Source organism: Anarrhichthys ocellatus, unplaced genomic scaffold (assembly GCF_004355925.1).
Source record: "Anarrhichthys ocellatus isolate YVR2014 unplaced genomic scaffold, GSC_Weel_1.0 scaffold21, whole genome shotgun sequence".
Lineage (NCBI taxonomy): Eukaryota > Metazoa > Chordata > Actinopteri > Perciformes > Anarhichadidae > Anarrhichthys > Anarrhichthys ocellatus.
Window position 1 is genome coordinate 3069669 of NW_022280051.1, and position 69538 is coordinate 3139206.

General features: G+C 41.1%; 6 protein-coding genes across 11 annotated transcripts in view; 2 read left to right on the forward strand and 4 right to left on the reverse strand.

Moving 5' to 3' along the window:
• Window positions 1-1880: 1880 nt before the first annotated feature.
• rad51ap1 (RAD51 associated protein 1) lies at window positions 1881-4959 on the reverse strand. 2 transcript variants are annotated; one of them, XM_031859230.1, is made up of 9 exons: window positions 4661-4959; window positions 4521-4567; window positions 3940-4075; window positions 3442-3533; window positions 3280-3366; window positions 3016-3150; window positions 2742-2924; window positions 2444-2581; window positions 1881-2360 (listed from the first exon to the last, which is right to left on the reverse strand). In XM_031859230.1, exons 1-9 carry the CDS (start codon window positions 4675-4677, stop codon window positions 2236-2238), a joined length of 960 nt encoding a protein of 319 aa, XP_031715090.1. In that variant the 5' UTR covers window positions 4678-4959; the 3' UTR covers window positions 1881-2235. The 2 variants fall into 2 exon arrangements, with proteins under 2 accessions (XP_031715090.1, XP_031715089.1); XM_031859229.1 differs by having other exon boundaries at window positions 2444-2584.
• Window positions 4960-16981: 12022 nt separating this feature from the next.
• On the forward strand, window positions 16982-24070 carry LOC116389809 (fibroblast growth factor 4B-like). 3 transcript variants are annotated; one of them, XM_031858765.1, is made up of 4 exons: window positions 16982-17701; window positions 18215-18318; window positions 20485-20710; window positions 22213-24069. In XM_031858765.1, exons 1-3 carry the CDS (start codon window positions 17359-17361, stop codon window positions 20659-20661), a joined length of 624 nt encoding a protein of 207 aa, XP_031714625.1. In that variant the 5' UTR covers window positions 16982-17358; the 3' UTR covers window positions 20662-20710; window positions 22213-24069. The 3 variants fall into 3 exon arrangements, with proteins under 3 accessions (XP_031714625.1, XP_031714627.1, XP_031714624.1); XM_031858767.1 differs by having other exon boundaries at window positions 22257-24069; XM_031858764.1 differs by having other exon boundaries at window positions 20485-24070.
• Window positions 24071-25404: 1334 nt separating this feature from the next.
• On the forward strand, window positions 25405-27044 carry fgf23 (fibroblast growth factor 23). Its single transcript, XM_031858824.1, has 3 exons — window positions 25405-25639; window positions 25731-25834; window positions 26580-27044. Exons 1-3 carry the CDS (start codon window positions 25405-25407, stop codon window positions 27042-27044), a joined length of 804 nt encoding a protein of 267 aa, XP_031714684.1.
• Window positions 27045-28465: 1421 nt separating this feature from the next.
• Window positions 28466-32475, reverse strand: tigarb (TP53 induced glycolysis regulatory phosphatase b). Its single transcript, XM_031859104.1, has 6 exons — window positions 32409-32475; window positions 32064-32101; window positions 31798-31919; window positions 31318-31395; window positions 31101-31211; window positions 28466-30496 (listed from the first exon to the last, which is right to left on the reverse strand). Exons 1-6 carry the CDS (start codon window positions 32462-32464, stop codon window positions 30062-30064), a joined length of 840 nt encoding a protein of 279 aa, XP_031714964.1. The 5' UTR covers window positions 32465-32475; the 3' UTR covers window positions 28466-30061.
• Window positions 32476-33117: 642 nt separating this feature from the next.
• LOC116389952 (G1/S-specific cyclin-D2-like) lies at window positions 33118-46008 on the reverse strand. Of its 2 annotated transcripts, XM_031859103.1 has the most exons (5): window positions 45122-45606; window positions 44026-44241; window positions 41041-41200; window positions 38396-38544; window positions 33118-36346 (listed from the first exon to the last, which is right to left on the reverse strand). In XM_031859103.1, the coding sequence occupies exons 1-5, from the start codon at window positions 45314-45316 to the stop codon at window positions 36182-36184; spliced, it is 885 nt and encodes a 294-aa protein (XP_031714963.1). In that variant the 5' UTR covers window positions 45317-45606; the 3' UTR covers window positions 33118-36181. The 2 variants fall into 2 exon arrangements, with proteins under 2 accessions (XP_031714963.1, XP_031714962.1); XM_031859102.1 differs by lacking the exons at window positions 33118-36346; window positions 38396-38544 and having other exon boundaries at window positions 38551-41200; window positions 45122-46008.
• Window positions 46009-61204: 15196 nt separating this feature from the next.
• usp18 (ubiquitin specific peptidase 18) overlaps window positions 61205-69538 on the reverse strand; it is a 9092-nt gene continuing 758 nt past the window's right edge. The window contains exons 2-10 of one of the 2 annotated variants that reach the window (XM_031859026.1): window positions 68842-68938; window positions 68101-68243; window positions 67946-68025; window positions 67726-67860; window positions 66916-67011; window positions 66682-66843; window positions 66472-66603; window positions 65764-65807; window positions 61205-65155 (exon numbers count right to left, since the gene is read on the reverse strand). In XM_031859026.1, coding sequence (XP_031714886.1) covers window positions 65083-65155; window positions 65764-65807; window positions 66472-66603; window positions 66682-66843; window positions 66916-67011; window positions 67726-67860; window positions 67946-68025; window positions 68101-68243; window positions 68842-68938 — 962 coding nt within the window. In that variant the 3' untranslated portion in view covers window positions 61205-65082. Of the gene's footprint in view, window positions 65156-65763; window positions 65808-66471; window positions 66604-66681; window positions 66844-66915; window positions 67012-67725; window positions 67861-67945; window positions 68026-68100; window positions 68291-68841; window positions 68939-69538 lie in introns of those variants that run through there. The other variant, XM_031859027.1, reaches the window with a different exon arrangement.

The window sequence follows — 69538 nt, forward strand, 5'->3', positions numbered from 1 at the left end:
ATTGAGAAAAAGCTGAATATTTAGTAAGTAAGTTAATTAATTTTATTTCTGTTTTATCTCCCGGCTTGTTGGTTGGTAGCGTCCACTCTCTTTTAAAAGGTTATATTATATTAAAAATATTACATATAATATTCGTATAAATCATATACAGCATAATTGTCTGTTTTTACCATCCTAAATGAACGCAGGTGTGGTATGGTCTTATTTTCATATCACCACTCAGCAATCACAGTCAACAAACAGCCGAATGTCAATCTTTCATTTTGACAAAGTTACTCACGAAACACAAGACTGAAAAACAAAATGCACCCGCCCTCGACCAAGGTCTATATTATTATAATCTATAGATAATATATGTTATTATCTTTCTTGTCAGCCTGCTTTCTCCTACTGAACCTTGACCTACTCAACCTTGGTGCACCTAAAGAAATGTAATAGCTCTGTTTTGTAGTCATTCACACATATAATTAAACTCAGCCATCATAATCAAAAAAACAATTTATGTTTTGATGGTGTCATATAAGAAGTCATAGTATAGGATGTCATAAAAAAGGTCATAAAAAAACATTGTGTGGTATGCCATAGAAAATTGAATGTACTGTAAATATAAATAGTATAGTATGTCAAAAAAGTGGATGAATAAAGTTATACAGATGTTTTTATGAAGAACTTCATAGTATAGCATGTCATATAAAATGTAATGTAAAAATTCACTAAAGTATGTCATGCAAAAAGTTAATTGTATAGTATGTCATTACATAACTCTATTTTACACTCAGTCACACGTAATATTGTGTTCATTACTTGTGGAATTTACATCTTTTTCATTTCTCATAAAAGGACATGACATGAATTTCATTTCATATGTATAGTCTTTGCATGTCCAGATTCCATGTTGGATTGAATCAGTTTTTGTTTATGTTTCCTATTTCTTCGGTGTTATAATTTAAAATTACTTTCATAATAAGTATTTTGTTTTTTTTGTGTTGTCTGTAACAGAATAAAATCACAAGCATTAAAGCTATTCATTAAAGCGTGTCGTTGTCTTATTTCGTCATGTTGGGTTGTTCCTCTTATTAACTCCCACCCATATTAATGTCGTCCATTTACCAGCTGTTGTACCACAAACAGGACAATGCATCCTCTACTGACACACCACCAACCATCTGTCTGCCTATTTCAGGGGAGACGAGTGTTTGCATTAGGTGGTTGAGTTTGTCCCACTGTTGAGAAACATGTACGCCATATCTCTTTATTCTTACTTTGACATTCTTATTTCATCTGCAGATTGATGATGTAAGATTAAAAGGTTCCGACCTCTTCATTTGCTTACAGGAAGCACTTCAGTGTCCAGAATATCAATCAAACTTTGATCTTGGGCTCAGCACTGAAATGACCCCATCAAACGCCAACAATAGAGGATCTTGGCTGAATTTTTGTAATTTAAGAACATAATCTTTTCTTATATTTATCAAAATAGTTAGAGTAGATTGAAGTAGACCTTAAAGTCCTTTAAATGTACTTCTGCTGCTCTTAAACTAAATAAAATCTGCATACCAGCTACTCTAAACAACTTTATCTCTTTTGTTTGGTCCGTACAAAAACAAAGGCAGATGTTGTTACATTATATTATGGCCTTTTCCTGAACCTATCAATCATCTATGAATAATAATGTGTGAAATAGATCTTAGCTGACAAATAAGTCAAGCAAGCCAAACACTTTATTAAATACAGCATAGCTGACAATACTGTCTGATCCGCAGATCATGGTAATGGAGACACAGCATACAAAATTAAACTTGTTTTAAATTTTATTTCATATATATATATATATATGTATATGTGTACACAATATACAGTGTTTGCACAGAATAGGAAAAAGGGAGATTATGAGACTTTAAAAAAAAGGGATGATTTTTCCACATTCAAGTAATACCAACAACAGTTTAATGAACTCCCATTGGAATCATCAAAGAAATCTACAGACACAACTGCTGTACTGTTATTACAATTAACATTAATAAGTAATTATAGCCACCAGCTCTTCGGCCTGTTAACAATGTATGGTGCGAGGTGCAAGTGGCCTCATGGAAAAATACATCCTTGGAGTCACTTTATATGTATAGCTGTGAAAACAGAATTGAATATTTACAAATATCTTTTTTATTTATTTTTTCTTAAATAAAGCTAAAAGGACAACACAAACTGACACATGCAGGGGCATCAACAGACAGGTCAGTGACTCGAAACACCGGGGTGAAGAGGTTTGACTCGAACGAGACGGGACAGCCCGAGGCGCAGACCCTGACCTGGAGACTTCACAGCTGGACTGGATGAACTGGGACTCCTACCAACTTGAGCTGAGGAGGAAAAAAAAAAAAAAAAAAAGAGTAAATTTAGCATTCAACTTACTGAAATATACCGTTAACGTCTCTTGTTCAACCTGGTGGGTTCCACTTGGGTATTCTGCCCCCTGCTGGGCTCAGGGGTAATACAGGTGTCTGCGAAGAAACTGTGGATGATGAAGCAGGTTTTTTGGGTGCAAGTTTGGCCGCTGGAGGACTTCTCACCGGTGTGGAAGCTGCTGTGAGACAAATGACGAAATTAAATTACAGTTAGGCCAAAAACTTAAAATAGATTTCTATTGTCACATTTATTTATACACAAATACACATTTCACACTCCTGAGCCACAGCCTCCAAAAAACAAAAAACCTTCTTTGAGGAACTCGAAGAAGCTACCTGCTGCCTGTGATTTAGACTTTGATGGTTTTGATGCTTGCTTTTCTTTAGAGGAAGGAGGCGGTTTGTTCTTCTCGTTCTTGGTAACTTTTTCCTTCTTTTTTGTTTTGCCGACTTTCTTCACTGTGAATTCCTCATCTTCACTCTCGGCTGGTTCACTGAAATCTTCATCACTTTCTGAATCTGGAAAGATGTCATTGTTATCTCACTGATGCAGAAAATAGGTAATTAAACAGAAAGCAGATATTTAGGGAGTGATGACAGAATGGGCAACCTGGTGTCAGTTTGGGCTCATAGTCTTCATCTTCATCCGTAGGCTTGTTCTTCTGCTCCTCAGCGGCTCTGCTGGCAGCTTTTCTTTGTCTGGAACGGGAAGGCGACTCTTTTTCTGATGTGATTTCATCCAGGCCTAATGAAAACAAAGAAATTAACAGCTGCAGAAAATGTTGATACCATTTCTATCCTTATCAAACAAGATGGAAGACAAATTAAATGTGCAATAATAGATGTACAGTGAGCAAAAATAAGAGGGATTTACCCAAAACTGTCAAATCCACACTGCAGTTGGACAGGTGCGCAGAAGTTGGATCTGTGTTTTCATCTACCGGAACTTGAATCGTGACATCTAGAGAAATGTCACATTGAGTTGACAACTCTTTAAAATAGAAAAAAAAAAGATATTTTCAAAGATATATCGTACCGTTACGGGTTGAAGACTGGTCCTTTATCCCATCTCCATTATTGAGCAAGGATAGCGTAATGGCTGCTTCTAGTTCTCTTTCTAATGGTCTTCTGTGAAATACAAGTTTCAAGCCATGATTAATGTCTGGCCATTTAAAGATTTAGAAACGTTACTTTACTCCTAAAATACTTTAAAAAACAACTGACAACTGGAAATAAAATAAGATCTTATAACTAAGCACTACTGTCTATTTACTAGAGAGAGATGAGAGGCCAAACTGAGACTTTAATCCAAACAAACACCCATTCAAGTGACCTATTGCCTTGTTGAACATAAAATAATTTACGTATCGTGTATTTTGTCCTTTATTGGCAACAAAGTTTTCTGTTGCATGACCAATCTTGATTGAAACTTAATTGTGTTGTAGCTGGCTGACAATCAACCAACTCTGATTACTTATTTTCTGTACTTTTACTTGGTCCATACTATGTTGTATTATCTCGTCTACTGATGTACCTGCTCTTCTGGCTCGTTGCGGATTGTGAGTTGGACTCCTGATTGGAGGACATGCTCGATGATTTACTGTGCTCCTGTTTCACATCTTCCCTGGCCCTTTTGCTGGGCGGAGCCTTCACGCAGACAAAATCGTCATCTGTCACGACATAAAGACAGAACATGGAGATATGTTGGTGCCGTTAGAAGACTGAGTCTGTTAGTGTATGTCAGTGTATACCGTTTGTGTACACTCTCATGGAAATCTCAAGAATCGTGCAAATGTGTTGTAACTAATGGTGCCAGCATAATACTTTGATATAAAGTAAGCAATGAAGTATTTGCGTAGGCAACATGAAAGAGTATATTGTCATAAAAAAAGTCATAGTGAGAGATGCCATAAAAATGTGGAAAAAATGTCTCATATTATTTCATGATATATATATCTATACACACACACACACACATTACACACTGCTTATATATATATATATATATATATATATATATATATATATATATAAATATTTACACACCGATAATACATATATAATGTATATAATACTGCTGTATAAGTAACATTGATAGAGGCAATAGTTTCTCACCATCGTCAAAGTCTTTTGCTTCAGAGTAATTCACGACCTTAGTCTTCCTGCGTGTCAACATAAACAACGTGTTAGCATTCCACACTGACAATATCAGGCAAAAAGAACACGAATAGAGGTTTAAAAAGTAGTTTACAAACCTCGGTGGTCGGTCCATTACTTGTAGGATCTAGAACTTTTAATCAGCTAACATTAACCACAGCAACGTCAGGTTAGCTGTTATGTAAATAAGCTAAACACTACAAAGATCACAAGCTAATGTTTGTTACCTGGAGAAGCTAGCCTAGCTGTAATAGTTTCAAAAGCTATCTTGCGTCCGATCAGCCACCGAGGGATGTGCCTACTACATGTTTAACTGTGATATCTATATTAATTAATGTTAGTTTCGTTATATTGTTTTTTGCAACAGTCAGCTGGAGCGCTTTTTCTACGCGTTCAACCAGCCCGCCTGAACCGAACGGAAACGAGCGGAAGTGACGTTTGCGGACGAGTTTCACGTGTAACCTATGCGTACACCGGCAGCAGATTCGTTTAATAATAACAAACAAATAACTCTTTATGGCTCTTCAAAAATAATATAAGACTGAAGCATAAAATGGTTACTGGTAGATGTCTTTGTTGACAAAAATATAATCACCATAAAAATAACTTAAATGCCACTTGTTTTATATTTTTCTGCTAAATAAATTGTGACGAATCCGCTTCTGTTAAATACCTTGGAGTTCTCGCTAGCTAGGTGAATGGACTGGACTAAACCTAAAGAGCTGTGCTCTATCTGGTCAGTAATATGTGTTTTGGGCCACTAGATACGTTTTCAAGGAAGTATAAATATATGTAAACATTCGGTATATGTAAACAGCAAAGCGCTAGCTTAAAATAAAATATAAAATATAGAGGAACTTTTATTATCTTCTCAAAACATCAAAATACTATTATGAGAATATTGAAAAATGCCTATCATACATATATTGTTGTATTTGAGTGGAACCGACTTTTATTTGATTATCAAAGATCAATCTGTATTGTATATATATGTTGGCTGATAAGTAACAATACATTTCAGTGATTAAAGGGCGGATATACTGCATGTTTGAGGTAATTTACTAGCAGTGTCTTCATTACCCAGTCTATCCAGCAGAGAGCACAGTTTATTTTCTATCAGCTGACTTATCATTATTAAACCTAATCAAATATCAGTATCTGCCATATGCTACCTGTCTCTGTGCTTCCGGTTCTTCTGAGTAACTATTTTTACCAGTAAAAAAAGGGACATTTTGAGACAGTGCATGCCAAAAGGAGTCTAAAGTAGTAACTCATCCCACACCCGCAGTACCAGGCTGCCAAACCTAAGTTCACATGAGTGAACATGTAGGTGTGTGGGGGCACAGACTGAAAAAACAAACATCTCTTACTTAAAAATATGTTTGGAGATAGAAAAATAAAAAAAAGGAAAGAACTCATATTTATTATTCAAACTACAGTATAAACTATATGTTATGGATGTACTTGCAGATACTGTCTATCAAATATTTAAAATATATTTAAATATATAAACACAACGGCTTTAAACCAGCTTTGTTCATTGGATTGCATGTCACATTTTACCCATCATCTTATCATGCATATTTTAAATGTACCAAACCTGTAAAATAATGAAAGTGTTGACTTTGAGAGGACATGTCTGTCTCTCCATCTGCAGGCCATGGCTGTGTTATTTACGCCCATGAGTGAGTTCAGCCAGCAATCCAGCAGATGGCAGTAGGAGGCTGATGCTCCAGGGTCTCAGATCACAGAGGGACAGACTCTGACCTGCTGATTGACATGAACATGACATGTCTACAGCCACCCAGCCGCCCACTCTCAGGGCGGAAGCAATCCCGGCTCCCTCTGAAGTGCAGGAAAAGAGTAATCGCTCCGCTTTTACTGCCCGTCTAAGAGAGCAGCAGCCGTCCCTAAGGGTTGCCATTTTCCAGTTTGAGAGTGGGTGGCTGTCGGCTGTGGTTTGTCACGCAGTGGACCTGGACTGAGACGTTCAGTGATGGTCCGTGTCAAGGGAGGAAGACATGCAGCCGTGGGGCCAAAGGGCCCTGTGGTCACACATTCCTAAACTCCTCCAGCGCTGCCCACAGCCATGACCAAAATATCAGATCCAGTTGTTGCTGTCGTAACCACCTGAGCAATCATAAACTAACGGTACACACGAGATGTCATTTATCTGGCACTACTCCGTGTATACATCTCTTTTTAACTTGGTACAGGAAATTATTTAGATTTATGTTGCTGGAGTTAAAATGGCACCGCCTCCTCTCTTATAGTATAGGTTCCCAAACAAAGGCACATGGAGAACAGAATGTATAACAATATATGTTTCAGTTAACTAAAAGTAGAAACACCCTCCTAGTTTATGACTCTGGTAAAAGATAGGTACTGAAAATTGTCCTGAGTTCAAAATATTTAGGTATGTGATGTTAAATGTTCAAAATAAGTGAAGTGGGTATTGTACATTTAGTTCTTATACATTTGTACTCAGTGGTGCACAGATTATTCCCTTTGGATGCCTAAAATGACCATATTAGGAAAACAATGAGGTACTTTTATTTCTGTTGCGACTGACATTTTTGCAACATCCTCTTTTAAATATTTTCTTATTAAACATTTACTGGGGAGATTTTTAAACTTTTTATTTTTCATTTTTATTGAATGAGCTCTTTATTTATTTTATATTATATTACAGGAGTTGGTTTTACCAATTGTATTCTTATCTGGGTTGCAAATAAGAAATAAAAGACATTTTTCAAGAGTGAGTATCCTGTAAATAATCATATAATGAGCAATAAAACACACACATCCTAAACCTCACCTTGTTTCTACAGCCAATGTTGATTTACCTGAACATAACTCTGCACATAAGAGATCTCACATGTGGTGAAATGCTTCAGTTAATGTTTTCTGCCACCTCAGTTGATTTTAGATTTCTTAGTTTAATTGGCTGTATTGTGGGAAGAACTTTGTAATCACTGGGTTTTGAAAGGTGTGCTTTAAACAACGGTTATTAGTGTTATAATGTATGGGACATGTACAACATCAACTGCAATGAAAAGATTATATATCATAAATACAATAACCCACAACATATCCAGTAGACAATCAAATGTTGAGTTGACAATTGGTGTGATTTACAGTACATATATGATTTATACATATTTGGTTTATGTCATACAGTACATCAATTATATATATTTGCACACAAAAATTACGTCATACAAGCCAGTCTTTTTATAACTCACTGGCCTGCCACATATTTAATTTGTATTGTCAGATAAAAATATTACATTATATGCACCTGTTGTGTTTCCAGATATTTAACAAACCCATAACTGTGATTTGTATCCATGGCACCAGCAGGCAGTATTACCAGACTATTTTGGAATCGGACATCCAGCTGGATTTGCTGGCCTATTTGGCAGTCGTGAGGTCATCAGTGGTCTTAATTTGAGCTTGTTAGTTGGAAGTGGTCAGGAGGCAGTTTTCCCCCTCAACCACTGATGTGAATGCCATCATTATGTGCTGTATAGCATCTCAGAGTGGTAGTTTGTGTGGGTTTCTCAGTTCAGCGCCGCTGTCCTTGTATGGTTGTTCCGCAGGTGGAGACTGCAGTGTTGTTATATACATTCCATGCAGAGCAAAGAAAAAAATAACTCTTTAGTAGTGAGAACTTTTAGTTAAGATGCAAAGGATTGCCATGTTTTGCATGAATAAAATGCAAAGGTAATTAATAAAAAAAAATATTCAAAAAGAGGTGGTTTGTTCCATTCTTCTACTCATAAACTGTTATTATGCTGCAGTATTTTTAGCTCTTCAGGAAGACAGAATGCTCTGTCAATAAGGAAATACATTTGTGTTCTGTACCAGTTATTTATAAGCCTCAATCTAAATCTGACTTGATGGGTTCCTGAGTTTTCTCGGATATCCGGCGACGTTGCAGTGTCAGTGTGGTGTTCTTATTGTAACCTAGAAATGGCCTTGCATCTGATGTCTTCAGACATGGACCAGTGGCCACCACAGCACAGCCACAGCAGCCACGGCTTTAGCCAGCGAACCAGAGTGGGCAGACAGATCTGTCTATCAGTGGCTTCTGGAGTTTGTTTTTCAAGACCATGTCTTCTTAAGTGCATGCTTTCACTGAATTTCTTTTTTTTTTTTTTTTTTTTTGGGAGTACACATGCGGCAGCCACGAAGCTAATTGCAAGGGAGATGAGAGACCGGAGAGTGTGGGCTTGTGACTGCACAAACTTAGGTTGACAAGTGCATTTATGGAAGACACAGCAAAACCCACAGTAATACGAAATGTGATTCAAGTTATGAATCTGACTTTAGCTCAAGTGATTGACAGGCCTATTTAGAGTATGCAAGAGCAGTGGTTCACAACCTTTTTGGCTTGTGACCTCTTAAAACTAAGCAGTCCACTTGTGATCCCTCATCACATGTTAGTGCCTTGTGCTGCTGTGTTCATGTCATAAGGGATGGATGGTAGAGATGGGATTTCCATGTGAACGACATGCAAGCATGATGTGAGACGTCATAATTGTTTGGTTTTCGGGCATTTTCATATTATTAATTGCCTATCCTTCCTGAATTTGTTTCATTTGAATGGTTTTTAGATGTCTGCAGGAGGGAATTTTGTCTGCATTTCACAGGAAAAGAGGGAAAACAAGAGAATAACAAGTAATTTTTTGACAAGAAGAATGCATGGAATAAAAAAGACGCTATCTCCTCTTTTGCAACATAAACACAAAAACGTTCCATCGTGAGTCGGTTGTGACGTCTTTGATTTATCTTGGGACCCCTGTGGCAGACTGCTGGGCTCGAGTAAAACAAAATTACTTTTACTGCAAAAGAGTAACAGCATTGTGACATTTATGAATGCCTATGTGCTGAATCATCATGATAAAACAAAAAAATAATACAAAATCAGGCCCGAAATCGGGAATCTGTAGTATGATTATATGTGTTGACAGGATGGCAGGGATATAAACAGCATCAAAGGGCCGGCAGTAATTCAACACTGTCAGTTTTACACTGTGACACTATTTAAAATAGCATCTGTAACGCAGCATTGTTTCCTGCGCTCCAGCGTGGCACTTGAAGGGCACACGAGGAGCAGTCTCATTAGGACGACCTTTTAACGGGGAGATCACTGGCAAAAGGACACAAGTGCATGAGACCTCAGCGACTTCTGTCTCGTCATGCCTGGGATGCACTGGCTGCCACATTTGCTCATGGCTCAGCTGTATCAGATACTCTGTTGTGCATTTTCCACAAAGTACTCTGCACATAAAACACGGCCATCTTTGATAACCAACAAGCAGCATGCTCTCAGTGCACTTTCTTTTGGCAACTCATAGTTTTCCCACATGGGCTCATACTGACCAATGAACATGTAATCTTTGTCACAACTTTTCACTGTAAAATCAGGAAAGTGCTCAGTCAATGAGACAAATCATAACTGAAGAAACCCAAGATAGTCTACAGGTCTGGCTCAGTCCATTAGCAATCAAAAGGGCCCTGAGGTTATTTTATTTTGATATTCCACCGAGACAAACTATCTGCAATGCAGGGGACGACACAGTTTTCTTTACTATGTTTTAGCTGACCATCTGTCCAGCACATTGTGCATCAGATGAAGCTTATGTGGTTTTGTAAACACACTACAAAAATCTGTACTTCTCATAAGTTTTATTCAGAGCAAAGGACCATTGATCCCAGTCAAACCACATGCCAGTGCTGCAATGCAGTGAGTTATCGTCAGTCAGACAGGCACTGGATGTCATGACATCTGTTTGACACCAGAGGGCGACGTCCACGTGTGAGAGCGATGGGTTCAGGTGCAGCAGGAGCATTGTCGTACAACCTGGACTTTTCTTTTTGGTTCATTCAAAATGTAAACATGTTGCACAACCCTTCTCCAACACACCGTGCTTTAGCAAAGAAATGCTGTCTTGCTATCATTATATGATGTCTGGTGTTGTTTCCTGATACACAGTTCATTGATCAGTCTTATTTACAAGCTAGACAAATTAGACTTATTTACAAATCAACATGACCATTACAAATAAATAGGACCCTGAAACTGAAGCAGCTTAATGGAATTCAGCCGTTATTACTTGTACTATTTCCACCTGTTCTTTTCCTACAAGGACAGGTCAAATGTGTGACATACAAATGGCCTGTACCTGCTCGTATTCTGAGTACTGCCTACTTGCCTTTTGACCTAGTAATAGAGAGTTATTACCACCCCTGTTTGGCCTCCAGTGACCTACTTCTGTGGCTTGTGAGCGATGCAAAAACAGTTATAGTAGATGGCAATTTTGGACTGTTGGTACAAAGACATATCCCTGGGCTCCTGGAAAGGACTTATGTGCATTTTTAAGTATTATCTCACATTTTGTAGAATAAATCATTAATCTGTTAAATTCATTATTAATATGAACCTCAATCTAGTAAGGCAGAAGAAAACTGTTCTGGGTAAACCACATCTTGTCACTGATTCTTCTGGATCATTCTTGAACACGATTGCGTATTAGCTGCTCTCCAGGAGAGGCAGAACCTTTGATCAACTCCTTGTGGGTTTAGATTTCATCCAGCAGGGGCCGTGACAAAAATAAATGATCTGATCTTTGTTGTGCTGGCCGAATGACAGCAGCTCAGTCCAGGATGACTCACTCTCTCAGCAGTGTGCCATTCCTGACGCTCTCCAAACCCATCCAGCCAAATTGCCTTGATCCTCCGCTCATTGCTGCCTCTCGCCCGGCGTCATTGTGGAGCAAGGTGGTCGCATCCTCGGGGGCCGGCGGCACCCTTTACATCCCGTAGGGGTGAGAACGTGCAAAGCAGTGAGCAAATGTGTTGAGAGAATTCCTCACATTCTCCTGCTCGGTCCTGGTGGCCTGGCTCGGTGTTGGGTTCCTGGGAGAGAGGGAAGAGGAGCCAGGGGGGGGACTCGGCTGCCGACTCAGCAGCTGACACCTCCTCTGATCTCTATCTCTTCCTACAGCCATAAACCAAACTGTCCAACTTTTCGGCATGGCGGCCACGTAAACAGAGCTTTCCCCGTGGCCTCAAGTAGGGCTGCCAGACTTTGCCTTGAAGGAGCGGTTGGTTATGGCGAGGATGAGACACTGGCCAAACCTCAGCCTCAATGTTCCTGAATCTCACATTTGGTTCAGTGGAGAGGAAAAGGAACAAGCATCTAGATGGGAAATTGCTTCATTGCTTTCAGGATGACTTTTCCCTTAAATCTATGAGTCTTATACTTCAGTTTTTGTTGTACATGTCAACAGAAATGTATGTGAAATAATTGGTTTGTTGGCAGGTGTTGTTACACTAATGGTCTTCATGGAGCCTGAATCAACGGGCCTAAAATCTGCTTTGTAAAACGTACTGCGATTCGTTTTTAGGACTCAGGGTTTTGTGAATCGACAACCCTGCTGAGCTCGCACACTTCGGGGCAACACAGCTCACAAAACCGTTTGATCATATCTTGCTAAACAGACGTTTTCACATCTTTCAGCTCTCTTGGGATGCAATGTGATTACTGAGGTTTAATGGGGATCGATGGCCATGATGTGAGGCATTGACCATCATACAGACCTGCATGGCTCCCTATCGCTTTCACGCTGTTAGCTCCAAGGTCGAGCATTTTTTTTTTTACGTATCCGTCATTCTTCATTTGCTGACGAAAGAGTTTTAAATAGAAACAAAATTTTGATTTGCGAGCCCTTCACAAAGAGTTCGGAAATTATTTATACACTTTATAACTTCCCTACGTTTTTGTTCCAGCAAAGTAGGGCTGCAACTAAAGATTGGTTTCATCATCAAGATATTATTGATTTCCTCAATTAATCAATCAATAACTTGGTCTATAAAGTAGTGGAAATGGCCAACAGTTTAAGAAGATATAATAGGATGTCCAAAACAGTCCAGAACCCCAACAGATATTTAATTTACTAACATATATGATGAAGAAGTTTAGCAAATCCTAACATACAATTTTAGCATTTTTGCTCAACTGATAAATTGATGATTAAAAAGTAGATGCAGATTAATTTTCTGTCATTTGACTAAAGATTAATTCACTAATCGTTGTTCAAAGTCTTGGTGTTACATGGCTTCTGTGAGCTAAATGTTGGGATTTTGTCATTTAGAAGTAGTATGCTTCTATATGTCCTCACTCTAACTACCTTGGATGTTTTGCTGAATGCTTTGCCAATAGTCATCCAACCAATAGAAGGGTCTTTTTGTTTTAGAACATACAGCACATCTTACCGACATGATCATAGAAACTGCTGTGTCATTGGTTGGGATTTGTAACCTGCGTAAAAGTCACCTCTGCCTTGCTTCTTTTCCCCTTAGTCACTCTACGCCCAATTTAGCAGCAGGCACATCTTTCTCTGCACAAGCTGTACCCTTGAAAAGATATTTTTACTGGGAACTTCTGACAGGCTGCTCTCTTTGTCTCCTCTATGCAGCTCAAAGCTTGACACAATAATAAGAAAAGAAAGCAGAATAGATGTCCTAATATATTTCAGCCTCTGCATACGTTCTGGTATCAAGGCATGTCAGTTAGTATCGGGTTCCCAGTGGATTTGCTGCTTCTTCCACTGTGTCCCGAATTTACAAAGCAGCATAGGAGAAGAGCGGTGCAGTTTTTGGCTGCTGAATTATACATCAGCTTGTTCAGCAAAAATCTGAGCTCCTTTCAGGGTGGTACCCTTACTAATTTTACAATCCCCCGCTCCATCGGATCCGATGAAATCCAATTGTTTATGATCGATTCCGACATTGCTGCGAGCTGCTCGATTATGTAAAGTTTTGTCCCAGCTTTTAATAAATATGGTTTATGAATAATGTAAATGTTCTCCAGTAATCCTAATGTGAAGGCATGTGCAGCCTTGGGTATGTCGTACATACATACACACACAGTAGACTGAGTATTATTGCCCGTCTATGCCGTCTATGCCGTCTATGCCATTCCAGGGAAATCCCCCCACCACCCCCCACCCTCCATCTTCGGGTCTCCCCAGCTGTTGTTTCAATCTCGTCTTTTAAACCCCACGTTAATAAAACAGTAATTGGACGAGCTTTGCATCCTCCTGTATCCAGTTACTTACACTTCAGTAATATGCACAAAAGCTGTTTGTATGGCTATTCCCTCTGGTCCACGTTCAGATTGATGTGTGTGTGCACTAAATAGATCCTATAATTGCAACAAAGACAGCTGACCTGACGATAGTTAACTGCAGAGACTTTTCTCTGGCTTTAGGCTCTAGTTTCTGGTCTTCTACGTTAGCTCTAATATATTCAGTCGAGGCGAGTCTATAGGCAAAATCAATTTGCTGTGTTATGCGGGCAAGTTTCCATCTGACTCCCTCTGTCCTCTTGCTTCCCCACTGTGACTCAGTTGTTGGGGTTGTACAGTCTTCATAGCTTGACTCTCTTTGGCTCCGGTCTAAAGCTGAAACCATTAGTTGATTAATCGATAATATGATCAACAGAAGAAAAAACACAAATCTGCAACTATTTGGATTGTCGGTTAAATAGAAACTTGTATTGTTGTATAATAACTGTGGTATACAAACTGCAGGTGTGGAGTTTAAAAGGAGCGAGCATTTAGGAGGCAGGGGGGCGTGAAGAAGACACTATTGCATTATGGGGAATGTAAGATCCAGTGTTTTTGACCTCTACTGCTTAAATTTTAGCATTGTTTTGTTCCGTCTCTTGGGAGACTAAATTGCTTTCTTCCCCCTTAAAGTTATTTATGTCATGCATGTGATGGTTTCAGCTTCTAAAATGTGAAAACGTGTTGCTTTCTTTTATCTTCAAATATAGAAAATTGAATATATTTGGGGTTTGAACTGCTGGTCAAACTTTTTTTCATGACTTTCTGACATTTTATAGACCAAACAATCAATCAAGAAAATAATAATAATAAAAATAAATCACTAATTAAAATAATAGTTGGTTGCAGCCGTACGCTAGTCTTTGTGGAAAAGCAAGAGCTTTATTGAGTTTCAGGTGGACAGTGGTTGATTACGTCTTATGTCACCATATCACATTAGCATTTATTGATTTAATATGTTTACTAATATTTATGGATAAGCGATATATTGTTGTGCATTCTGCTTCAGGTTTTACAAAAGAAAAAGCAGCCTCAGCCAGTATAACAGTATTAGCTGAATTAATCTCAAGAGCTCAGCACCGTCTCATTAGCGGTGCCCACTCTCCATTGATTGAAGTTACACTCTTGTCAATAACCCGGTAGTTTTGTCTATTCAGGTTGCCTTGGACTGCAAAGTCATGTACTGACACAGCAAATCATTAATTTGCTGGTGCAGTCCGTCCGCTCCAGTGGGAGTAAGAAGTCCTGTTAGTCTCTTTAACTTCACACATACATTCTTTATATATTAACTACTTTCACACGCAGTAATGTTGACAACATACAGCGAATCTTAAAGTACATCAAAACATGTACCCGCGGCTTCAAATGTAGTTTAATGACCGTCAACATGCATGTATAAATTTAGCATTTTTCCATTCACGTATCTCCACATTGTAGGACATATTAATGCTTTGTTTGTTTGTTGTTTTTCCATTATCGGTTGTCTTGCCCCTGCTGTTTATCAGCAACATGGGCTCTCTGGTTGCTACGGTGGGCTTTAGGCTCCCTGGCAGCCGAGAGCACCGTGGGGCCCCAGAGCCTGGTGCTCTGTGACGCGGTGGGAATTCCCCTGAGACTTCATCTGCTACCAGCACCCTGCAGGACGGGATGTAAGCGGAAATGTAAAGGAGGGTGAACCCAGTGCACTCAGCTTCGACTTATTTTTTATTTATCCACATTTTAGACTGACAAAAAATTTTCTTATGTAAAATGGTGATTTTTGCCTTTTTTTTTTTTATCATGGACTTCAGGTCTTTTACACATTTTCTTGACCACTTTATGACCACTGAACTCAAAACAACGCCATGCATTTGATTTACGCAGGTTATATTATTTTGTTTGTTACGGTGTGTTACTTACAATATTAACGCACAATCTGACCAGGCAAAAATATCTGGTAGTGTAAACTTCCTGAACAAACAGCTAAGGAAGTGTCAGACAGGATTGACATTTGCTTGCTCTCCTGTGACTGGCTGTAACTGTTTTTACACCTTCCTTCTAAATAAGGCAGCAGGCTGCCAGGACATATGACCGCCGTCCCGATTTGGTCTCTGGACACAGTATCCATCCATCCATCCCATGATTGCTCAACCAATGAACGTCACACACACACACACACACCCTCCCCTCCTGCAGGTCTCCCATGTGAGGAAGAGCAGCGTCAGGTCAGTCACAATTAGCCACAGGAAAACTGAGAGTAGGTTAAATTACCTCCAAAATAAAAGCCCTCTGGGAAAATATTAGAGACCATGAATTCCATTGAGATGAGATTTGATGCTAATTCTACTAACTAGCAATTATTTTTCATTAACAATCTGTAATTTTTTGAATAATTGTCCACAAAGAGTCAAAAAAATTAAATAAAATGTCCACATTCCTTAAGTCTTCAAATGTCTTGTTTTTTGCTCCCAAAAGTCCAATCCTCGAAGAGATTCATTTTCCAATTTTATAAAACAGCGAAAAAGCAGCAAATCCTCACATGTGAGAAGCTAAAACCTGTAACGGTTTGTCATTTTTGCTTTTTCTTTCAATTGACTTTTCAGCTTTACTTTGGATCGCTCGTTGTAGGCTACAAAACAAGCTTAAGACGCCACATCGGCCTCTGTTCTTTTTTTACTATTTTATGACATTATAAAAAATAAACAATTACTCATTTAACGGACTAAGAATCAATAGATAAACCTAAATTAGTCACAGCCATTGCGTTTTCATTTGCTTTTTTTCAGCTCATTTGATACAATTTTGTTCTACCCCCGAGTATTTAGTATTTAGCTTGAACTTTGCTTAAATGCTATTTAAGGTAATTTATTTATGACTATTGTTTTTAGCTTATTGTATTTGTATTACTCCATTTTTCTTTTAAATGTCCTGTTCGATGACAAATTAAACATGATTTAATAAGATGTAACTTAAACTTTGAATTGTTTAGCTTATAATTCACATAATTGTCATACTCATTAAACCATTTGATGACTGATCCTGCTATGTATGTAAGCATTTATTTAGGTTTCTCCTTAAATGTGTAGTTTATTTATTTAGGGTTGATAGTTTTGGGAGACGAGGTGATGCAGGGACTCTTTGGAGCACTTGTGCAAGAGTCTTGTGCAAGATACGGGTTTTATTTTGAAAATCACCACAGGAAACGCTTCTTCTGATTCTCTCTGGCTTGTTCGACGCTGGTGTGAAGGTGCAGCACCCCCCATCATTGCTATCAGAAGTGCTGCTGCTGCTGGGGTCCTGTAACTCTCTCTCCTCCTCCTCCTCCCATCTCCTACTTTTGATGGGGGGGTGCAGCCATGAAGTCACAGTGATGTCATTCTAGGATGTTAGAGTCGTTGGCTATAGGTGAGCTGGTTTTGCGGTGAGTGGTGTCCCCTCCACGACCAGCGCGTTGCCTGTACAGAGGCGCGGAGCGGCGAAAGATGATCATCGTCAACGGCACCAATTCAAGCTCCGACGAACTCCGTCCCTCTCCTCCTGCTCAGATCTCGGGCTATGGGGCCCTGATCTGCCTTGATCCCAAAACAAGCCTTTACCACCACCATGCCAAAGGACAAAACATAAGAAGAGTTGCATTTATAGGGCAGGTAACTTTGACCACGTGCCCCAAAGGTAAACTGGATGGCCATTGCGCAAAGGTGCCTCTACAGCATGTCCAGCGGGGCCAGGACGCACTGGACGCTGCCAGCAGTTCTTGTACTGTGGACTTCTATCTGGGGGATCGTTTCATCTTATCCGATTCCGAGCAGGACTAATGCGACTTCATTGGAAAAGAAGTGGGAGACACTCTTCTCCCGCTCCTATCTGGGTATAACTGGGGGGAAATCGGAGCTGAACTGGGAGAGTGACTATTTGCAGGGCATCAAAAGAGTGCGGCGACTGTACTGCAACGTGGGCATTGGGTTTCACCTGCAGGTGCTCCCGGATGGCAGGATAAGCGGTGCACACAATGAGAACCAATACAGTGAGTTGCATCCGGCAAAGCACTGGAGCGTAACCCTATGCGCAAAAAAAAAAAAAAAAAAAAAAAAAAAAAAAAAAAGTTAAAGCGGGTCACTTGTCTTGATTGCATGATATTTAATAAGAGGTGTCGGCATGGTTGAAAGTTTCCGAAGGCAAAAACAGTGCGCCGAGCCCTACATCCGTGCAGTGCGAAATATCCTCCCAAGCCAAAAACATGACATGAATGCTTGGACCCAGTTTAGACGCCAACTTATTTTTACCCCGCGTCCCGCTGCAGCAGGACACGCACACGGAGCCCACTCAGCACACTGAAAACTACACACTCTTCATAATGTTTAAACTGCAAGTGGGTAACTGCTCCAAAGGGCTAATTGAGCAGAGAGAGCATCATCCAGTCGCAATGCACCTGCAGGGTTACACCCATCGCTGCTGCATAGGCCAGTTTACTCGAGTTTGTCCCCCAGTCGCAGTGTGACACTGTCTTTGCTTTCCCCTAACGTTGTGTTTCCTTTAGGTCTAATAGAGATCTCCACCGTGGACCGAGGAGTGATCAGCATGTTCGGGGTGAGCAGTGAGCTGTTTGTCGCAATGAACAGCAGGGGAAGGTTATACGGAACGGTACGTTTGTGCGCAACTCACTCCACATACACACATCCTGCTCAGTGTAAGATGAGTTCATGTAGCTGCTGCAGCCGTGGGTTTATGGGCACTGTTGTGTTATTAATATGCTCTGATGATAGGAGGGTTTCTGTGTCGGAATCTGTGAGTGGGGGAAGAGGAACTCAGATATTTTATTTAATAATACTACAGTGTGAAAATATTCTGTTACAAGTAAAGGTCCTGCATTTTTACTTTAGTCGAAGTACAAACGTATTAGCATAAAAGGAGGAACAATTGAGTCTTATATTTACCTACAATAATACATCATAATGCATTTGTTGATTACTTTTTTAATTATTAATCTCAATATGCAACATAACTGAAATTGTAAAATGAATGTAAAGGAGTAAGACATGACAATAGTTGCCTCTGACTTCTAGTGTAGTAGATGTATACAGCACAAATAAATAACGACCTACCTAAGTACAGTACTTGAGTACATGTACTTAGTAACTTTCCATCATTGAGTAAAAGTAACAATACCACAATATAAAAGTACTCAATTACAAGTTAAGGTCCAGCACTCAATACTTCCGTAAAAGTACAGAAGTATTATCAACAAATTGTGATTTAAATATCAAAAGTACTGCAGTGGAGTGACCCCAGTGTATAGTATTAGATATTATTTGAATGTTTATGCAAAATGTAATTAATTGACACACATATGTGTAGTTTGATTTTTAATGCATCATATTTTAATATGTTTTCATGTAAAATAACAGATAAATGTAATGGAGTAAAAGGTTACAAATTTCCCTCTTGGGACGTAGTGGAACTGAAGTATAAAGTATCACAAACTGGAGATAATCAAGTAAAGTACTTTACTTGAGTACTGGAATCTGTACTTTTTAAAATATATATATATTTAGTTTATTCCTCACCGAGTTCATCAAAGCAGATAATAAACGTAACCTTCCAGTGAACATTAATCTGACAATAGTCAAACAATAAGTCAACATTTCATGATTTAAACCAATAGCAGGAAAAACGATTAACTTAGCGATGGCCTGTCTTTAAAAGTAGGCCAGTTAATGTCTTTGATTACAAAAGAGGGCAACGGTTTGTATATGATATACACAAATACACAGTACTTGTGTATTTAGGAGCAATCAACATCAAATCATGCAGTGGGTCTTTTCAAACACACGTGAAACACCTTAAACTTAATCAGTCAAACAGATCATCGAATTAGAGTCTTCTAGTTTTAGGAAACACAGTGTACGGTACTTGATATCGTATTTAGTGATTTGTAATGAGCCGGTTTTTATTAATCTTTTATTGAAGGAGAACAATGTGTTGCTCTTCGAGTGGCAAGTAAAATAAATCATGATATTCTTGTAAATATTGGATTTTAATTTCACAATGAACGATACAAGAACGTTATGTAGGTCTGGTCATCAAACCTCAATACCTGTTTGCCGTTGAGTATTGAAATCTCGCCATTTCTTCTTACTCTTTGATAAGACAGCGTCTGATTTAAATACGATTTTTGCCAGTTTTAGGCTTTTTATTTCGGTTGTTTGTGTGTGTTTAAGTTGTTGTGCTTGCTTGTGTTTAATCAATATTTAACATTTGATAAGTTGAGCTTCTTTCGTTAAATTTGAAAAAGGGATTTTGTAGAAACTCAATGTCTTACTTTGAGGTATATACATTATTGTTTTGAAGTTGGTATTGAAACTTCAATCAAACTATAGCCTCTCCTAGCCTTATGATTGTAATAAATGATATAAAACTATATTTATTTGGTCCAAATGTGGTTAGAAATATGCATTTTATGGACTACGTGTTAACTTCTATTCTATAATGTGTCCCTGTTTTGTAATGCTGTACATTGTTTAGCATTTGATCGTCGCTTATTTAGTTGCATTTGTCCTTTGAATTAGAATTTTTCAGATAGTTCTCTAGTGAGCCCACTTGGGATTATTTACTGAGATGTGAGAGTAAAAGCAGGAGGCTTGGGATCTTTTGCGACAACATGCCACCTACTCCGGTTTCCTGCGTTCTAGGCAGAATGTTTTCCAAACAAAAGGTCACGTTGAACCCGTGCATACGTTGTGATGTTCCTCCTGTGTCTGCCGTGAGACGTTTTGACCCTCTCCCTCTCTCTCTCTTTGGCATTTTTAGAGAGTCTTCGTGGATGAGTGCAAGTTCAAGGAGACTATGCTGCCCAACAACTACAACGCCTATGAGTCTTTTGTTTACAAGGGCTTCTACATCGCCCTCAGCAAGCATGGCCGCGCAAAGAGAGGCAACAGGGCCACCACCGCCATGACCGTCACACATTTCCTCCCGCGACTATGAGAGAAACTGGCAATAACTCAGTAATTTGCACATGTGGATGTTCTTCCAGGTAATATAGAAATGCATCGTCATGATAAACACACCGATGGACTGCGAAAGAAAACACAAATATTTATTCTGTTTATATATATATATATATATATACATATGTATATTTGGATAGCTATCTTTGTATATGTACTGTGCTGCTTGTTGTTTTTATGGATGGGGAGAGTTGAAGCCTTTGCCTGTCTCACTTTACCTTGGTGCTTGCTGTAACTGAACTACGTGTCACTTCCTTTTTTGAGATGGAGGATGAGCTATATCCTGTGCTTTTAAAGAGTGAAATGAATACTTTTTATTACCTCAAATAACCACTCTACTAGATTAAGGGATGCATGGACTTCTGCTCAAATATCTGCTAAGTTTATGATTTATTTCAAACCGTTTGAGCACTTGATGGCTCCCTGCTCGATTATCAATGTCCTGCAGTGGGGGAAACTTAAATGCACTACCTTTGCTGCACGAAATGAAAGGTGCCTTGGTGTTCCCACTTGTGGCCCCCTTAAACTTGCATGTAAGAGACACCTGCTGGAGTCAGAAATAGGGCTGACACTCCGGAGAGGGCCTCAGAGGGGTGGGGGGGGGGGGGTTGACTATCTCTGGTTTATTTTCTTTTCCATAATTAGATCGATTAAGTAATGTACAATCTGTGGTTGAGACCAGAGCGCGGTCAGCCATAGACGGTGGAACAAGGCCATAAGTTTGACTGTGTGGCATTGCCAGCTAATAAACAGGGTGGAATACTGATCTATCTGAGCATGGAGGACTTTTTCTTTTTGGACCCGGTTTGCAAAAGGAACGACTGAGCGCACAGTAGAAATATACACGTCGTCTTGGACAGAGCTCCTACAGCGAAGCAGGTTGCTGTTTTTGAATCGCAAAGCTTTAGCTGCTGCTGAAAATGATGTCTGGTGTCCATGAAACCAATGAAAAACAATGTAAATAGTTGCAAATGTAAAAGAAGAATTCAGGAGCTTTTTACGCTGCTTTTGTCGCAGTTGCCTGAACGAGGCAAAAAGACTTCAGGTTGCACAGTTAGCCATCGATGATGGTGCCTGAATGTTTTGGTAAGAATCGTTCCCCCGTTTGTTCCTTTTAATTGATCTTTGTGTGTTTGGTGGAGTAGGTGCGTGCCCTGGGCCCCCCCCCCCCTTGTCTGTGTGCTCTGCAGCAGCACTGCAGTGGCAGCTGGAGGCAGAGAGTTTTAAATGCAATTATGGATGAGCCAATCGTGTTCCACCCCGAAGGACTAAAAGACAGTTGATGGACTGGATGCACGCTATAGAAAATGTTGTAATTTCTGTTGATTTTTAGGATGATTTCATCAATTCAAGGGGTAAAACGTTGGCATAGAAGGCCGTATTCATTTAAGAATTGGTATGCATAGTGGCAGATTGTTTACAAAGCTGAAGATGTACCATGCTTCATACCCTAAATGCTATCACGTGCATCAGTATATAGTTAATATCTTGTTACATATTCAAAGTATGTTTTTCTTGCTTCACTCAGTTGGAGAGTCTGATAGCGTGCATCTACCCGCCTCGTTTCTGCAGCTGTTAACTAGAAGAACCTGAATCTCGCTGCCTCCATCCGGTCTTGTGTTTGGAGAGGTAACCGGACTATTTAAATCCAGGAAAGACGAATGCGAGGAAGCCGCCCTGCTGTCTTTGTTGTTCGTCAGACCCCCTGCAGGAATGTGGATCTGCCAGGATGACAGGCAGCCTTCCACATACCTGAGCGCCCCCCCCCCCCACCCCCACCCCCCATTGAGCTCTGTCACCCCATCACCACCCACCTCTGCTCGTCCCTTACCCCCCTCACCCGCTGCAGGCAGGGACCTTGGGATTCCAGCTGTAACCCAGGAGCTTCCTCCTCTCCTTTCAGCCTTTTTTAGTTCAAGGTCAGAGTCACGGACCAGCCTTGGCCCCAACCCCAGTGGCCAGGGTGGTCGGCTATATGGGTCATACTGTTGCCATGAAATAGGAATTTGAAATAGCTTTTCCCCCGCAGGAAACACTTTATTTTATGCTTAAACGGAATATAATTTGGTGAACGGATGGCTCGAGAGTAGCTCTCCACCTTAAAACCATAGATAGCTCTTATAGTTCTCTGCGTCACAATCTTCTGAATGTATAGAGCCCCGCCTCTTTTAAAATGCAGCTCCACAACATGCTGTCCCCTCTCCTTTCCAAGTACTTGTGTTGGTAAATTTCTGGGGAGGGGACATCTGCAGAGTTAATGCAGTGTGTGAGGAGCTGGCAGAAAGCACAGTCACGCAGGGCCTCACCTCTCCTGCTGCAGGACCTGCCCTCTGCTGCTGCTGCTGCTGCTGGACGCTGCCCGACCCCAAACACCTCTCATCACCAGTATCACCTGCTGCTCAACTGTCTATGAAGCACAGATCGATTCATAACAGTATTTTTCTAACAGATAAATCTCTTGCTCTCTTTTTTGTTTTGATTCAAATTTTATCGGGAGCTTCAAAAAAAACTTGTTGCTGCTGTAGATGAGACTGCATGAAACACACTGATGTACATTTATTGTCAGGAGTAAATATTCATCTTTTGTTTTTTGGCTGAAGTAGTCGACAAAAAAAAAAACAAAAAAAAAACAGTACTTGTTTCAGCATTTTCAGCTGAGGAAGCTGTGGAAGTGAACTTTGTGCATGCACAGCAATGAGCACTTCTCTTGCCAACCTCACAATCAAAAGATGTCTGACATCTGTAGCAGGCGGCACCTTACTTGATCATAAACTAGCATAAAAAAGTTCTCACACATTTGTCTGTCAAGAAATAGAGCTGGATCCCTAAAAGAGTGAAGGTCTGTGTCTGAAACAAAAAGCTCACCCTTCAGCTTTGACCAAAAAATGTTATCCAGATTTCTCGTCGTCTTTTTTTTTTTTTTTTTCTGTCCACAGCTTATCATAGATCAAATTTGAATTAATTCAAGGGGAGGAATATCTTTTTTTAAATCTTGTTTAATGTACTAGCATGCCTGAGCCCCGAAGCTTAATTAGGGGTGTGTGCTTCACGTGTTTGTTTTTTTGCTTTACTCCTCTCATCTCTGTTCTCATATACCTCACCCTCTGCCTTAGTTTTGGTTTGCTGATGACTGTAAATTACGACGAAACAAATTTCAGTCATTTGTTTCTGAAAACAGACAATGCTAAGTAAGGATATTAAAGTTTTTTCTTTTATTTTTGTACGTATGTGCTGTGCACAGCAGTCCACTGTATTCCTGAGATAACAATAAAAGTTTTTTTTTAACTGGTTGCTGGTAAAGTGTTGTTGTTCTCTCTGTCGGATCAGCTGATCTCTGACGTGAATGTGTGTTTTATCGGTAAAAGTAGCAATACCACAGTGTAGAAATACAAGTAAAAGTCCTGCATTCAAAAAGTATTAGCATCAAAATATACAAACAGTACTCATAATCCAGAATGGCCCATTTCAGAATAATGTATTATATCATTGAATTATAATTATTGATGCATTAATGTGTAAATTACTTTAATGCTTAAGGCATATTTTTTACTACATATACTGCAAGGTATCGTGTGAATTTCAAGGGATCGAAAAATTCTTATTTGTATCCATACTAACACATCATATTTCATTTATCGATTATATTTTGTATTATTAATCTGATAAGTAACCGGTTATCAAATAAATGTAATGGAGTTAAACATGCAATATTTGTCTCTGAATTGTCGTAGAATAGAAGTATAAAGTAGCGTAAAATGAAAAATAATTGTACTTACGTGTAGTACTTGAAATCATGTAAAATCACTTTGGATTATGTTTGTTTGTGTGCAAATTAAACTTGAAGATTATCATAATTGTCGACATTTGGAAGTGGGTTTAATTTCCTGGATTACAAAAATCGTTTTCTTTTTAAGAGAAGCTGTTTAAAAGTTGTTGTGTACAGCAAGGAGGATAGTTCTTTACCGAAACATAGTTTAAAGTGTTTCATGCTGAAACTCCAGCCATCCAAAAATAGTTTAGCCAGTTAAATGCGACTTCCCAGTTAAAAACTATATTAAATAAGGCAGTGGCTCCCTCTGCTGGTGAAATGGTGAAAATGTTAAATTGGGCAGGTGCGTAAAAACAGCAAACCTAAGTAACTTCAAACCATGACTTAACGTCCAGTCCATTGAACTAAAACTGTTAAACATTTTACATGACGCTCAATTAATCACTGATTAATTCCTTCATCATTAATTCTGGAGTTAGGACGGATTTAACTATTACACAACTAACTAACAGTATATTTTATTCCTGATTTAAATTACATAAATTTTAACGATTCTGCATTATGTCCTTTCTTTTTGTTGTCTTTATTCTTTTATTTTTTTCACATTGCCCATTGCACCATGTTTCCAGTCCGAACAAAAACTTTGGACCATCGGGAAATAGTCTTAGAATAATGTCCAAGGTGGATGACTCAAGACGTGTCACCAAAAATAAGAGTCCAGTCTGACCAAGAGCATCGGGATAAACAGACAGAGGTGGAAGTGGCCCTTCCGCTGCAGCAAACCCGCACATCTGCTTTGGGGGCGAGTTTCTATTTTTTTTAACGCAAAGGATGTGAGCAGGAGTGGCATTCAGGGGGCTTTAAATAGGAACTGTCTCCAAACTTTGGGACAACAGAGCATCTGAAAACTCACAGCAGCTCTCTCAGTGGAAAGCACCGGTTTACTCCAGGATGGACGTCAACAGGAGACTGAGAATGAGGGATACTGTGCTGGCGCTCTTACTCGCCGTCCTCCAGGGATTTCCTCTCGGGGAAACGGCCCCGAACCCGTCGCCGCTGGTTGGATCCAACTGGGGGAACCCGAGGAGATATGTCCACCTGCAGACATCCACAGAGCTCAACAACTTCTACTTGGAGATCAGATTAGATGGCACTGTGCGCAGAACGACAGTCAGGAGTTCATATAGTAAGACGTCTTTTAGTCGTTACATTTATTTGTTGCAATATGAAGTGGTGTCTTTAACACTCCAATGCTCATTGCCTTTTCTTCCTGACAGGTGTGATTTTACTGAAAGCTGAAACAAGGGAGCGCATCGCCATCCTCGGCGTCAAAAGTAGCCGTTACTTGTGTATGGATTTGGAGGGCAACCCATTCAGCTCGGTAAGCCAATACTTGCTTTCAGTTTTAATGTTTGTTACTATTAATTCAATAGATCCATCATACTGAACTTTTACTTTTGAGTTTATCTATCTTGGAACCCCTTGTGAGGTTTTACGCATCGGTTATAACATTTAAAGAGCCATCCTTTTACGCACAAACGTACCGCAAATATGGAATGTCTTAACGTCAATTAATTGTATTATTTTAAAACACGTTTGACTAATTTCTACTTTGAACTAAATAGATCCAATACACGTTTCATATTCGGAACCACTGTGGGGTTTTACTCATAGTTTTTAACACCGCTTTCTATCATTTTACGCACAAAGTTGACTGTTGTCTACACGTGACCATGTCCATTCATTGGATTTGGTTTAATGCATGCACTGATATTAAGGGAACAAACTGCAAATGGTGGCGAAGTTATATTTAAAGTTAATACCGAAAAAAAGATAGAATAAGGCTACACACTGATATGTTGGGAATTACAACTGAACTAGAACTAAAAGGACATTATCTCAATCCTCGTGATTTTTTCGAACATTCTTGTGTTTTTGCTAAATAATAGCATTGAATCAGATGGCTGTATTATCTAGTTACTTCGAGCATTAAGTGCATTAGCCTATTTGGAGATTATTTCAAATAAAAGCTGAGGAAATGACAACGTATTATCTTGCCTCCTGTAAAGAAAATAGGATATTCCTTCACTGTAGTTTAATTGCCTCCCTCTCTCCTTGTCTTTCAGCCCATCTGCCTCAGAGACGACTGTCTGTTCAACCACAGACTTCTGGAGAACAACCGGGACGTGTACTTCTCCAGCCGGAACGGCATCCTGTTCAACCTGGAGGGCTCCCGGCAGGTGTTCTCAGCGGGCCAGAACCTCCCGCAGACCTCCCTCTTCCTGCCCAAGAAGAACACGGTGCCGCTGGAGCGCCTCCTGCTGCACAGGGAGAAGAGGAACCAGGTGGTGGATCCCTCCGACCCGCACAACGTCTACTTTGGTCAGACCGAGGAGGGCTCGGACTCTCAGGCCGTTCCAGAGGACGACGCTGATCTAGAGGTGGAGGTAGAGGTGGAGGTGGAGGTAGAGACCGGGGATGACGTGCGCAACGTGTCCCGGGAGACGCCGCTGGCTCCGTCCACCCACGACCCGTGGAACGTGCACTCGTCCAACCCGGCCAGCCCCCGGAGCACCGGAACCATGGGCTGATTTTCACTTGTTAGGATATATTTACTTTTCTTAAAGTGAGTTTAGCATTGTAGTTTGTCATGATATCAGAAAAAAAAACTGATATGAGAATTTTCAAGTGGCTGAGTTAAATGTATTTTTAGTCATCACTCATTCACAAAAAAATGAGACTTGACCTGCAGCCCCTTTTTGCACAATTAGTGTTAAAACGCAATTCTTTTAGATCACTGCAGATATAAGATAAATCAACAAGGGATGCGAGTTTTACCTGAATTCATCTCATCAATAACGACTATTTGGAACGTTCCTAAGCAGGTTTGGTGACAAATAGAGCGTATAGGAATTTAAAAATGTAGTTTCATGTCCCACCTGACTATTTTCTCCGCAGAAACAGATAACAGAAAAAGAAAATCTTGGTTTTGTGCCAAGCGGAGTGATCCAAATCCATTTCCCATCCCTATCCATTACAGTTAGTTGGCACATGCTCACACTGAGCTATTGCTTAGATGAGAAATGGCAGTGAAAGATTATTGAATTATTCATAAACACGCTTTAGTTTCCCCGAAGAACTACGTGATTCATGTCAGTGAGGATTCAATCGCTTAGCAAATGCAAACAAAGCTTTAGAAAGTAATAATCCCAACACTCGGGAGAAGTCAGCACGTTTCCATTTTGTTTTTTTCTCATCTCATTGAGGTTTTGACAGCTGGTCTGAGAAACCCACATTTCAAAGTGACATTGATGTTATCTCAAGACAGAAGCCTACCTTTGGAGGGCTGAAGGCCCTGTCTACTGATGTGAAACTAGGCAGGCATGACTTTACACACAAATATATACATGAATATACTTAAGAGTTGCATTTAGTAGAGTTAAGGTTAGTCTATATTTTAAAGCCCTAAGTTTTCAGAGTTGGATATAGAAGATTTTACATTTGTTTAATTGTTCTGAACCTATAACAGCAATTCCAAAAACCTTCCAAAACTACAGATCACTAAAAGCACAGCATTGTCTGTGGTAATGCATCTGTATTTGTACAATCTAGCTTAATTCATGACTTGAATGAATATAACTACAGGGTAAACAAACCCTTTACAGCAATCTTGATATCAAATCGGAACTCTCGCTATGTGATATTTACAGGTGCTGGGCACCACCAGCAAACACTAAAACCAGTCCCAAAGAGTATTTATTTATTTAATTCCATTCCTTTATTGTTATTTATGGTATTTATAAGGACGCTTTACAGCTAAAATGTATATATTAAAAAAAAACATGGTTTGTCTTTGAATGTATGAGTTGGAGTTGTGGAGTGTTTGGGACCAAATAAACTATAAAGGAAACCTGTGTAGTGGTGTATGTTATTTATGCAAATTCATACAGCTGTGATTTCTTTTATTTTTTTAGCTTTGGTGTTCTAATTTGGTAAAGACAAGCCGTCTGAAAGGAAGTCATGAATGAGTAAGCAGGTTTAACTTTGACACAGTTACTCAGCAGTTCCAGTCATTAGCTGAATATCCTGCACTTTCACACCTCTTAATTAGGAAACAGGTACATGAGTCACTTCACTCTAAAAATACACTTGGTGACATTTTTACCCAAACAAACTGTTAAATTTGTCACCCATTAACCTTTGACCCGCTAACGGAAGTGTTCGACGTTTTGTGGCATAGGAAACTCCAGGAAGTTACTGCTGCCAGCCAAGAAATAGTCCCACCGTAAAAATGTAAAATTGACGTTTTTACACTTGGTTTTGTTACATATTAAACCAACAATATACAACGTGTTCACCAGTTTGCTTTAGAAGAGCTGGTAACCGGATTTAGTTGCCCTCAGGCAGAGCCTTGTTTAAAGTCTTTGTGCTACGCTAACACATCCCAAAATGTTGACCTTTTCCTTCACGGTCAGCTGTTCAACGCTATGAAGGTTTTGAGATGCTGTACTAGCTATAGCTGCAGGATATTGAAGCTCTTTGAGAGTGATTACACATCTAGAATAGCTGTTAATTCCCTTCACAGTTCAGTAGTGACTGCATTATAGAGCCCTAGTGTGCTCAAACCTTTTTTTCCATTCATTCATGATGAGAGAAAACTGATCTCTATCAGTTGTTGAAGACATGTGATGGGAGAAACTAAGCCTCTTTTTGTCTCCCTAGTGGTGGAAAAAGTACTCACATTTTTGACTTAAGTAAAAGTAGCAATACTGTAAAGTCTTATCTTTATCTGAACACATTTGTTATAATTTATTATGTATTATTACTCAGAATCCATAAAGTAACAAGTAACTAAAGCTGTCCAATGTCGTAGAGTACAACATGGTTTCTGAATTGCAGTAGAGTAGCAGACAATAATTGAGATACTCAAGTACCTTACATTTTTTACTAGAGTACACGAATTGAGTAAATTGACTTGGTTAATTTCCACCACTGAGTAGATCACATGGTGCTTGAGATATTGAGGCCATGACGGGCTGAGCAGCTCAGGCATTCAGTGGAGATTAAAAAGTGACTCTAAAAATAGGAAGAAGAAAAACACATTGAACAACAAGGAGTTGGGACGGTTTTACAGCACTTGTGTAAATAGCATCCTGTAGTATCTTCCATTATATATATCCGTGTATAAAACTCAAAGATTCAGTGTAAACACGTTGTATTGCACAAGTAAAATGAGCAGCATCTCAGGAGACGCATCAACTAGGAAATGCCACACGCACGGACATATTGACGCATTCAACAACACATTAAATAGTTCGGACTTTGGTATGACATGATAGAAGAGGTAATAACACAAGTCCTCACTGGCCTACAGTTGGGAGGATGATGAAACAGTTTGAATATACAGTACTGCACTTATTTAGACTTAGTCCACAGTAAAACACTATTGATTATTGAGCAAACATAATTTACCAGGTTGTTCAGTTACCTGTGATAACTTTGAGGTCTTTGCCTCTTATTTCCCCTTTAGTCCTTATGATTATATCCATTAGAGACTGTGTACATGTGCACACAAACAGTACATAAAACCTTTTTCCTTCCCTTCACACTATACGGCCACTGAGAGGTTTGCCAGGTGGTCCTTCCTGTTGGTAAAGACGCAGCGACAAGCAGAGAGGACCGGGCCGCACTCGGACTGGCTCAGGGTGAAAATGAAGCGACTGATGCCCGTGTTCGGAGAGGGTGAAAACAACTGGCACATCTTCACCCCCGCAGGCAGGGAGCTCTTCAAGTCCTCTACAAGGTGCTTGACGGCTACACGGATGTAAGCGCCGTGGGTCACGACCAGAGCGTGGACCGGCACTTCCCGGAGACCATCGTCAGCCGAGCCAACGGGGGCGACGCCCGAGGCAGCAGCTTCAGTCCCGTTTGCCGCGTCTCCGGCATCTGATGCTCCCGCAGAGGCATCCGGTCCTGACGAGCAGTGTTCGTCCAACATTTGCTTGAAAAGGACTTTGAGGAATTTTTTGAATCGCAGCTTCACCTACAAGCAAGGTGACAGTGAACCAGAGCAGGTTTGAGAGCATGTCAGCCAGAGTCTCTTTTTGCCAGCTACAGTTTTCTTTAAATCATTTTGTCCTTGTACATACAGCATATACTGTAAATAAATAGAGCTGAAGTCAGTCACTTCATCGACAAAAGAAAAATCTGCAACCTATTTTGATAATTGCTTTAAGAAAGTTTTTCGAGCACAAGTGCTCAAAATCTTCTGGTTGCAGCTCCTCGGTGTGAGGATTTACCTTTTTTATGTTTTCTATCATCAAAAATTAAATATCTTTTGGGTTTGGCTGGAAAAACAAGATATTTTTAAAATGTCCATGTATTTAAGAAGAGCTAAATATCATTACTCACACAACGCTACCCAGATCATCTCATTCGCATCAATTAGCCTTTTTTACACATATTAAACACACTTTTGCAACACTTATCTGTCCACAGACTGAGTTTTAAATGCAATATTCAAAATGGGCACTACATGGCACTGTTGCACAAGTAATACTCTCTTGACTTTGAGTTTCAACTGTGGCTGTTTTCAACTTCTGAACAATCAGTTTCCAAATGGTAACTCCTGACTGTGTCTGACTCACCTGGTCTAAAGTCTCTCCTCCTGGAGGGGTGTAGTCACGGCATGACTGGCCAGCAGCGTTGGCCATGTTCTTCAGATCATCTTTGTGACGTCCCTCGGCAACGCCAAAACCCTGCATTAAAAACAAAACCACAACTTAGAGCTCCGTAAAGAAACTGCTGTAGTCATACATTTAAAACTTGAATATTTGGACGGAGTATAAAGACAACTGATCGTACCCTCTCTCTGAGTAATGGCTCCAAAACCATCTCCTTCCCCGAACAGTGAGTGTTGTTCTTCAACATTATTTCAGCTGTCTGATGGGGGAAAAATAATCTGGAAATGACTGACTCAACACATTTATAAGTGCCAAAAAAAACCAAAATGTTCATCAATACACCGTCGGCATCCATGAGTCAAAGACCACAGAGACGTGAACATTCACACAACTATTTTACAAAGTTCTTAACAGGCATCCTGTTTTTCCCTTTTCCTTCACAATCAGGAGAAAACAATAGTGACATTTTTCTGGTTTAACAGGACGATACAATATCATCAGACCACTCCTTTTAACGTGCCGACAACACTACATAGTTGTGGGAATGATCTGATCCCATCTCAGTGTATTATAGCCTCTATTTAGCCGCGATGCAGGTGACAGCGGGGAGCAGCGATTTGTCTCTCACTCTCACCTAATCTGTGCGTGAAGTCTGACTTACCTGTACGGCTCGTTGCAGGTTACTGGCAAACACATTGTTGAATGTGATGTCTCTGAGGTATCTTCCTACTGCGTCACCCTGCACAAGACCCGTCTCTGACAAGGGTGTGTCCACACCTTGACCTGGAAGACAGACACCACCTCAGTTAGTGTTAATAAAGCCTATTAACATGTTAGTTTTCTGTTGCATGTATGAATGCATCTAACAGCTGATGCTCTAACACCCACGTGGGATCAGATCTGTGTAGTCAGACCTAGACAACGTACCTTGCAGTAGCTTGTCCCTGTTGTACTGCGTTTCCCCACTGTGTGAAAACATAGCAATGTCATTGAATTAGAGTATTAATTCAACGGTGACAAGACAGTAATCATGTGTTTAAATATAAAGCGAGGTTAGTTTAAACTACTGAAACACAACGCACACGTTAGCTAAGTTATTTAACTCGTTTTACTGTTAACTAGCTGCACACTTCAGCCGCCATTGCTTTAATACCAACATGTCAGGACATAACGCTACTACTCTGTAGAACACAGTCACATTATCTGCTCATTCATGTCCGTGTAATCTGGGATTATAAAAAGGGAAATGACACCTTAAAAATCATCACTTACTGTCGGACAAGCGTTAAACTGAATGTAAACATTGTCCACGGCTGCTCCTGTGCCATGTACTTCCGGGTTGGTTCAGCCGCAATAAAGTGACGTGACCTCCTGCGTCATGACGCAAATCATATCGCATTGCAGAGCTGCGTAAAGATCAAACGTAACATTACAAACAAAGCTATGTAGTAAAATTGGTATACATTTTAACTTTTTAGTAAATCGTACATATTACAAAGACAAAATTCTTCGTTATTCATTGGGCAAGTAAAATTAATATTTGCAAAAGAAAGTCTGCAACCCTAAACATTTGTTGGCATTGTGTTCACGTGTGCAAATTAGTCCGTCCCATGTTAATAATTGTGCTACTTTTAGATTATTTAGAGTTAAAGTGTTTCTCTGTCAACAGCCCTTCATATTCAATGGTATCTAAAGCTTGGATAAACTCTAGTAAACAGAAATATTCGTAAAATCAAATACCGTGTGTGTTAAATTTGTGTTGGCAGTTTTTCAGATGCCGGCCTGTGCACTGATTTATATATAATTTTGAGGGCATTACCACTTGCTCTTTCATCCACTAGTCTATGTTTATGGTTGTTTAGTCATCCTCTAGTGGCATCATAAAGGTAAGATCTCCCTAAAAGCACAATCCACCGAAATAACATTAATCCAGGTGGGCAGACCTCAGTCTGTACACAGGAAGACAAACAAACCAGTCACATGATTTTAGCCAATTTATTGAGGAGAAATTGTTGAGGTACACTGTGTGGTTGCACATGGGGATAGTGGGAGAGGAGTTTAGAAAACCAAACACACTGAACAATGATAAAACATCCTCGTGGTTTAAACTTTGACTAAATGGGTACCTCAAAAATCAACAATATTCCACTTTATTCCAATGAACCGATCTAAACATGCCAATGAAATTACAAATATTTTTTTTGTCTTTCAAATGCATGTCTAACATACAGTATGGGCTGTTTTTTTTTTTAACCTAGATATATGAAACAACCTATTTTAATGTATAGGCACTTATAACTGCTCAGTGGAATCTGGCGGCAGACATTTCTTGATTTAAAGAGAAGAAGCATTGTTCTTCCTCTCATCCAGACTGGAAACAAAAAAAAAAATTAAAAAAATAAAAAGTGAAACCCGTCCAACAAATTCAGAGTGAAAACAATGTGCGAGTGATGTGAAGTTTGATGAGGTAATGCGAGATGAGCTCTCGCTCTATCCATCCAAATTAACCTGAGGTACACAAACATTACAAAGAAGCAGCAAGAATATGGTAGAATATAAAAGATACAAATGAAACAATAAAACATGCTAATCAAAAAGATCGGCAAAAACAAAGTACTTCCAGTCCCGCACCAAACTGTTACGTTCCCTCCAGTACACACAAAACAGAAAAGCAAAGAAGACTTGTTACATATACAACATTTCATAATATAGCAGCACACAAGTGAATCAATATAAGGCATCTTTGTGTAAGACTGGAAAAACAAAAGCTTCATAGCAGCAAAAGAATGATGTGTATGATCAAATTGTCTCACTTTGGAATTATCTCTTTCAAATTATACACAAAACCTTTAAAAGCTTAAACATTTTTTCTGTTTGAAGCACTTTTTTTAAAAAAAAAAAAAAAAAAAAAACATTTGGCTTTTTGCACAACAGAACATGCAAGAATACAATTTAGAAACTACATTTCTGTTCTAAAATGTAGTTACTATATTTTTTTTAGCATTTCTGCTCATAGGGAATTTGGTTATATACAGTCAAAAATGTTGACACAATGTAAACCCCTACTTACCCACATCTACAATGGAGAAAACTCATTTTAAAACTTCAGTTCAGAGAGCAGTTTACATAAAAAGAGCAAAAACATGGACACGTATGTGTGTAACTCTTTGAAAGAACTGTTGGAAGGTTTTGGTTATGGATTCACAAAAATTCAAGTAAGGTTAAATAAACGCACTGAATCAAAAAAAAGAAGTCTACAAGTGACTTGGTTTTCAATTTGCTGTGTTCACGCCACAAACGTGTAAAGTCAATGCAAAGACACAAATAGAGAAATTCACGAGAACCTGTCAGAGTCGAGATTCTCCTCCTGCGGTCACCGACGTTCAGACTTTGTTGAATCGGATATGGTGGTAAAAAGCCGTATGTGGGCATTATTACGTAGTTAACTCGGCATGCTTTCTGCCATTGAATTACGGCACAATCTGCTGTTTTTTTTGTTCCTACAGCCGTAGTAAACCAGCCAATGAAGCTGCAGTTGCGATCCCGCAATCAAACTTTTGCATTTGGCGCGAACACAGCATTAGTTTATATTCTATTATACCATAACACCGATTATTCTGTCTTCTCACCTGTCGGGGCGTAGCTTTCAAGACAATGTGCGTTACCCCATGGGAATCCAGCCCAGAATTTTTTTTTTTTAAAAATCGAATAACTTACAGGAAAAAAAAAAAAAAAAAAAAAAAGGTCCTAACAACCCACTGAACTCTCCTCAACCACCATCCCCTTACCATTCTTAAGGAGTGTGTTTTTAAAAGTGCATCAATATTGTTCGGAGAAATGGAAATTGATAACCGGAGAAACTGCAGCACAACTAATCTGATCCCCTCCGGACATCACCAGGGATTCCTCCTCCTCCTGTGTGTCACTCAAGTAACGTGCAACTGCAGAAACATTACATAGCTTAAGTTAACTTCCTCGCCAATTCGCTGTCATTCATCAATCTACACTTCTAGCATCCCCCCCCCCCCCCACACCCTTTCCACCTGCGTTTCTTTTCCAACAAAAAAAAAAAAAAACCTCACAAGAAAACCTTCAACCTGCTTCCATTTCCTCTCACAAACTTGCCAAATATCCTTTTCCTCTAGTAACATGACATCTACCTAGCTGAGGCATAAAATCGCCTGCAAACCATCTCCCAAACACTCGCTAACATGTAGGAGCTAGAACAAGAACAGAATAATAATGTCGCCTCGCTGAATTATAATACATATACATGTCGTTCAGTTAGCATACTGTACTGGATTTGGCAGTGAAATCAAGACCGTAATAACTGACCTTGTCCTCTGTTGACTTTTAACAGAAGCCACTGCTCCAAACCACTCAAAGCCCCTCATGTCCTTCCTCTGTGAGCAGGCCCAGCCCACTCCTGGCCAGCACTTGACAGCATAAATAGTAAGCAGTGCTACAGGTGCACAATTTGATAGATAGCGCTAGAGAGCAGCTAGCTCGCTAGCTCTGACTGGATATCAGCTTGGTTTGGATGCCATCTACTCAATCAGCATTATTACTATAGGAGTTTTCCTGCACAGGTGAATTGATAACTGCTCACTAAAGATGATAAAAGAGTAACATAACTAAATGCTAGCTAAATATACATTATTTATCATATTTATTTATACTATGTTTTATCAAAAGAAATATGTATATTTCATGGAATTATGCTGTATGTATTTTGTTTTTCAAGTCGGAAAATATATTCAGGTTTACATCCTGGGAAACCTAAGGCACTATCAAGTTCTCAAGATGTTTTTTTTGTTGTTTTTTTTTTTAAATAGTTGTTTGATTACATGTGGCCCGTACACAAGGTGACCGTACACCCAACCGGGTATGAATGGGGCAAAAAGGAGAAAAAACTAGAAATTTCTTATTTTCTAAAAGTTCATAGATTGTCACACCTTCGCCGATGTGGCGCAGATACTGGCAGCTCATGCCTCCCTCGCTCCAGTAAGTTCATTGGTAAACAGGCGTGAGTGATGTGCGCGAGTTCATAAGTTGACGTCACGTACATCTGTGGGGGTGCTGGACTGGTCTTGCTGCTCCCTCGCCTTGTTGCCAGCTCTGATGCCGGTCTCCTGCCGGTACTGCTGGCCCTGCTGCAGGCTGGTGGCCAGCACGCGCTCTATCTGCTCCTGGCACGCCCTCAAACAATCCTGGAACAAAGCGGGGCACACGTTGTTACACACACACACACACACACATTACACACATAACACCTATGCTACTGTTTAAATGCTTTTCGGACTGGGTAGTCTTTTGCACACCAACTGAACAATCCTAGAGTTCAGGCTTATTTTGTATACATTTTTGTCTTTTTTAACTGTTCTTAATCTACATGCATTTGTCAGCCTAAACACAGCTTTACGTCTGACATTTTTATAAAGTATGAAGCTTAAACAGGCTCCTATAAAAACTAAATTGTGAAAAGGCTGTAAAAATATAGTTTTACTATTTATACACAAAAATAAATCAAAAAAATATAAGAAATAAAACTATAATCCAGCGTTTTTACATGTGAAATTAAGAGAATTTTAGCCCAACTCAAAGAAATAGTTATGATCTCCAGACAAATGAGAAACTTAACACTTTCAACTTAATTTCTCAATTTTTCTCTACATTATTCACAAATAAAGTTTTATTACTAAAAATGCAACATGCTCGCTGTATAGAGTGTTTAATCTGTGCACCTGTACACAGACATTAGCGTGCAAAAACCTGGTATTTTATGACGTTTGATGTGCAAGTTGTTAAACAGCTTTGGTCACATGCACGGCATACCAGCAGGGAATTATGTGCGTTATGGTTGGTGGTCCTGTCTGCATCATGACCAGAACAATGGGTACCAGCAGGCTCCAATACCAACAACACAGGGCAGCGAGCTACACGGTGGGCACGGGAATCCTCTCGGACATGAGACCTGTGCATGTCTGAGGTGTGAATACAAGGGGAATGTGTGGGGGCACGGTTTCTAAATGACCTCTGTGATCTGGACTCCCTTCCTCCAACCCCCCCCCCGCCCTTTGGGTTTACAGCACGGTCAGTCCCATGTGGAGGTCTAGAGGAAATGGCTTTGACCTACTGCACCCTGAACCTCTGAGTTTGGTGTAAAACAGAATATAGGACAGTGAGACCGGATGTTTTTGGACAACTTCTCTAGTGAAAGGGGATCCTCGGTCTGTCCGTCTGCAGGTCTGTGTGGAAGATGTGGGAGGTCTGGCTCACTGAGCCGGCTGCAGGACTCTTAAAAGAATGAACCGAGGCTCGCAAAGAGGCCAACATTCCTTTGAAATGTACGGATAATTGGAACCCGATGGGCTGCAGTCGGGGCGCCTGTTGTGACGGCTGGGTTTTTGCAGGGCCCGCGTCGCTAAGGCAACGTAACCACAAGCTAAGAGGCAAACCGTGTTGTTCCTGAGGCCCGTTGGCTGTAGTCCTTCTGGATTTCTATGGTTCTGAACTGGTCCTCTGCTGTAACAATGACCCACTGTGACAATGAAAGCACACACTTGGATACATATGGTATAAGTATTATGGTGTAAGAACGAGCGATTGTTGTACGGCAGCAAAAACGATCGATATGTCAAATCGGGCATCATTTTATACTTAGATTTATATTTATTATGCTTTAAATTGTTTAAATCTCAGCCAGCGTATATGCAGTACACACTAATTTCATTACATTTATTAGTGCACACTGATCAACTGTACAACAAGCTCATTAAGATGGCAAGTACAGTTTATGACTTAATATATTACATAAATAAAGTAATCTAAAAATGTTCTAAAGTGTTGTTGTGAGGACGACTTGGATAACTTTCCATTTCTTCATCCGGATTTTGCTCTCGACTTCACTTGCGAACATCTTCCTCCACCAGGAGGGGCACACAGCTCAAGGGGGAGGCATGCAGAGAAATTGCATGTGTCCTACCACAAGAATGCAGGCTCTGAGTTTTAAGAAGACATTCCCTCTGCCGCTGCTCTTTATAGCAGCAGTCTGGCTCCGCAGCCAAGAGCTCTGGCTCTCCCTCTCTCTCTCTCTCCATGAAGAGTAAATAGCTTCAATCTGCCACTACTAAAGTCATCTCTGTTTACTAAAGGGCCTTTTATGCTGCTGTCGTGCGATGTTGCAATGATTATTATGCAGCACTAAAACAATGTTTTTGCTTCTGGCAGGTATACATTTCCTTCCCCGTTGCACTCACCACCTCTGTGTTGGTGATCTTGGCCAGCAGGTGTGTCAGGTTGTCTCGACTCAGCCTCTGGTCACTGTGGTCCAGCTGCAGGCCACAGACCGCCGCTCCCATGCTGCCAGTGGCGATCATGGAAGGAGGGTTCATGGCAAGGCGGTCATCTGGCGAGGAAAGGATTAATGTGCAATTAGTCAAGCAGCAGCTTCGGGCTACAGTGACGTACGGAAATCACATTTGTAGCCGTGACGCAAAGAGCTGCAGCACTTGATTCAACCCAGAGGAAGTATGAGCGATGCTAGAGAGGTGCAAACATCTGAATCATCCCCCAGTCTGCACGCTCCTCAGCTGAACCCGACTTTCCCACAGTGTGAATTTCAACAGACGTAGCTGTAACCTGTGTGGTTTCCTTCATAGAAACTTCAGGTCTGATTAGAAAAGCAGAGACGGAATCCTCCCACTCAGGAACGTTTCAGGAACGACTCCCTCCGGTGCATATCCGAGTCTAAAGGCTTAAGCGACAACAGGCCTGGATGGAGGAGGCGGAAGCGGAGGCAGCCATGGAGAGTACACCTACGCAAATACTGAGCTGAAGCTGCTTTGGAACACCTCAACAGTTATTTTCATTTCATGGGAAAACCTGTAAGTATGTTATCGGACCATAAGGAGTCTAAAAGCTCCTCTTAAAACGCTTTCACAAAGCTGCTGAGAGAAACGTTTTACAGAGGAACTGAGAGAAGTACTGAGTTTAGGGAAGGGGCGGGGCTGACCCCGTTTCTACGGCTAATATGTTTCATGAATGAACTTATTCACTATGTGATTGATGTTTGACCAATCGCTGTCTACCACATGGGAATGTGAGAAACGGATAGAACAGAGGCTGCGAGTGTGATTTTTTTTTCTTTTCTAGCCAACCTAACCTAACCTAACAAACCGGCCTAATCTATTTATCTATTGATTTTATAGCTGCTGGTGAGAATTTTACATACACTTCATGAGCAAAGTGGAGCACATTTATGGTTTGATGGATAACTCAACGGAGGAAGTCAAAGTTCATACAATACGAGTTGCAATGAACTCCGGCTTTGGTTAGTTCGATCGTCAAATAGCCTCGGAAACCTCCTCCCTCCACACCTTTCTCTAGCTCTCTTTTTTAAATTCTTGTGACAATTATTACTGTCAAATGTGCGCCCTTATTTTACATTCGCCTTTGAAAGTGGCTCTTCGGAGCAGCAGTCCCCGACCAAGACAGACAAAACATCACGGCGTAACCAAACTCTTACTGGATCGTTTCTATTCGTTGGTAAGCTTACTACCTTGCACACCATCAAAATATGCTTTTAAAAGTCCATTTACTTTGTATATTTCTTCAAGTGGAGTCGGTAAAGGAATAACACACCCCTCATTGTCAGGAGTTTCTCCGTCCTCGGCCAGTTAGGAGCTATTACAACGCACAGCTTTCCTCTGGTCTCAGCACACGGACATGACGACGATCTTAAAGAAGGCAGAGACTTGGCTCACACAATCGTTAAGAGCTGCACGAGTCCAGCCCAGCACATAGACCTAGCCCGGTTGCAAGCCAGTCGTGGTGGCCCGATAGCTTTGATTAAACCCTGGAGAGCAGCCTGCTCCACTGCACCCATCTTCTCCTCCAGGGGCCAGCTGTCCATAGGAGGAGCTCCTCATCATAAGAATAACATCTCAACTCCATATAAAACTCCAAACATTTACATTACTGCATAACCACAGCAGGCCTCTCTCCTTTTTTCCACTGCGGCTGCTTTGTGCTTGGATACAACCAGCTGCTTATGAATAGCAGAGGCAACCACTGAAACACACCCAAATATAAAAAAGTGTGACACTAAAAATGTGCTAAACGAGGCATAAAACTCATTGAAAGAGCTTATGGTTCCAATAGTTCTAGTAAACAATTGCTTATTGTCCAGATCTGACCACACTTAAAGTACCGCACTGATGTGACGTCCCTTTGTTTTAGATGAAAAGGAGGTAGCAAATGAAAGGCAGCTTTGTGACAGAGCAGTGCTATACACTGCTGTAGTGTTTTTGTCCAGGATATGAAAATATTAGAGGGATTCCTCATATAGGCAAAGAAATACCGCGAAAATTCCCCTAGGGAGAGGCCTAAGGGGACATCCGAGTTTCTCTCCAGAGCTTATTTTGGACATGAGACCGGGGTGGGAGGAGGAAGAAAGGATCACTGTCACGACTTTTTAAACCTGGAAGCTTCCATGTCAACAAACAACACCGAGTTCAGCTGCACCCATGTCACACAGCGCTAGAGTACAGTATGATACAATCGCTATTGTTAATCACATACATGGTTTATCCAAGCAGTGCATTGATATGATTTTTGCCACTCCAACTCTTGGCAGAGAAATGTGGAAATGACCACTTTAAGCAGCTTTTAGCAGCTGTGAGGTAAAAGCCCCACTGCAGGCGGAGACTAGAACGTGGATAAGGCAGCCAGCAGAGTACGCCGAGAAAAGAAAAAGAGGTCACGGATGACTCACGGTGGGAGAATGTTTGTGTGTGTGTGGGAATACTCTGCTGGATGTGGGAATCACAAGGCAGCAAAGTGAGCGTGAGAGTGAGCAAACAAATCGGAAAAAGGCTCATGAGATGATCTGCAGCTGCGTTACCTGTGGCACAGAGGGCGATGAATGTCTGCGTGTGTTTGCGGACCATCACCAGCTTGTCTTTGGGGAGGGGGAGCCTGCGCATGATGTGCTCTATAAAATCATTGGGGATGACCGAGGCCATGTTCCACTTCAACTTCGCCAGCACGACCAGCTCCCAGTCCTAAAAGACAGAAGTTAATTAAACAAAAAGTGTCAGATAGTTCAGATTCAGTCTCTTGGCAGAATCTTCTCAGTCCGAGGGTTAAATGGCATGCTGCCATGCTTCCATTGACCGTGAAGAAAGATCAGAGCCTGTCCCTTTTCCCAGAGGAAATGGCTCTGTAAGAAGAGTAACATTTCTTCACTTTATCTCTCCTCGCTGTGTCTTATTATCTGCGTGCCTTTCTCATTCCTCACATCCTTTGTGTTCATAAAGCCGGCATGTGACAAGCTTTGCCCTGCCAATGAGACAGCTAGCCCCTTCCTTCCTGTCACAAGCCTCAAACAGCTACAATGAGTTCGCTCTGCACAGGCAGCAGCACAGACTCTTCATACAGTCGGCTTTTGCAGCAACAAGAAAGGTGTTTCGTGATTTAATGTCCTGTGTGTTGAACACAATTCCGCATTTACTAATGTCTTAATGTTTCCCTGTTCCAGTATTGTATTTAGAAGGAGGATGCAACTTAAGTATTCATAATAAAAGGCGTACCTGCACACATGCAGTTTGCGTTTTATGATGTAATAATGTAAAAAACACACAGGCCTGAAGAAAATTAAGCACAAAAGTTGGTTAGAAAAGCGCAGACAGAATGAGCTATCATATCAGAATGAGTGAAACTCTACATGAGGAACATATTTGCACCCGAGCAACAAAAACCCAGGGACACCAGCCAATCAAATGGCCTCTCCAGGGTTTCCATAAGTCTTGCTATGCCAATTTATTCATGGGATTTTTCTTCAAACCTCCACAAGTAAAGACGAGAGACTTGGAGAGACACACTCTTAAATCTTGCTCAGCATTGTGAAGTAATGCATTCACCAAAAAAAAAAAAAAAAATGTAAAGTCCTGATTCTATCTCTCTTTAAACCTACTCAATTTCCAAATTTAAAGTCCTGCTGCAGTGAAGCATCGGAGTCGGCCTGTAAAGGTTTAGTTCCTCCTTTGGTTCGCCATGATGTCATGTATTGTCACTTCACAGTTTGAAGACAATGATGTCGGCCATATGCAGAGGACTTTATCAGTCATTCATTATGATTTCAGATTATCTGTTACCCATAAGAACATGACAGCTCATCACATTACTTTACATTAATTTTATGCTTGTATTTCTTTTAATTTTACACATTTATGTGCCCGCAATTAAGGGAAAGACGAGGCTGATTAAAAGACTAATTGAAGTGTATTTCATTAATCTAAGTGTATAAAACGTTATGATTACATCCATAAAGAGTGCAACTGTGCATTAAAAGAAGCTAAACTGGTTAACTTTACTAATGGGACATTTTCACACTCATGAAGTCAACTGCTCACTTGCTCTTCGGAGAAGTTTCCCCGAAAAAGCCAAAGTAGTAAACACTGAAACCCCAAAGAGGACAGGGACAGTCCCCCCGTCACCAAGCGCGTATTTGTCATCTGAAATGTCAGCCATCATTCACATTTAGGTGGGTTTCCTGCACATAACCTGCCACACACACGCTTGCATGGAACCTTAGCCCTTGTGGAGATTGTTGACTGTGAGGTGAACGAGGCGGAGGTTTGCTGTCGGAGCGTGCACTTCCTGGACACTTCACCACCACCACCCCCCCCCCCCCCCCACCCCACCCCACCCCCAGACACAACCACCCTTCCACCCCCTTGAACTTGTCTCCTCCATCTGAAGCCCCAGTAGCAGACTGTTCATTACAAGGAAGAGCTGTAACGTCTTTGACCGACTCTAAAGGCCTTCTCTGCGCATCCTGTCAGGATATCCAGGAATCTGGAGCCTAACGACAATATGGAGCATCAAATGGGACGAATGTCATTTCCCTCAACAGCCGCATGCGACACAGGAGGACGTATCGACAGCATGTGGGGCTGTTTGGTTTAAATTAAAGAAGCCAACTGTAAAATGCCAAACATCACCTGATCAAAGCTTCTCAAATGAGAGGATATGCTGCTTTTTCTTTTAAGGCTGCAACTAATGATCACTTTCTCAACTGTTTTAACGCAGTTAATGGTGATAAAGCTGCTTAACCTGCTGATGAGGACCGTGTGTTACGGTAGAAAGCTCCAGAACAAGGTTGTACGTGGACCTTGAGTGTTGTTTAGTCAACACTCAAGCTATTAAGTTTAGTCAACTTAATAGCTTTGGTTTATAAACTGCTGATCGGGCAAAACAAGCAATTTGAAGACGTCGACCTGGGCGTTTGAAAACGCTGATGGCTATTTTACACAATGTTCTTACATTTTATAGAACAATTGATGAATCAATAAAACTATTGATAATGAAAATGATAGTTTCAGCACTAATGTGCTGGCTACTTTACTGTACAAACAGAACTCAGCAAGCTTGTGTTGAACACTCTGGTTCTAAAGTTCATTAAATCAGCCTGAAGTTGGTAAGAAAGAATGAAAAGTATTCCTGTAAACATAAAGAAATATACTCTTCTTGTTTAACACTCGCATCGATGTGTGGAGGTAAGACTAAAGAGCATTTTGGCTGATTCTTTAGTATAAACCCTCATACAGTATCTACCTAAAATACAAAGCAAGTCCATGAACTGCAAGATATTTTAATTCTGTACTGCATGACTAGCACTAGATGGCATCACTCATCTCTTCAGTCCACAGTGGATCCAAAGAAAGGATGTGGCTGTATTGTGCACAGCTCCACTTATAAGGCAAATGGGATACTTCCTGTGAAACCAATAGAGCCATTAGCTTTACAGAACCATCCCAAAAAATATGACACTGCATTTTTCATGTTCTCGTGAATGAATGGGGCCTTTGAAATGTCCGGTTCTTACCAGCAGTTCCCGTGGTGTGATGGAGTTGTCTGTGTACATGCAGAGTTTTTCCGCTGACAGCGGGCTGCAGTCCTTTAACTTGGAGGCCAGGAATATGCACACAGCTCCCAGAAGCTGCAAATAACTCTTTCTTGTGAGCATCACCGCTAAAAACCGGTCCAAATAATTAATGGCTAAAGGGAAGACATCTTCATCACTCTTCTCCTCTTCACACACCTAAAACGAGACAGAAATGCAACAGAAAAAATAGGTTGTTAGTAAAGTCATAAAGAATATAAAAGAAAAGTAGCCTATAGAGGAGGAGTATTTTTGCTTTGCAGCAGAGGAGCAGTTAATGGTGGGGTGTTTTTTTTGCTGAAGAATGTGATTTTGCCATGCCAGTCTTGTTTTAAGGTTAAAGGTTAAATCACAAATGTTCATAGCACTTTAGAAAAGTCAGGACAAGGCAGAAACAAATTAGTTCAATAGGAAGTCGTTCAGCAAAATGTCGCCATTAAACTCCTCTTCCTTGTTGAGGCTCGCCTTCTTTAAAAAATATTTAAAAATAAAAATGTACCATCTAGGTACTTTAAAACGTGTGCACAATGTTAAGAAATGATGTTAAAATAGTTTCCGACGGTTAAAAAACGTATATATTTTGCGGACATTTCGTTATTTCACCTTCAAACGTGAAAGTGGTTCTGCATGCACGTTGCCAGACCAAAGCCAAAGAGCATGAGCCATTTCAAAAAATTAATAATAATTATTCAAAAACGGGAACTGTCGGTTTTTCGACTCTGTAAATTAAGATTAACTTCCCCTCACACGCCTGAGCTAGCTAGTTAGCAAAAAGCACCATATTTGTAGCTGTTAAACAAAGTAAATATCTAGCTAAACTACTTCTTTGAAGCTGAACTTTCTTCGTGGTGGAATTTCCGACTCTCCCACGCCTTTGGTGAGTCATTCTCATTCAATTGTCAAATAGGTTACCATCCCCTGACAACTCTCTACAGACTAAAACTCCAAGAATATGTGTGTCAACATGCAAAACAAATAAAAAGCACACATTAGCGGAAGCAGTTAGATTAGCACATCAATGCATAAAATGCCCACAAACCTCGTGCATCCAACCTGCAACCATTCGTCTCATATAAGGCTGAATATCCTTCTGGACCCGCTGGAAGTAAGAGCATTGAGGTAAAAAATTGTCCTCAATTGTTAATAAACTTTGCAACACTCTGTCATCATAGAGGATGTTTGGGTCAGGCTGGGCTCTCACGACTATGTCCGACTCCAGGCAATAAAGCTCCATGACTCGGCGACCCTTCTCCCCCCCTCCACTTTTTTTGTTGCTTTTTTTGTGGCTAAATAATACAAATACAAAATAAATATTGTCACAATGTTGACGATAGCGGGCAGCAGGAGGAGGAGGAGGAGAAGTGCCCAGAGTGAAGCATGAGGCTGAGACTGCTGGGTTTGCTCCAGTCCTGCTGCCTCTCAGTTTTGCTTCTTCTTCTGCGGCTGCCTGCTCGGAGTCAAACCGGACGCAACGAGGAAGACAACATCCGGTGACGGCTTTCAAAATAAAAGCAGCTGCGGCACCAACCCTTCCTTTCTAACTGCTGCTCTTCTTGGAACTGCTCGCATGGTTTCCGGTCTCGCTCTAGTGTTTTAAGAATACTTTGAACGACGCAGACACGCGGACTGTGACGTAGGTCTCATCTGCTTCCCCACTTCCTACAACCTACTTATGTGGTGCCTTTAGATGCCTCTGCATGAAATATAGTATAACTACAGAGTAAATAAATACAGTCAAGATGTTAGAGAGTATTAGGTAGTTGCTTATTATATAAATCAAAGGCAAAAGCAAGTTTGTGCAGCATTATCATCATAATAGACAACTGAAATATCTAATTAAAATGACAACAACTAATGTTAGATTAGATTAATTACTTTAATTTACTTTCGAATTTATTTTGATGTGCTTATATTTAAGTGACAGAAAAATAACACATAAATCCCCTCAAAAAAGGGATTGTGCCGGTAAAATTTAAAAACCCAGTTTGTTGTCATCTTGCCAACAATGGAAAAAACAATGACAATTAAAACTTAGTTTAGTTGATGACATTTATTTGTCAGGGAATGTACAAAAAAAGAAGAGCCTATTGTACCAGATTTAGTGGGTTAAATCACTATATAGATCATGCAATATTAATGGCAAAACTTGTGTTTAGGTTATTGTAAAAAGGCAGCATAAGAATGAATACCAACAAGAGCATTGCTGTATGGAAATCATAGACTGTTTACATTATCATATACAGTTTATGGTACAAATCAGCACTTTGCACTGTCTGCCAACAGCCCTGTATATCTCCAACCCAGATGGCCCGACATAGCTACTGTATGTGAGGAATCAGGGACTGACTGCAAACAAATTACAGAACCCCTTGTTAATGTCTGCAGAGAAGTCCATACATGCAGACACCAGTAACCACTGCTAGCTTGCAGGTCCTCTGCATTCAAGTTATCTCCTAATTTGATCATGAAATACTGTAACTCTCATTCAACTCACACAGGGTTTCCAAGTCATTTCTTTACAGCTACAAATGTGCTGTATATTTATTAGTTGTACAGGCTTTTTTCTCATTGATTGTATTGTCATTTTGAACACTTGAAGTAGGAACATTACGTCAGAAGACAAATCATATTTAAAGTGAGTGGAAAGTTAGCTGGATTACTAGTCAGATGTCTCCTAGCTAGCTAAGCTTCATTCTAGTTAGCTGTAGTGGTCCAAATACAGGCTATCACCTGCAACTTTTGATTTAATTCAGTACACAACCTCTATGAAACCACTGGTGCTTTTAATGAGATCATAGTCCTGCCACATGAGCTGGGATCCATGGGACACATTGTGACGTTGCACACATCCGTACGGTGAAGGGTGTGGACGGCATTGGTCATCCCTTTGATTGTGCTAAATTCACAATCAAAGGCATCAAAACATGCACAAGTAAACTTTTTACACGTCTAAATTTGCTGCTTCCGATCTCGTGTGAGCATATTTACTGTCAGTTCAGCAGAATGACAGGAGCTGAGCTGAACCACTTCTCGTTGGAACGACTTCACAAACTTCCCCCTTTCACAGTCGCCACCGAAGAGCTGAATGAGATATGGGGTTTCATTGAGAGAAAAAAAGCACTGTGGAGCTATTATGAGAGCAGACTGTGAAGTGAGAGTGGGAACTGTCTCGGAGGGAATGTCAAGGTTAGCAAGATTAGTTCTACTTCAAAGGAGGGGGTGTATATTTGAGAAGATTCCTCTTAAAATTGAGATTTCACGTCGGAGGGTTATCCCTTAGTCAGTTCATGGAGGGGCTGACAAATCCCTGGGTCCTTGTTTTTGTTCAAAAGGGGTCTCTCCGCAACAGGCCAAAGAAGCCTCCCATACCAGACATTCAAAGCCCGACACTTGAGGGAAACAGAGGTGTTAGTCGGATAAAGCAGCCTTACCCTGTTGCTGCTGTTTGTGCATGTGTCCTATGATAACACATGTCAGCCGCTATCACACACTCCGCGCTGCACAGAGGTAGGAGCGCTCGAAGCCCTGGGAAAACGTGGAGGAGCGTGAAATCACCTTGATCCAAAGATTCCTGCTGCATACCAGTCCACTCAACCCACCAGAGCACTGGGGCCCGGAGATGGGCAGACCGCCACAGATGAAGAGAAAGAGACAAAAACAGAGAAAGAGAGAAGAGGTGGAGGGTGATTGTCAAGATCTTTAATCCCAGAGATTGTTTCGAAGCTTAACATCATCTTATGTGTTTCCTGTGCAAGCCGCTCAATGAGGGAGGCCTCTCTCAGATATAAACACAGGATTTACTTTTACATGCCAGTTTCAGAGCCGGGCTTGATTACAGGTTGCCCATGTGCTTTGAGTCAAGCCGGCTGTTTGACTTAACCGACGGTAGAGAAGAGGATGCTATGGCTGGAATGCTGTGGTGTGAACAGCGGCGAACACTCCTCCCAGCGCTGAGTGATGGCTGGTGTAGCTCAGCCAGCAGAGTCGATAAAGTGGCTTCTGTCTGTCACGTGGTTGCATACTATATGCATTCACATCAACTGATTACACCCCGCTGGAAGTGGATTAAACACCTGTTCCCAAACATGAAAAGTAGGCGACATAAATGTTCATGCATAGTTTCTTCTTCTGGCTCTTTCACATGCTATTCTGGTCGGGCTATCAGCAGCGTGGAGCAGGTCTCTATCACAAACGTCACGCATCAAAGCCAGCCTTTCACAGCCACTCACTGCAGAGTGGCGGAGGGGAAAAGAAGGTGCTTTCCAGGAGAAGTTCGACAAATCATGTGCAGGACCTGTGAAATTACTGTTTGGAGCAACGCTGCTCCCAACAGTGGCTGCGGTTGTCTCTACCCACCATCTCATAATTATATTTTATTTGATGTGTAAATCCCACTTCCTTAATGCTTGAGTAAACCCCTGCAATCAATCCTTGAACTGTGATTGGAGGCCCTGTGGCGCAACCAGCTAATTTGCACTCGACTACGCAGCGAGATTAGAAAACAAATGGAGCGTCGTCAAATCAGCACAGGAAAAAGAGGGTGTTTTCCACACTGTGTTTTAGGAATGTTTTGGCTAAACTGAAAGCCATCATTCAGACTGAAATGCCAACATTTGAGGAGACAATGATGGGACAGATAGCAACATCCGGGCCTGGTCTTTAGTCGTCTGGGTCGTGAACACAAGAGGGTTTCTTTTCTACAGTTTGGGCCACGGTCACTGCTGAATCCCCCCCTCTCCTCCATTAAGTCTGTATACAAGACTGACGTCCGGCAGCTTGCATCCCTCACTCCTACCAGAGCCTCTGAGAACATTGCCCTATTCTCCTTCATGCACTCAGGAGTAACAGCAGACAGAGGGGAGAGAAAGAGGGTTCACTTTGAACAAAAGGGGTTCTATAGGCTTGTTATGCAAAATGCTCTACGTTGCTGCTTAAAAAAAATCACAGTATAGTTCAACATTTTGAGAAACATATTTTCTATCAGAGAGTTAGATGAGAAGATTTATACCACTCTCATATGTGTACGTTAAATATGACGCTACAGCTACCAGCCGATTAGCTTAGCTTATTATAAAGACTAAACGTAGGAAGCATGCCTCTGTCCAACAGAACTAAACTTAGTTTTTTTGTTTGTGATTAAACAAATGAGATATAACCTGTTAATTTTGTTTTGGAAGGATTTTGTTATGGTCGGACAGGCTAGCTGTTTCTGGTCTGTTTGCTAAGCTAAGCTAAGCTGGCTGTAGCTTCATATTTAACGGACTTATCAACAGTGGTAATATGTCGATGTTCTTATCTAACTCGTCGCCAAAAAGAAAATAACCGTATTCCTCAAAATGTCAATGTTTTCATTTAACAATGTGACAAATACCTTGAATTTGCTTTTTGCTATTCATTTTCGTATTTTCAAATCACGTATATATAAATCTATAAATCTCGATCTACAAATTTTTCTACACATGTTTGCTGGGTAGGGTCACTTGGCACAAAGGCGAAGCCTGCAATAAGTCATAAGCGGCGAGCGACATAGGTTGGATTTTAATTGGGTGAGATCACATCCTCTTCCATTTCACAGTGAACAAACCTCATGTCTAGAAGGAATCACAATATCTGGATAAGATGAGTTTTGCATCTGTCCTATCTCTCCCTGGATTCCAGACTGTAAAAACAAAACATGCATGCATATAAAATAATGTCCATGTTCCCGGTATGAGATCTCGGCACGCGTCTGCAAAAGAGAATGATGTTCTTCGTGTGAGCGTAAAAAGCTAGATGTCTGACTGTTATATAACTCTGCTGTGGGGGCCCCCTTGTTCTGTTCTAGCAGTTGATGCGGAAGTTCCCCCAGCTTTCCTGCTTATTTGCCTCACATCACACAGATGTCTCAGGGCGGTGCAGAAGACACTGTGGAGAAGGGGGGGGGGGGCTGGTGGCCTCGGCCAGGGCCAAGAGGCATCAGGCTGGCTGTCACAAGTGAACAAGTGTGTGTGGTCAGAGATTAGGGAAGGAAGGACACAAACAAAAAATCTGCCGGCGGAGCTCCTGTGGCAGCTGCGGTTTTCTGAGCGCGAAGGATGCTCGACAACTGGAGCGAGGCGATTGGCCGGCGAGGACGAGTGGGTGTGTCCTGGCAGTGTCCTGCTTCCTCTGTCTTCTCTTAAATGAGAAGAGTGACAATTCATCAGGAACAGGATGTCCAATAGGAAAGACAGATCCCAGGGGTAGATAGAGGGCCTTGCAGCTGGCCACGCAATGACCTTGGTTTAAACAAAAGTTAGTCTTTCTCCCTCTGTCCTTCTCTCAAACACTCTCTGTGCCCATAGACAAATGAGGCATTAATCAGCAGCAGAGGACTGAGTAGTTTCCAGTAAGTCATTTTGTGTGAGTTTATTTTAAGCCAACGGGCCTCACTGTTCCACAAATAACATTGCTTTCTTCGTCCATTCACTTCCCTTCGACTGTGCAACATTTCCACTCCTGCACACTTACATTTCCCTCCTGAGAGAGAGGAGGAAATGGGGGGCCTCGCAATGTGAACGAAAGCTCTTTGAAAGTGGCTCTAGTGAGGCGATATGGTCCTTATAAACGTGGAGCAGGGGGGAATTCAGGGGCGGACTGCTGGGGCCTGGACTGTCTGGGAGCTGCCTGGTGTTTTCCTGTGTGTGATGCATGCTAACCCTGGGCCCCCTCGACTTCAGCAGCCGCATAAAGAGGCCTCTGTAAGGCTGAGTCAGCTAATTCACCTCATTGGTCTCATTGCTTGATTAAATTCAACAGTAGGACTCAGAAGGCCCCTATTTACCCCAAAAGTTCTCATGCAATCAAACAGAAGGGTGGAAATCAACTTGTTATCAGTATGAGAGTTGGAGCCTGCCACAACAATGGTCCTCTAGTGCAGAAAGAGAAACAGGCCATGAACTGTAGCCAGACCAAACACATCGATAAGTATGGTCACTTTAATAGATCTAAGCGGGGGTGGGAAATATTGTTTCTGTGAGGTAACTCTTGCTGTAATTACTTTGTCTTCAAATTGAAACCATTCTAGCATTCTTGACCGACTATGGCATTGCAAAACAGACTACATTTATCCAATTAGGCATGGAAGACAAAGGCAGTGTGTGTGAAATACAGCAAGCAGAGCCCATGTAGCATGATAAGATCCTGAAACGACCACTTTACTTCAACCACAAAGCAATTGTTTGGTCCATCTCAGGCTGGCGGTGAGCTCACAACCACAGTAACGACGCAAACAAACACTTCATGCGATGGGGAAATTCAATGTTTCCCTTGTATATTGCGTAATTTAGCATTCCAGAAAGTCCCAGAATAAATTTAAAAAAGACAAACAGGGGCAGGCTAGTCGTATCTGTAGGAAATGCCATGATATGAGTTAGCATAGTGATGCCGTGGTCAGTGGATGGATGACCATTCATTCTTCTGCGTCCCCTGACACCCAGCCTGGCTTTGATCCTGTTATGGGTGGGGGGGAGGGGGGGTCCAGGGGAGGTCCAGAGGAGCAGAGGGCCCAACCCGCCCAGACCATTAGCTTGAATCTGTATCCACCAGGGCATTCCAGTCTCTGGCCGTGCCAGGGGATTTCACATACTTGGCAACTTTACTGACATAATCTCATCTCTCACTCAAGTGCAGGAATATGAGAAACAACTCGCTAATTGCTCCATCTTCTGATATAAAGATTAAATTAATCCCCAGCTCCTTTCTACAAATGACAGAATTAAAGGAATAGTTTGATATTTTGGGAAATATTCACTTTCTTGCTGAGAATTAGGTGAGAAAACGGATACCAATCACTCATGTCTGTCCATTGAATATCTAGGTACAGCCATGAGACGATTAGCTTAGCTTAGCATAAAGACTGGAAACAGGGGGGAACATCTAGTCCGGCTCTCTGCAGAGGCAGCAAAAATCGACCCATCAGCTCCTCTAAAGCTCACCAGGTAACAGATTATATCACCTTTGTTTTAATCTGTACAAAAGCTAAGCTAAACTAAGCTAAATTAAGCTAAGCTAACTGGCTGCTCCGGCTACATCTTTACTGTACAAACATGGGAGTGGTATTGATTCTTATTCAGCTCGCAGAAAAAGTGTTTTCCCCAAAATGTCAAACTATTTATTTAATAAATGTCATTCTCCTCCTGTTATTTGACATCCTTAAATCTAAAGAGTTCAGTCAGCATGTTCCCATGTCTTTTCCACTTTAGTCTGGGTGCAGCCCTTTTGAGCTCAGAGAGCTCAAAATCCAGTTGAACAGGCTGAGCTTTAGTTTAGACACAGAAATCCAAAAGTACTTCCACCCGAGACGAAACCAGTTGAAATCAAAACCTGGAGATTAGTCTTAATTAAATAACAAGCTTGTAGAACCAGATACCAGGGCTTTGTTACTGAGCTAAGAGACCCCCAAGCTATGAGAGGTGGATCAGACTGATCATGATACGAAATCCTGCGCACACAAAATCATTTCACACTCCTGGAAACATGGTATTTGATCCAACTAAACATTCCCACAAGGACTGCCTTGTTTAGCAGTCCATCGGGCCTGTTAATAATAGTTACTGCCCAGGAGGAAACGTTTTCCTCTTTGCCTTGAGTCAACGAAGACAAACTCATTGATTCTTCCCACCGAAAGTCTGGGAGGAACGGGACTTATTGTAGTAGTTGCTCAGATGTCAGCCGAGCCCACGCTGGGAAAGAAGGAGGTTCACAGTGCTGCAGCAGCCTGAAGCTGCGATGGTCAAGAGGATCCTCGGCCGCTGCTTCCCAGGACCGAGGCCTCGTCCCCGGGGAACTGAAGCCATGAAGTTCTGGCTCTGTCACTCTGGATCCTCAGCACTGTCCATAACGGGAACCCATCCCATTGTTGTGACCTACGTACGTGACCTACGTACATATACTGTATGTACACAAGGATGTGCATGTAAGACATCACATTAGACAGAGTGCAAACATAGACAGGTAACACACACCTGTAAGCTTTTCTTAGCCATGCTGGCAGCGTGGATGGATGCATGAGATGGATCACTATGAAATTTCGTACAGATATTCGTTGTTCCCAGAGGATGAATCCTATATAACTTGACAATTGTTGGATGCATTGTCATTCAAGATCCCTACAGGATAGATTCTATTAGAGTGCTGCAGGGATGATCCCATCAGCCTCAGCTATACTTTGTGTTCAGTGCTAATCAACAAACATTAGCATGCTAACACACACAAACTGAGATTGTTGCTATTATACCTGCTAAACATCAACATGTTAGCATTGCCATTAGCATGCTGACATTTCGTCACTAGCATGGCTGTAGGTTCAGCCTTGTTTTTAAACAAGGACGCATACAGTTTGACGTTCTGTGAAGAAATATCCTACAATAACAGCCTACAATAGATGGTGATATTGTGCAAAAACTCCCCTTTTTATTATTGCATTGTCAATCTAAGAAGTAGTGCTGGGCAATCCATATCCATATTGTGATTTGACTAGATAGCGTCTTAGATTTTGGATCGTAATATTGTAATATGGCATAAGTGTTTTAAAAATTAATTGTGTAAATATTTTGTGAAAGCACCAATAGTCAACTCTATCATATTGTTGCAATATCAATACAGTAATAAGATCAAAATATTGTTTCCAAAACGCATGTATTCATTGATAACAGGAAGTAGTGAGGAATATGTTATGGTTAGAGCCCGGGCCAGAGCTCAAGCCCTTGGTCAGGATTCCCACTGTCACTGAGGAAATGAAAGCACATGGAGGCTCTCTTTATGGTTAGAAGACATAAATACCCACTGGGAGAAGCAAGATTTTCAATCGGACTGCAGAAAAACTGATGACTGTAGCAAAGAAGGAATTGCACAAGATGAAATAGTCTTACAGAATGATCTCCAAGAGCTGCACAAAGCCGGCGAGAGACGCAATGCAGCATTGGATTCATTCTCCTGACCTGGTAAAAAAGCAAACATTCTTGAGGAATGTGTGAAATGTGCAGCGTGGGAGGAGAAAGTTTGACATATGTGGCTGGTTGCAAGACATGAAAAGTTGCCAGGACTTTCAAGGTGCGGCTCCTCTCTCAACCCTTTGCTGTCCCGGCTGTCTAATTGATATGTGTTATGTGATATGTTATGTGCCTGTTGGCCTATATGTTTGCATCCTGTAAGTTTCCTGAGTTCAGTCTGTGTCAATACCAGTACAGTGATGGTGGAGGTAAGTAAGAGTATTTAAGATCACACTCCGCTGCAACATCATCTATGCAGCCCTACAAAGTCAAACTGCAATAACTACACATTGCATCAAAACTGAGACCAGAATCTTAATTTCTGAGATTTAAGTTATGTGCCATGGAAATGTGTAATTTAGGGGGAAAAGTAAGAATAATGGCATAAAAATCAAACTGCAGTGACGTTGTGAATTCAACCACGTAGTTAGGTTTAGGACAAACATTGTGGTTGGCCTTAGAATAACTATGTAAACTAATAATGAGCGAATGGGTTTACATGTGTACATTGTGGTTACTGTCTCATACAGGTGAAGGGCGCCCTGTGTGTCAGTATCATACACAACCTTTGGGTTAACCAAACATATCAAAATATCCAAATATTTTATAGGCATTATTTAAAGCCTGTGACAATGATTGATGCATGAAACTGCACTTAAATACATGTTTCACAGTTTGGGCGTTGAGTCTTTACACCCTTTTTCATAAATGTACTGTTTCTGAAGGTAACTGAAATTTCAGAGATGAGCACATAAGCTGGAGATCAAGTGTAACATTGCTGTGAGAAAAAGAACGAGGCAGACAGATTAAAAAATGAAGTAAACCAACAGGCTGGTGAGGAGCTTAAATAGCAGCTGAGAGTCGCAGACTATTGTGGCTCAACAGAGAGGAACAACAAATGGTATCAAAGGCCAGCAACAGCTGGAGCTGCTTCCTCCAGAGAGCAGCGTTAGATGGATGGGGAACATGCCATTTGATATTTCACTGCACATGTCCAGTCCTAATCGTCTTGACATGACACACAGAAGCGTTCAAATCTAAAAAAAAAACAATGCAGAGGACACGAGTCATTCTTGTCCAAGTTGTGAAATGTGCTTCTTTGTCATCATACAGATAAGAAGCTCAAATATATGATATTAAACTGGTTGAGAGAGTGTGCACACGAGGGACAAAGTGATAACACATTCCCTTATGCTATAATCATTTCCTCCCTCCGGTGCAGTTTCAGCCTTGACAGCCAGCTCACCAGCTGAGACGCAGAGAGGATGTGCTGGGAAAAGTGCACCAGCAGCAGCAAAAAATTAAAGATATGGGAACTTTTTCCGCTTAAGTTCACATTTAAAGTCAAGCGTTGATCCGCTCTTTGAGTTTACAAATCCACCTGCCCATTCAAAACTTTCAGTCCAGAGATGACTTGTGATAGGAAGTGAAAAGGCTAAGTCATTAATATTGTACTAAAATGTTTCACACCAAAAAAACAGAGTTATTGTGTAAATGCTTCAAAAACACTTATATGAAGAGCCGAAAGGTTTATCTACAAACTGCTCTTAAAGGCTTATGACGGGCTAAATGCAGAGGCCAAATTTCATGTATGTATGTGACAACAAAAATAAAGTCCTAATATGTCTGTGTGTGTGTTTTTATTTCAAATCACAACTTGATTTTCTCCAATTCTTAGAAAAAAGGGGCCTTAAGGAGCCTCTCGGCCTGAAACAGCCTTCCCACTTTCAGGCCACAAGAAAACACGACTCTGCAGGAAGTCCGTTAAACATACAGTAAATATTGGTATTGATGTCATCATGGTAACAACACCTACGCCAAGCAATTGCAGCGCACAACTTCACAGCTCAGTGACAGAGCACTGAGAGTGAAAGCATTCAAAGAGTCATTTCAGCGAGAGCTGGTTTTTTTTGCTCCGTCAGTCTTTTCTTTTGCCCACAGACGCTGAGTTGCATCTCAGCCGTAACAGGAACTCCGATGTTCTCACCGCCTACAAGCTTAATATGACCTTCTGTTCACAACTGACACGCATTTATCTGTCACCGATGTGGGGAAGCAACAATGGGCAACTGACAGGCGGACGGGCACGTGCAAACACGCTGAGCACTGCACCCTCTTTTGACTCAACAGGAACGCGTGTTTTCCCACACATGCTTTAGACACCAAACATGTTCTCACAACTGTTCTTTGAGATGATAACAGAGATCAGCGCACCTCTTTCTGTTGTTGGTGTACAACCACCACATCGCAGGAAACATGGTGGCATGACTGAGCAGCCTCTATAAAAGATAAAGACTGTTTTGTAAGAACAGAGGTATCCAACATCGCTGCCCGGCCCATGCTGTGTGACACCGGCCACAGGGTAGAACCAGGTCTCATTCACACATCCACTGCAAACAATTAGGCTTCACTCACGCTGCCACATCAAATAGCTGCATAAAAACACTAATGATTGCATGTCCTGCTGTTGGGATTTTTGTCTACATGACACACATCTAAACCTGCAGAGGTTAAACCTTACTGCCAGATGTTTGAGATTGCACCCTGATTTCAATATTACAAACAATCACTGGCTCCTCTGCAGCACAGAGGTGCAGCAGTTAAGCCTCACTGTAATGGAACTTTGTGTGGGATGAGAGCTCATCGACGTTGGCTCCCACAAAAGGTCCACATGAAAATGCTTTTGCAATGTCATATCTCGGAGAACAGGCGCAGTTATCCAGACGACTACAGCAGTGGACTGTGCAGCAGATCAAAGAGGCAGGCCTGGGGCGCATTATATCCAATTTCATTTCGAGTTGAGGCCCTTCATTCATTTCTGACATTTACAGTTGGATCGGTGTGCCCCTTTTTCGAGGCCTCTTGGCTCTCGGTCTGCACTGAGGCCCCACCAGCCTCTCTTGGAAAAATCCGGTGCATCTGACTTGCATTGCCTAGCTCCACTTGTGTGTTCTGTTTGGCCCGTGCCGCAGGAGGAGGAAAGCGGGCCAATTACCAGCTGCCTCTCCGAGACCAATATGATGTCATCCTCCCGCTCCGCCATAACAGGCTGCAGATGAGAGGGGCCGGGCCTCTCAGCAGCCTTATTCACTTAACGAAAAGCAGGAAAGCATAAAAGAAAAAAGAAAAAAATGAAAATGGTATTGAATGTCCCTCAACATTAACATTTTTCTTCATCTCAACTCACTTATTATCCATTAAAGTAGCCCATAATGCATCACAGCCTGTTAGGAGTGCAACAGACTGGAGATAAAGAAGATAAGAGCACCTTGTTTGAATAACACTGATAACAGCCCATGTGAAAGCAGTGGTATTGCCATTGTGCTTTGAAGCCTGTGCATTTCACAGAGGTGAGGCGGAAGTGAGGTTTCAGAGACAGAACCTATTTGTTATCAACACGCCCTACCCGTCAGAAAAATCACCTGCGTGATATAGTCTGCTGTGACCTTTTTCATTTTGAAGCGGCACTCCCTCGTTCTTTGGAAAAGCCACAATCAGCCAACTGTGTCCTCACAAATCAAAGGAGAGAGTTTGACAGGTACGCAGGCAGAAAAGACACTTCGATACTCTAAGATACAAGCCCATGTACTCATTCACTCGAAAACACACGCTCGCAAAACTCTGGAGACTACTTAAGTGCTATCCCAGAAGGCCTTGCATTTTCTAGGAAGTCTTGAAGCCACATCAGAGAATCTGAAGGGGCCTGTGGGCTGCAACAGATCTCCTCTCATTTCCCCACATACTCCATCTCCAACACCCTACAACCACACGCTACGTGTAGACTCTGGAGAGCCGGAGCCAATAGCAGGCCACAGCTCAGAGTATAAACAAATGGCAGCCTTAACTGTTTACGTGTGCTCCGCTGTGATTTTATCTACATGAGAAATAATCAAGTCAAACAATACCGTTAAGGAAAAAGGTTTATCGACAACTGCCCAAAGTCATTCATGTGTGGAGACGGACATTGTTTACAGGTAAAGAAAGCTGCGAGTCGTGAAATGTGGATATTGCAGGATTATTTACTGATGCTATTCATGCTGACAATACGCAGGAAGTCTTCCTGCATGCTGTTGTGATCTGTGGTTACGTAGTTAGGGAAATACAAACCACTGCTGTTAGCATTATTTTAGCTGTGTATACATTCAGAAAGGCCAGTTTTAGTCTGTGTGGGTTATACGATGATGAGAGCGGAGGAAGAGTTTTATTTCCAAATTCAATACATCAGTTTTGATTGGAGGCTACAGCCGAGGCTGTACTTAGGCACAAAGTTACTGTGAGCTAACATCAACATGCTAACATGCTCACAATAACATGTTGATGTTGAGCAGGTATAATGTTTCCCATGTTAATTAAGCATCTTATTTAGAGACTGATTTAGTTGTGCAGGTATTCAGACATAAACCAAAGAACTGGAGCAATGGCAATTTTAACCTGATGATGAAAATGGGTCATCAAAGTGATTACAATTCATCCTGACGGGGACATGAATGTCTGTACCAAATGTCATGGCAATCCATCAAATAGTTGTTTAGATATTTCAGTCTGAACCAAAGCGATGGATTGACCGACCAACCTTGCCATTCTTTTAAATAATTACCTGTCGTCTTTGATCATTAAATCCCACTAATATAGAAAAGAGTTTGGCCTGCAAAAGTGTCAACAAACAGCTTAAAGTTCCTACATTTCCCTCATCTCCAAGCCCCTTCTCTCCCCCGTAGCTGAAGATGCATTATCAGGAATATCTGTTGGTTATTTGTTGTGGGAGAGTGAAAAAGGCTTTGACATTAAATTCCACACTAAATCTTCACAAGCCGAGGTTCAGATACGACTCAGGGGAGGGTGGGGTAGCAGCGAGGTCAGGCGCTTCACCTCAGCATGAGGCGGTGAAAGAATTTACTTCATACCTTTTACAAATGAAAAAGCTATCAGTGTAATAATTTACGATTAATGAATGATAAGAGAGGCTGTTTATTATCAGCTGAGTGGCAACGACCATGTAATCGCAATGTCCACAACTGGGGATCTTTATGGCAATGTGTCAAAACAGGACCTCCCAAAGGGCCTGCTAACACATTTAAAGGGCTCCGCAGATGATGATGATGATGCCAAACTGTTTGCTTTTTTTGCATTAAGGGTCCATCTCTTTCTGTCGCTATTGAATAAATGGAAATAATGCAGAAAAATGTGCAGTGGAGATGGTCAGGTTTGAGACGATACGAATGGAGCTTCCACCCAGACATCCAATCAGAGTCGTACCAATCATGCCAGCAGAATGGATGACCTGACTGTCTGTAAACATGATAAATGACTGCAGTCATCCAGTGGCCTACCATCCTCTCTCATGAGGGCGGACTCCTCTCTGTAAGAAGACCTCAACCTTGTCAATTCGTCTTTGGGTCCACGCCATAGAGACTGTGTGAGCTATGCCCCGCATCGCATTCCTCTGCCATCCAACCTCTGTCCTGCCTGGACTTTCCCACAGAACCCTAAACCCTGTGAATGAGAGTAGGCCTTTGTTTCAGGCATTTTTCATCCTGATCCCAGCAACTTCCCCATGGTGGAATGCAACAGGAATGCCAGAGCCAGCTACCTGGCATTAGAGAGTCTTTGTGCGGAAATAGGAGAGGCCGAAGGAGAGAGCAGGTCAAAGATGCTTGACAATGGATAGCTCACTTCTCAAGGTGCCCAGCCCATACTGCAGAGCGAGTGAACAGCAGAACCCGGGTCAAGTCTCCAAAACATGACACGGTGCAACAAGGAGAAGAGAAAAAAAACGGCATCATTTGCAACCAGGCCAGTTTCGTTATGAGCTCTTCCCCTGTCAGCATTTCCTCCTACTGTTCAAATAATTAACTGGAGCGCTGATCTAACAACTGATTGGCATGCATGCACAAGCACAGCAGAAATGGGTGTCTGCAACAGTTAACAGGTTGTTATGAGCTTATCACTGGCTGAGAGCTGGACCGGTGAGGCAGCGGTTTGCCTCAAGGTGCAATTCCATTCATTCTTGTATAGTGAGAGACCAGAGGAGGAGGATTTTAATTTGAGGAAAGCCGTGTGAAGATAAGGATTCCTTATGATACTATCTGATGACGTTTGATCCCAACAGGTCACAACAAGAGTTAATTTGAGTGACTTTCAATTGTGATTCTGCAGCACAGCATGTGCAGAATAACAGCATATCGCATCGTAAATGTTGTGGAGGTGCAGAAACATGGTGGCGTACATGTCAGAGCAGGAGCTTTGAGAGACGGTTACCTGGGCCCCGTCAGTAAAGCCATTTCACCTGTAACCCGAGCAGCCGGGCTTCCGAGACGACAGCTGATCTTCTGTGGATCCTGAGTCTGATGATAAGGAGCTGAGATAAGACGCTAACTGAAGGGTAACGACAGAGCTATGAAGACAAGGGTGGGGCGTCAGGTCATATGTCCCCGCATGTCATGACCACAATTACCGAGGGGGGCCTCCGCTCACCTCCTGTGAGAACCAACATCTGTAACATGCCGCCAACTCCGCTCGGTTGGAAGTCCAGTTCAGAACAAATATAAATAACCTGAAATATAACTGATATCGAAAACGTATCATTAGCTACTAAATGCTACTGTCACTTTTGAGCCGACCAAAATGAAAGTGAATCATTTGGTCCAAACCAAACCAGATTTCAACCGCACTTTTTCTTTTCAGTTCAGTTATAGCAGTTTGCCTGTTCGACATCCCTTTTTTCCTCGAAAACTCAGCAGATGTTGAATTTATTGCGCTCAGACTGCCAAGAATCTCGGGGAGGACAACTGAACACGTAAAGAGAGGCAAACGTTGTGTTCACCAGACTCCCCTTCTCCCACCAGAGAGGAGATTATTTGAACTCACTGGGGAAAGATAAGGCTTCTTTCCTCAACACGGCCGCTCATACTACAAATTCCAGTGAAATCGCCACAGTATATCACAGACCGTTGTGTGTGTTAACACCTAAAGCTAAGAAACACCGCTACGACATAAATATAAGCCAACGGTAGCCTTTTTGAAATTAGAGGTGAGTGTCACAGGTCACAAATCAAAGCACATCACAGGCAAACTTTCTAAGATGACAATAATTAGGAATTTGGGTCATTTGAATTATGCAGGATTTTATTTTTATCAAGAAATATGCAGATACATTTTCAGCTCTTTGCTCCTTTATCTGATTTCCCTTTGTTTTGATATATAAGAGGACATATTTAAGTCATGCAGCAGACATTCACTATTTACAAAAAGCAGATTTCACTATGATCACTTGGCCTGGACTTTGGACACAGAAAGAGCGAAAGAGAATCATTTCCTATTTGAAATGTCTGTATGTAACCAAAGGATGGCTGTGTGTGCTCAGCTGCTTTGCCACCCCTGAGGGATGTAGAGATATGCTGTGAGATTAGGTTGTATAGGATAAGAGCAGATGGGGGGCAGTAAGAAAGGGTCTTGGTTTGGAAAATATGGGGGAAACATCTTCCCTTACACAGTCATCTCATAGGGGAGCATTCCTGCAAATACGCCAACAAGACCAGTCACCATTACAATCTCTGTCATGAGCAGAAAAGGGGAACTGTGTACAGACATTGCATGAATGAGTTGACTTCCTTTTTAAGGCTGTAAAAACAAAACCAGAAGATGAATACAGTAAATTCTGAATGAAAATGGTAGCTGCACTTCCCTACAAAGCCAAAAAGCAACCAGAAGAATCATGCCATCGGTTGCGTGCGTCCGTGACTGAGTGAGTGTCCATGGCTAATCTCGCATTCTGCTGCAGCAAACTGCATAATATTTTGGTTGCCCAGTTATGGCTGCATGCTCAAGGACCTCTCGTGGTTGCTGTGACCGACACTTTCTTGAAACACCTTTTATTGCCTGTTTTATACTGCCATTGACTGCCAACCTACTCCTCTCAGGGGCCACTAGTGATAACACAGCTGAGTGCATCTCAGACCCCCCATCCACTACTCTACGCCCACAGTGAGGGATAACAGTTTGCAGTTTGTTTGGCTAACAGCTAACGGGACTACCAGTACTGCTGCAGACGCACCTAGCGGGCATCTGCACTCTTTTGAGTTCACCTTTTTGTTTTATCATACAAAGAATTTTCATGTATGGAACTATACTGCTGCAAGGCCATGAAAACCAAAACAGATCTGCATCACGTTACAATGTGAAAAGTTCATTGTTATAAAGTGATGTTTTTCACTTTATTACGACATGGAAACGTATGATGCGATAAACTAGTCTATAATTGACCTAACATGAAGCTCGTGTTTGAATAGCTGTGAACAGAGAACAGATAAATTGAGGAATGTGGCTCATTTACATGGTTTGATTTTTCATGCATGGGTTGAGACATGTCATGAAACATTATCACAAGATAAACAGCACATACGTATACACTTGAATGAATTCCATGAAAGTAACATGTACAATTGCAGCAACTACAAAACAGAGTTGTGTACTACAAGTATAAGGTATAGTGTGTTGACTTTAATATAGATATAGTAGATGGACAGACACAAACCTAGTGCCGTTTCTTATACCTTATGGTCTAGTTAAAATGGACAAGCTTGCTGAAAAAGGACATGTTGGTAGATATCCTCCCCTTGCATGTCATGTAGGTTATCCACATATAAAGTAAAGTATGTGCATTATTAGGTATATTTTGGGCTCCTGAATTAACCTTAAATACCTCAATGTTAAAACTAATCGACAGCCATGTTCTTTGCATTTGAATTATTGTGTGGTAGAACATTATGAGGGCTGTTCTTTGACAAATGACATGAAATGACATATTGGTGGTTAATAACATCAAATAGAAAAGAGGAGGGCTGGAATACTTGCTGTCTGGCTGTCACTTGTGAAAAAATTCAAGTCAGGCACAAGCACTTATCTAAGGCAGGGAAATCCTCCACACAAGAAAGGGAACATTTTTAGAGTTCTCAAATAGCCAAATTCCATTTTCTTCTCGATGCATCACTGGTGTGCTCACCTAGTAACTGGTAAACACACATCAACAATGGCAAAGAAGCATTAATGAATCTTCTCCAAAAAAAACAGTTTATGTGTTGCCACACTGCAAAGCCTGAGAAATATCATTAAAGCATACTTGCCCACTGGGACTACATTCACACCATATATCTGCCTCAGTATACTGATTTATTGTGCCAATCACTATCACTGCTGGCAAGATGATGTGCCAAACCAATAGAGCACTAGGTGTCCTTGGCTGACTGGCTAAGACCTGATCGAGATAAAGAGCTAAAAACTAAATTACAGAGATTATGATCTGCCATAAAGTGTCTGAGTAACAGCATCCACGGGCCAGAGCTCACCTGCAAACAATAGAGACACGTGGTGGGAAAGAAGCGAAGACGTCCAGACATTCAGTCGGACTTTATTCGTGTGGCCTCGGGACGTGCTGCCCATATCATGATGTTGTTCGTGTCTGTGTTGTGATCAAAGTCAGGGCGGTATAAGACAGGTATTCGTCTAACTTGACACATGGTCATACAACATTAATTATTAATCAAAACCCTACAAAGACAAGAATCAGTTCTTTGATGTTTCTTCAAACATTTCAGTCGGCCTACTTGGGGATGCATATCGCAAATGTGCCTTTTATACAATCACTGAGTAGTATTAGGTAGTGGAAGGTAACTAATTCACTTCATACAACATGTCAGACTGAAACCTGAAAGCTTAAGTAAAAAGTTTGCAGATTCAGATAGTCAACAAATAAAACATGATGCAGGACATAGACTAAACTACTCAACAGTATATAAAATTAGCTTGACTAGCTAAAGCATTAAAATGCTGCCGACACAGTAATAATGATAATCTGACATAATCTGCTTGTAGCATCTTTTATTAAATGATCTGAGCATGTATTCCACAACTAGAAGATAATGCATTATATTGCATGTAAATCCATCCAAGCACCCGCTAATCTCAGTGTTTGTTATCATGTAAAGTTGCTTTTTCTCAGTATACGTCAACGGGCTTATTAATGTCAGCTTCTTGCTTATACAAGTCAAAAGATCAGATGAGATCTCAGTGCTACTCTGACTCAAATCTAGACACATAAGCATCTAGCCTGGTCTTTGGTGCAAATGTGGGAAGAAGATACCCCCTATATACAGAAAGTTCGGCCTGTGCCTCAAGACAGCGAGATGACTAAGCATGAGGCCTGCTGCCTGTGGCACCGTGCAGACATGTTCCATTCTGTCAGAGCTCTGCAGCACATCGGTACCGTTTCACACGGTCCCCCGACTCTTGGCGAAGCGAATGGGAACTTTAGTGGCTCTGCTGACAGCCTATTCCAAGCATTTGAGCACTGTGGTTTTAACGGCGACATTTAACCTCTTTTTACATACAGAACAGGCTTTTCATTTTGTGCGCGTTAGAGCGCATTCATTTTGAACACAGGTGGAGATGTGCTGGTGTTGATGCATCAATAAGAGTAATAAACATTAAGGTGCGTCATTCCAAATCAGGTTTTGTACCTCATATTAAAGGTTCTGCAGGTAGTGAAAAAAAAGCAATACATAAGATAACAGATTTTTTTTGGTGTTGTTTTTGGCAGCCCAAATGAGAAAAGTGTCAGGAAAATTAACACTGAGTCCAATAGCAGGTATTTCCCCCCAAACAGTGAATATCTAAGCTAAGCATTCTTCTCAAACCATGCCCCCCCCCCCCCCCCCCCCACTGAGTGTGTTCAGTGTGTGTGTGGTCTGAGGTTGGAAAACCCATCAGTGTATTGAGTCTTTGTCACCACCTGTTGGTGTTTGTCAGACATTACTGTGCTGAAGTACAATCTGAATGAGCTCCGAAAAATCATTAAATATACGGCCACACACCATGTACAATACAATTTTAAAAATACAGTAAATTAAGCAAATAAATGTTTATGTTCCTATAAATTCCTATAGATATAATATTGCACCACAACCTCGGGTATAAATCATCTGCGTCCATCCACTCAGCCAGAGAGTTCAGGCTGTTGTCCTTTCTCTTTCGAACCTCTTCTGTACATTAACATGTATGCTGTGTGTCTGTAGAAATAACAGCAATAAACGGTTTGCAGACTGAAATGTACAAAGCAAAGTTATGCTTCTACGAGTTAAGGCAGAAAATGTATGAAAGGAACACATTTCAGTACAATAAAAACAAACAAACATTTGCTAAAAGCTGCTGAAAGACAAGACAACCTGATAGACTAGACGGATGTCCTCTGTTTATGAGTTTAAAAAGTTTAAAAGCCCTTTAGTCTTTAATCTTCAATGAGGAAAAGACAATGAGGCTTTGTCTAAAGATCTGAAGCCATTTCCGCAAGTAAAAAGATAAAAGTTGCTTGATGGCAGCGGGAGTCAAGAATGTAAGGCTTTAATTGTTATTAATACAAATTTGAAAAACTGTGAAAGCAACTGGAGGCCGGGACAGAACCCTGAGGCACTCCACGGTCACGCTAAGCCAGGGAGGAGGAAGAACTCATCTTAGCGAATTTAGCTAACATAGCTTAGCATAAAGACAGAGCCAGACTATCCTTTTGCAGCGTCATGTTTACCATTCAAATATAAGAGCGGTATTAATCTTCTCATCTATAGCTAAGACTCTTCCCATAAGAAGAGCAAGACATGAAAAACTTATGTTGAGCAATTACCTTCTATGTCCTCCATATGTGCTCTTCACATCTTCCCAGGAGACCTATGTGTTGGAAATCAGAGACCAAATGAGTCACACATTTGCAGAAAGCTGTATTACAGTTATACAAAAATCCCTCTTGAACAAGTGGAGATTTAAAACTATTTTTCCCCTTTCCTTAATGGTTTTAGGGAGCAACCACAAAACAATTTCAGATACAACATTTCATATCATGTGCTTTTTATACTTTTAACTTATACTTAAGGTACAGTGTGTAGCATTAAGCGGTATCTATTGGCAGAAATGGAATATAATAGTATTAAGTAGGTTATCTTTAGTGTATTATCAGAATGAGGTGTTTATATCTACATATAGAGCGGGTCCTCTTCACGGATTCATGTTTCTACAGTAGCTCAGAACGGACAAACCAAACACTGGCTCTAGATAGGGCCATTCACTATTTCACATCAGCCACCGTAGTTCTCCTACACGCTTTGCACACAGGTTTGCAATCTGCAACCTCGCCACTAGATGCCGCCAGATCCTACACACTGAACCTTAAAGATATGCTGTATTTATTTAAAATCTACATGAGAGCTTTCATGTCTAACTATACATTGAGGTTTTAACATGAAGTGAGAAATATAGATTTTTTATAATATTTAACAAGTACAAGCCAGAAATCAATTGCATTCAAGTGAGACAGATTTTGTCAGATCGGACGTACCAGTCCTACGTGGCTGTCGTCGGCATAGTACCAGCGCTGGTTCACCCTGTCACGAACGTAGGCAGTATAGTGACCACACGTTGCAGATCCAGAGTGCACTACCACTGCATGCAATGTGTACCTGCAGTCATTCTGGAAGAACAAATAAAGTTGTGGATGGCAAAAGATATAATGTGTAGATATTATTATAATCATTTTCATTTCAAGTACCTCAGCAAAGTCTGACGAGAACGCTTCTTTGAGGGTTTCAGCGAAGTCAAAGGTTTCGGGAAAGGTAACCCTGCAATCAAGTTTTCTGGTGTAACCACCGTAATTCCGAAACCTTTTCAGGTGCACGCACAAGATAGGAGGCAGGGAGAGCAGTTTGACAGCCTGAGAAAGAAAAAAAGATGTTTCCACTGTGGTGGTTCATACTTTCTGGGAAGCATTTAACTCGAACCTCACCTGTTTAGATGGAGTCTTCTTCTCACATGTTGCACAAAAGCAGCAATTTATGCCCCTTAGCTCCTGATGCTGAAAGAAGGAGCTCATGCAGCCTTCCTGAAAAAGTTCATGTACATAATACGTTTTAGTTTGACTTCAGGAAGGGTAACAGTAACAGTTTGACATATTGAGAAATTAGTCTATTTGCTTTCTTGACGAGAGTTAAAGATTGAGACCACTCTCACGCACCCCTGATGCCCAATAATTGACAGATCATTAGGTTATAGGTTATATTCTGGGCTATTTCTTAGAAACTGCCCCTGGCCGACAAATAATCTAGTGCATAACCCCCCTATATGCTTTGCATACAAGTACTGGGAACACATTTTAAAAATCACCTACCAGCACCTCAAAATCTCACAATTTAATGTGTTGTATCTTGTGTTTGATCTGTACAAAAACAGTCAAACATTGTGTGCAGTTACTGTATGTGCAAGACAATTTCTTCGTGTAGGCTTGTCGTTCCTGTAAAACCACAAATTGTTAGTTTTTCTCTTCCGTGTTTGTATGAATTAAATAAGACATTTGATTAGTCTGCATAAGAGGTGCTGAAAAGTGGATTTTGCAAAATGTGTTTCCCTCTGTTTCCAGTACTTATGCTAAGCTAAGCGGCTGAAAGCTGTAGCTTCAAAGTTTACGTACAGACACTAGAGTGGTGTTGATCTTCTCATCTAATTTTGGTTAAACAGACAATTATATAATGATATATTTCCCAAAAAGTTTAAATATTTCTTAAAAACAATCCACATCAAAAGAAAAAAGAAACGGCACCAGAGAATCGTGATCTTCCTTTACGTGCAGAGGCAGGCTGAGCATGTAGCTGGTCAGAGTCTGGACGGCGGTACAGTCTAAACACTCCACGTACGTCTCCACAGAAATCTTGAACAGATTCTGGATTTGAAGAGCCTGGCAGAGAAAACAAATGCAAGCACATTATGGATGATGCACATACAGGTGGAAAAATAACGAATATTCATGATTAAAGACCAACCAGAGGTTTGTCATCCATCTGCAGTTGCATCAAGTTCAAGATAGCGAGGAAGACCTCATCAGCATCATGCTGCATATAAACTGCAAAACATTGTCAAAAGTTGTAAGATACACCACAACGGTATTAAACATTTTGCAAGCTTGTTTTTTCCTTACGTCTAACGCAGTTGCTATCCAGAGAGTGGAGGAAGTCCCGATGAGGAGCCGGGTGAGGACGGTCGCTCTTCATGGCCGTGAGAACTCTCTTTAGCTGCAGGGGGACGTTACGACCGCCCGCTCTCACACCAGCTGCTTCCCACCTTGTGCAATTCATAAACCTTAATTCATCTTCTTTTTTTTTTTGTACCTGAGAAAAGCAGTCTTGAATTCAGATCGACACATGTGCACTCCCCTCTTTACTTCTCAAGGTTGCTGTCATTTTATAAGTCTGTATATTTATCGTGAAGTATTACAGTACATTCTTCATTGTACTGTTGATATACAGTTGAGGACACATAACAACCAGTTATCTATCCCTCCAATGAAAAATAGTAGTATTGCCCTGTTACTGATGTTCATGGTAATAATTTACAAGTTAATATAAACATTAACCAGACTTAATGTGTTATTAGTAAAAAGTTCTTCCTGCTTTAGGTTCTGTCATGTTACTAAGCTGTGTACTGATGTGGCAATCCTCCAACAAGACAGAGAGTGTATAGTTTTAACTTACCTTTATACAGGTAAGTTAAAACAGGTAAGTTAACAGGTGTGGTAATTGGTCTGATCCAACTACAGAATTCATGGGGGAGCTCAAAATGTAAGTCCTAATTTAATTTGTGTTATGTGTTAGTAAATTAGCTTGTCCCCTTTTTGTCATCTCAGTGTGTTCATAGCCCAATTTCAGCTTGATTTTCTTACTTGTCTAGTAGGTCTCCTATTTCCCAGGTAGCAGAGAAAGTCTGGAGTAAAGTGTTCACACAGCAGGACAGATTGTAGTTGGAGAGGCCTCTCATTCCTGTGACAAACCATCAGAAATGTTAAAATAATCCTGTTTGTGAAAACTTGAACCAAGCACGTTATCCACGGCCCACCTACCGTAGAGGCCCAGAGTGCCAGCGGGCATTCACATGTGTGAAAATAAAATGTAACAGTAAAGTCCTGATGCTAGAGGTAAATATAGCTGCACAGAACACCTACCTCTCTATATTGAATTCAAATAAACAAATCAATCATTTGATAGAAGACAGAGTGAGAAAGACGTGTTTGGTTCGTTGATTTAAGGCCCAATGTACAGGAGATGTTTATTTTACACAGATCCAAGGTCAGTATTTTGTTTTCTATGCCATCGCTGCACACGTGAGGGATTTATTGGTTGTGAAGAGAAAAATAATTGTGTGAAATGCAGTAATAGTAGGACATTCACTGAAGAAACCACACACTGTGTGTATGTATCTGCATTGTTACAGGTTGCGGTGGGGCCCATGGAGATTTTAATTTAACCATAATGTTTTAACAGATGACTGTGTGGGGTCGCTAGACCTACAGTGCAAAAACCTGACGGGCCTAGAGACCCTCAGGGATTCCCAAAGGAGCTTCAGAGAGTAAACACTTTTAT

What these genes read in the sequence shown, in the direction of transcription:
- rad51ap1 (XM_031859229.1), bottom strand. An exon ending in CCAGTCTTCAACCCGTAACG is followed by an intron (nt 3,367 to 3,441) that starts GTACGATATATC and finishes ACATTTCTCTAG; the next exon opens with ATGTCACGATTCAAGTTCCG. An exon ending in GTCTAAATCACAGGCAGCAG is followed by an intron (nt 2,585 to 2,741) that starts GTAGCTTCTTCG and finishes TTTGTCTCACAG; the next exon opens with CAGCTTCCACACCGGTGAGA.
- LOC116389809 (XM_031858764.1), top strand. Translation starts at nt 17,359, where the DNA reads ATGGCCATTGCGCAAAGGTGCCTCTACAGCATGTCCAGCGGGGCCAGG. An exon ending in ACACAATGAGAACCAATACA is followed by an intron (nt 17,702 to 18,214) that starts GTGAGTTGCATC and finishes TGTTTCCTTTAG; the next exon opens with GTCTAATAGAGATCTCCACC. An exon ending in GGGGAAGGTTATACGGAACG is followed by an intron (nt 18,319 to 20,484) that starts GTACGTTTGTGC and finishes TGGCATTTTTAG; the next exon opens with AGAGTCTTCGTGGATGAGTG.
- fgf23 (XM_031858824.1), top strand. Translation starts at nt 25,405, where the DNA reads ATGGACGTCAACAGGAGACTGAGAATGAGGGATACTGTGCTGGCGCTC. An exon ending in GACAGTCAGGAGTTCATATA is followed by an intron (nt 25,640 to 25,730) that starts GTAAGACGTCTT and finishes TCTTCCTGACAG; the next exon opens with GTGTGATTTTACTGAAAGCT. An exon ending in AGGGCAACCCATTCAGCTCG is followed by an intron (nt 25,835 to 26,579) that starts GTAAGCCAATAC and finishes CTTGTCTTTCAG; the next exon opens with CCCATCTGCCTCAGAGACGA.
- LOC116389952 (XM_031859102.1), bottom strand. Translation starts at nt 45,316, where the DNA reads ATGGAGCTTTATTGCCTGGAGTCGGACATAGTCGTGAGAGCCCAGCCT. An exon ending in TTGCAGGTTGGATGCACGAG is followed by an intron (nt 44,242 to 45,121) that starts GTTTGTGGGCAT and finishes GTCTCGTTTTAG; the next exon opens with GTGTGTGAAGAGGAGAAGAG. An exon ending in TCACACCACGGGAACTGCTG is followed by an intron (nt 41,201 to 44,025) that starts GTAAGAACCGGA and finishes TCTGTCTTTTAG; the next exon opens with GACTGGGAGCTGGTCGTGCT.
- tigarb (XM_031859104.1), bottom strand. Translation starts at nt 32,464, where the DNA reads ATGGCACAGGAGCAGCCGTGGACAATGTTTACATTCAGTTTAACGCTT. An exon ending in CAGGGACAAGCTACTGCAAG is followed by an intron (nt 31,920 to 32,063) that starts GTACGTTGTCTA and finishes TCTGTCTTCCAG; the next exon opens with GTCAAGGTGTGGACACACCC. An exon ending in ACCTGCAACGAGCCGTACAG is followed by an intron (nt 31,396 to 31,797) that starts GTAAGTCAGACT and finishes TTCCCCCATCAG; the next exon opens with ACAGCTGAAATAATGTTGAA.